General features: G+C 43.7%; 1 long non-coding RNA gene across 1 annotated transcript; it reads left to right on the top strand.

The window, feature by feature from the left end:
• Positions 1-38,345: 38,345 nt before the first annotated feature.
• LOC140199360 (uncharacterized) lies at positions 38,346-52,806 on the top strand. Its single transcript, XR_011886404.1, has 3 exons — positions 38,346-38,498; positions 41,340-41,466; positions 52,381-52,806. It is a non-coding gene; the product is annotated as an uncharacterized lncRNA (long non-coding RNA).
• Positions 52,807-72,089: the final 19,283 nt, after the last annotated feature.

The raw sequence follows: 72,089 nt of genomic DNA, 5'->3' as shown, positions 1-72,089 counted from the left end.
AGCATCAAGATTTCAAGGGAGGAAAGTACACATAGTTCAATGCTAGATTACATGCAAGAAAACAAGTGTTGCTACTAGCGACAGCTTAGACCCTTATTAGCCTGAATCACAAGCATAGAAGCACAGCATCAAAGAGCACAGAAGGAGGTTATTCTTTACCATGATGCAGAGAGAGCTTTCCAATTAAAACTACTCCCAGCCACTTCCTCGTAACCTTGCAACACTTTGTCTTCATAAGTATACTTAATTCCTTCATGAGAATTTTTATCCGACCTTTAACTACCAACTTATCAACTGGTGAATACCAGGTTATAACAATCTCTGGAGTAAAATATTTTTGCCTCATCTCCCCCTGGATTTCCTTTTTGTCAATTATCTTATGTTAAAATAGTAACATCACTCCAGCCACTGGAACATGTTTACTCCTATCAAACTCCTCATATTAAAGATTACTTATATTAAAACTCTCTTTACCCTTTATCCTATGAAGAATATTTGTGGCCTCTCCATTCTCCCCAAGAAGCAAATGCACTTTGCATCCTCTCCATGCTATTTTCCTACATAACACAAGAGACTACACTTCAATAGGTTCTCTATTGGCCATAAAGTCTTTTGGAGTATCCTGAGATTTAAAAAAAAATACAAGTCTCTCTTTTTAATGAAATTTTGCTGATATGGTGTCCAGAATTGAACACAGTATCCTAGGTGGGACCTATTGGTTAATTTATTAAGTTTTATCATCTGCGACAAGATGATGTGTGTCCTTAATGGAAGTTCTTATAACACTTAATCCGGCCGCTGTCCCCTTTACTGCATTAACTGCTGTGGCTGTGGATAAACAAAGCCGCAAAGGAGATTAGAAAATCAGCAAATGATATTCCTTCCCAGGGCTTTACATCAAAGGCACCTGGGACTTTTACACAGCCATGGTACTAATGTCTTAATCACTCAAAACCCTGATCGCTTAATACTTCCAGCTTTCATCTCTTAAAGCCTGTAAGAAATATTTAGAAATTCAGCATCTTCATTCTCCAACCCACCCCCTCACACCCAAGTAATATTGCAACCCGTGACAGGGTGGTTAAAAACTTCAGCAGAATCTGGTTTGATGTCAAAGTATTAAAATTAACAAGAATGCACCAAGTGAAAGAAATCCAAAATAACTAGAGGACACCAGAGTTGTTTTCTATATATATGGTGAGGGTCAAGCGCGTGGGAGGGATGTGGGGCAGCTGGCACAGAAGGACTGCCAAGGACAGGGGTGGCGTTGTGCAGACACACCCAGCCCTGAGACACCTGCAAGGTCATTTGATTTCAAACAATTGGTTTGTTGATCATTACAGACTGTCTCTCTGGTGCTTCCTACTCCTGCCTCTCTCTCTTCTCCTTTTCCCAACCATGATTTCCCCTCTCCCATCCCCCTTCCCAGTCTCATTCCCCAGTGGAGACCCATATCAGAATCAGGTTCATCATCACTCTTAAATGTCATGAAATTTGTGTTTTTTTGGCATTCCTTACCACTGACTCAGTCTGCAAGATAATGTTTAGGGAATCCCAAGTCCCTTTGCATCTTTGAATTGTCTCCCCATTTAGAAAATAGTTTACTTCTTTATTCCTTTTACCAAATTGCATGACCATACACTGCTCTACCCTATATTCCATTTGCAACCTCTTTGCCCAATATCCCAATCTGTCCAAGTCCTTCTGCAGACTTCCTGCTCCTTCAACAGTATCTGCCCCTTGTGGTAAACCATATATATGTTGTAACTGGGTTACCTGTCTGGACACGCCCCTCTGCTGACTGCCCCTGTGGCTCCTCCCACAGAGTCCTGTACAAAGGTGATTCCACCTTGCTCCTCTCCCTCAGTCTGGGGACAGACACTCACCATGGAGGTCGTATTGTACAGCGAATAAAAGCCTTTCAGTATTTTACTCAACTTCAGTCTTTTGGAGTTATTGAAGGTGCGCTTCAATTTTACTTGCTGTACATTTTAAAGCATGGAACACACACTGAGACCCGACAGGTTAGACCTCAATCCGCAAACACCTGAAGCTGGAAACGCTTTCGAACTCTGGCTGGTCTGCTTCGAAGCCTAGAGGAGATTAAAGCGACCAACCCCGTAGCGAAGCACAGAGTTCTACTCTCTAGGGTCAGTCCACAGGTCTATTCGCTGATCAGAGACCAGCCGAGCTACGACGGTGCAATGAGCGCCCTCAAAGGACAATACCTGTGGCCGATAAACAGCGCCTATGCTCGGCACCGCTTAGCGACAAGGCAACAACGCCCCGGGGAATCGAGTGCTGAGTTTGTCCAGGCCCTACGGACGCTCGTGCGGGCCTGCAATTGCCAGGAGCTGACGGCGGCGCAGCATGCAGAACTCGTAGTGAGAGACGCCTTCGTCACGGGGACCAGGTCAGTGCATGTGCGCCAGCGGCTGCTGGAAAAAGTCGATCTTACCTTAAGTTCGGCAATCGAGCTGGCCGACACGCTGGAGGCTGCTGCGCGTAACTCCGAGGCCCCCCAGGCACGCGATCCCCCGATGGCCTCGTGGGCGCCGCAGACCCCGCAACCCACCGGCGAATCAACCTCGGCTGCCGCCAGTCGCAAGTCCCCGCAACCCACCGGCAAATCGACCTCGGCTGCCGCCAGTCACGAGTCCGCGAAGTGCTACTTCTGCGGACTGGAGAAGCACCCCTGGAAATGCTGCGCGGCCCGACAAGCTACCTGCTCCAGCTGCGGAAAGAAGGGCCACTTCGCCAAGGTCTGTAAGTCCAAACCACAAGCAGGATCGAGCAGCGCCGCGTGCAAGATGTGGGGGTCGCCATCTTGCCTGCCGCCATCTTCCCTGCACGCCGCCATCACGTGCGAGACATGGGGGCCGCCATCTTGCCTGCCGCCATCTTCCCTGCATGCCGCCACCACATGCGAGACATGGGGGCGGCCATCTTGGTCTGCGCCCCCTCCCACTGCCTACGACCAACGGGTGCCACAGGGCACCCCACCGTGCCGGACCAAGACAGCGACTCAACCCTGGCCTCCGTGACCCCCGACCAAAGCGCTCCCCACCAGCTCACAAGGTCAATGATGGACATCCTGGTGGAGGGACGCAGGGCAAGCTGCCTGTTTGACACAGGCAGCACGGAGAGTTTTATCCACCCAGACACGGTGCAGCATTGCGGTCTCGTGATACGGCCGGTAAGTCAGAGGGTCACCACGGCTTCCAGGTCGCATACAACAGACATACGGGGAGGGGGTGCGCGGTTGTGTAGCAATGCTAGTGGTGCAGGGCATAGAATATTGAGACTTTACGTTGCTGGTCATGCCTCAACTGTGTGCCCCTGTGCTATTGGGGCTCTACTCCAGAGCCACCTGAAAAGCGTGACAATGAAGTATGATGGGCCCCTCCCGCCAATTACTGTCGTAAATCCCCAGTTTTGGAGGGACATGTCACATACCCTGCTACTGAACACACACACACACACACACACACACACACCGAACTGCACATCCCACCCAACACCATGCCAACTGCCGCACCACCGACGACACTTGCGGCCTCTCCACCCTCAGGATCCCTTCCCCACCGCTGTTCGCCAACCTGAGCCCCGACTGTAAACCTGTGGCAACTAAAAGCAGGAGGTACAGCTTCATTAAGTCGGAGGTGCAGCGGCTGCTCAGGGAGGGGGTCATTGAGGCAAGCACAAGTCCTTGGAGGGCGCAGGTGGTCGTTGTTCGGAACGGGGAGAAGAATAGGATGGTCGTGGACTATAGCCAGACCATCAATAGGTTCACGCAGCTTGACGCGTACCCTCTACCCTGCATCGCGGATATGGTCGATCAGATAGCACAGTACAAGGTGTACTCGACCATAGACCTAAAATCCGCTTACCATCAGCTCCCCATCCTCCAGGAGGACTGCCCTTACACCGCCTTCGAGGCGGACGGCAGGCTTTATCAATTCCTGCACGTCCCCTTTGGTGTTACGAATGGTGTATCTGTCTTCCAGAGGGCAATGGACCAGATGGTGGACCAATGCCAAATGAAGGCCACGTTCCCATATCTGGATAACATCACCATCTGCGGTCACGACTGGCAGGATCATGACGACAACCTCCAAAAAGTTCTCCAAGCGGCCAAAGCCTTCAATCTCACCTATAACAAGGACAAGTGTGTATTCAGGACCACCTGACTTGCTATCCTTGGGTGTGTCGTGGAGAATGGAGTAATTGGTCCTGACCCCGACCGTATGCGCCCCCTGTTGGAACTCCCTCTTCCCAACACCCTCAGAGGCCTCAAAAGGTGCCTGGGCTTCTTTTCATATTACACCCAATGGGTCTCTAACTACGCGGACAAGGCCCACCCCCTGGTCAAGACCACCACATTCCCCCTCTCAGCCGAGGCCCGCGAGGCCTTCAGCCGCATAAAAGGGGACATTGCCAAAGCAGCAATGCATGCGGTGGATGAGTCCATTCCCTTCCAAGTAGAGAGTGACGCCTTCGACTTTGCACTGGCTGCTACCCTCAACCAGCCAGGAAGACCAGTGGCGTTCTTCTCCCGTACCCTTCAAGGCCCTGAAATTCGGCACTCCGCGGTGGAGAAAGAGGCCCAGGCCATAGTGGAAGCTATTAGGCACTGGAGGCACTATCTCGCCGGCAAAAGGTTCACCCTGCTAACTGACCAGCGCTCAGTCGCATTCATGTTTAATAACCAACAGTGGGGCAAAATCAAAAATGATAAAATTCTGAGGTGGAGAATCGAACTCTCCACCTACAACTATGACATCATGTACAGGCCTGGGAAGCTCAACGAGCCCTCTGATGCCCTATCCCGGGGAACGTGCGCCAGCGCGCAGATCGACCAGCTATACGCCCTACATGTAGATCTTTGCCACCCAGAGGTCACCTGGCTTTTCCACTTCGTGAAAGCCCGGAACCTGCCTTACTCCCTTGAGGAGATCAGGACGATGACCAGGGACTGCCAAGTCTGCGCAGAGTGCAAACCGCACTTCTACCGACCCGAAAAGGCACAACTCATCAAGGCCACCCGCCCCTTTGAGCGACTGAGTGTAGATTTTAAGGGCCCCCTTCCCTCCACCGACCGCAATGTGTACTTTCTTAACGTTATCAACGAGTACTCGCGGTTCCCCTTCTCCATCCTCTGCCCCAACACCACTACCATGTCAGTTATAAAAGCCCTGCACAAGCTCTTCACTCTGTTCGGATACCCATACTATATCCACAGTGACAGAGGGTCCTCGTTTATGAGTGACGAGCTGCGCCAATACCTACTGGCTAGGGGAATTGCAACTATTAGGACCACGAGCTATAATCCCCGGGGGAATGGACAGGTAGAGAAGGAGAATGGCACAGTGTGGAAAGCCACACTCTTAGCCCTCAGGTCAAAGGGACTGCCGGTCTCCCGCTGGCAGGAGGTCCTCCCCGAGGCACTCCACTCCATCCGCTCCCTGTTATGCACGGCCACCAATGCCACCCCTCATGAGCGGCTCTTTTCATTTCCCAGAAAGTCGACCACTGGAACCACCCTACCAACTTGGCTGACGTCCCCGGGGCTAGTGCTGCTCCGGAAACATGTGAGGAGCAATAAATACTCCCCGATGGTCGAGAGGGTTCACTTACTTCATGCGAACCCCCAGTATGCCTACGTGGTTTTACCTGATGGGCGGGAGGACACGGTCTCCGTCCACGACCTGGCGCCCACAGGAGCTCCGGGCCCCTACCCTGAACACTCCGTGGTGACTATTGACCCCGTACTGACCGATGTATGTACCCACGAGACACCACGCACTCCAAGCCCTACACAGACACCACACGACACTCCCATACCGGACGTGACGCACACGCACGAGGGATTAACAACGCTTAACCTGTTGGTACCTCAAGTCAGGCCAGAGCCAGCACAACCGCTATCGCCGATGCAATCACCACTGGTGCTACGTAGATCACAGCGACGGACTCGACCACCTGATAGACTTGACCTGAAAGTATACTTGTAAATAATGTCAGTCACTTCACCCCGCGGGACTCTTTTTTAAAAAAAGGAGGGGTGCATGTGGTAAACCATATATATGTTGTAACTGGGTTAGCTGTCTGGACACACACCTCTGCTGACTGCCCCTGTGGCTCCTCCCACAGAGTCCTGTATAAAGGTGTTTCACCTTGCCCCTTTCCCTCAGTCCGGGGGCAGACACTCACCATGGAGGTCGTATTGTACAGCGAATAAAAGCCTTTCAGTATTTTACCAAACCTCAGTCTTTTGGAGTTATTGAAGGTGTGCTTCACCCCTCCACCTATCTTTGTACTATCCGCAAACCTGTCAATTCTATCGTCCAAATCATTGACACGTAACATGAATATCAACTAACTCTCTTTTGTCTATCCTGCCTGTTATTTCATCAAAGAATTCCAACAGATCTGTCAGACAAGATTTCCCCTTAAAAAAACCATACTGACTTTGGCCTGCTTTATCAAGCACCTCCAAGTACCCCAAAACCTCATCCTTAATAATGGACACCAACAACTCCTGAACTGCTGAAGTCAGGTTAACTGGCCTATAACTTATGTTCTTCTGCTTCTCTCCCTTCTTAAAGAGTAGAGTGACATTCGCAATTTTCCAGTCCTCAGGTACCACTCCAGAATCTAGTGATTCTGGAAAGATCATTACTAATACCTCCACAATCTCTTAAGCTACCTCATTCAGAACCCTGGGGTTTAGACTACCTTGTCCAGGTGTCTTGTTTGCCTTTAGAACTTTCAACTTCCCAAGCACCTTCTCCTTAGTAATAGCCACTACACTCACTGGCCTCCTGACAATCGCAAATTTCTGCATCATCCACGGTGAAGACTGAAGCAAAATACTTATTAAGTTCGTCCACCGTATCTTGTCCCCCATTACTACCTCTCCTATCAAATATCAAAAGGCCCAGATAGAGACAAAAGGACTTCACTTCCAGAGGAACTCAGTGCCTCCTATGAAGGAACCGTCGTGAACCCCCATATCTCCCAATGATCCTGTGATTTCAGTATCTGAGGCCAATGTGCGAGCAGCCTTCAGGAGGATGAATCCCTGAAAAGCATCTGGTCCAACTGGATACGTGGCCAAGTGCTGATCAACTGGCTGGAGTGTTCATTGAGACCTTTAGCCTCTTGCTTCAATAGTCTGAGGTGCCCACCTGCTTCAAGCAGACTTCACTCATACCAGTGCCTAAGTAGAAATCGGTAACCTGCCTCAATGCCTGCCATCCAGCAGCACTTACAGCCACTGCGATGAAGTGCTTTGAGAGGTTTGTGATGAAACGTAGTAACTCCTGCTGGAGGAGTGACTTGCATCCACTCCAATTTGCCCGCCGGAGCAACAGATCCACACTAGGTGCCATCTTATTAGCTCCTCATTCAACCCTGGAACATCTGGAGAGCAAAGATGCATACATCAAGATGCTCCTTATCAACTACAGCTTGGCATTCAATATAATCATCCCCTCAAAACTAATCAATAATCTTCAAGACATTGGCCTCAATTGCATCCTCAATTCTCTCACTTGCAGACCCCAGTCAGGTCAGACTGGCGATAACATTTCCTCCACAATCTCCATCAGAACAGGTGCACAACAAGGCTGTGTGCTTAGCCCCCTGCCCTACACACTTTACATTTATGACTGTGTGGCTAAGCACAGCTCCAATGCTGTATTCAAGTTTGCTGATGACTCCATTGTTGTAGGCTGAATCAAAGGTGGTGACAAATCAGCGTATAGGAGGGAGACTGAAAATCTGCCTGAGTGGTGCCATTAACAACAACCTTTTACTCAGTGTCAGCAAGAATAAGGAGCTGATTGTTGACTTCAGGAGGAGGAAATAAGAGGTCTATGAGCCAGTTCTCAGAGGTGGAGAGGGTTAGCAACTTTAAATGCTTTGGTGTTATTATTTTGGAGGATCTGTTCTGGACGCAGCATGTAAGGGCAATTACAAAGAAAGCATGGCAGTGCCTCTACTTCCAGAGGAGTTTGCAAAGATTTGTGATTGAATCTAAAACTCCAACAAACTCCTATAGATGTGTGGTGGAGAGTATATTGACTGGCTGCATCACAGCCTGGTATGGAAACACCAATACCCTTGAATGGAAAATCCTACAAAAAGTAGTGGATACGGCCCAGTCCATTACGGATGAAACCCTCTCCACCACTGAGCACATCAACATGAACTGTTGTCACAGGAAAGCAGCATCCATCATCGGAAACCCCCACTACCCAGGTGGCCCAGCAGTTCTCTTCTTACTGTTGCCATTGGGAAGAGGTACAGGAGCCTCAGGATCCACACCATCAGGTTCATGAACAGCTATTCGCCATCAGGCTCCTGAACCAAAGGGGATAACTTCACTCAACTTCAGTTGCCCCATCATTGAAATGTTCCCACAAACTATAGATTCACTTTCGAGGACTCTTCATCTCATGTTCTCAATAGTTATTGCTTATTTATTTAAGAATTTTAAAATAATACATTTATTGTTTTTTTCTTCTTTTTGTATTTGTACAGCTTGTTGTCTTTTGCACACTGGATGAGAGTCAGGGTCTTTCATGAATCAATGGATTCTGGCATGGTTCCAGAGGAATGGAAAACTGCAAACGTCACTCCACTCTTTAAGAAGGGAGAGAGGCAGAAGAAAACAAACTATAGGCCATTTAGTCTGACCTCAGTGGTTGGGAAGATGTTGGAGACAATTGTTAAGGATGTGGCTTCGGGGTACTTGGAGCCACATGAGTAAATAGGCCAAAGTCAGTATGGTTTCCTTAAGGGAAAATCTTGCCTGACAAATCTGTTGGAATTCTTTGAAGAAATAGCAAGCAGGATAGACAAAGGACAATCGGTGGATGTTGTGTACTTTGATTTTCAAAAGGCCTTTGACGAGGTGCCATACATGAGGCTGCTTAACAAGTTAAGGGCCCATGGTATTGCAGGAAAGATATTAGCATGAGTAAAGCAGCTGCTGATTGGCAGGAGGCAAAGAGTGGAAATAAAGGGATCCTCTTCTGGTTGGCTGGTGGTGACCAGTGGTGTTCCACAGGGGTCTGCGTTGGGACTGTTTTTTTTACATTATATGTCAATGATTTGGGTGATAGACTCGGTGCTTTTGTGGCCAAGATTGTGGATGATATGAAGATAGGTAGTGTTGAGAAAGCAGAAGGATTTAGTCATATTAGGAGAATGGGCAAAGAGGAGGCAGATGGAATCCATTGTCGGGAAGTGGATGCTTATGCACTTTGGTAGAAGAAATACAAATGAACACTCTTCTAAATGCAGAGAAAATTCAAAGATCCGAGGTGCAAAGGACTTGGGAGTCCTCGTGCACAATTGCCTAAAGGTTGATTTGCAGTTTGAGTTGAAGGTTAGGAAGGCACATGCAATGTTGGCATTCATTTCAAGAGGACTAAAATACAAAAGCAAGGATATATTGTTGAGGCTTTATAAAGCACTGATGAGGCCTCAACTGGAGTATTGTGAGCAGTTTTGGGCCCCATATCTAAGAAAGGATGTGCTGAAACTGGAGAGGGTTCAAAGGAGGTTCAAGAAAATGACTCTTGGATGACAGACTTATCACATGAGGAACATTTGATGGCTCTGGGCCTGTACTCACTGGAATTCAGAAGAATAAGGGGTGATCTCATTGAAATCTATCAGATGTTGAAAAGCCTCAGTAGAGTGATTGTGGGGATGATGTTTCCTCTGGTGGGGAAATCTAAGACCAGGGGACATGGCCTCAGAGTAGAGGAATGTCCATTTAGAATGAAGATGAGGAGGAACTTCTTTAGCCAGAGAGTGTTGAATCTATGGAATTCATTGCCACAGGCAGTTGTGGAGGCCAAGTCATTGGGTATATTTAATCCAAAGGTGGATAGGTTCTTGATTAGTTAGGGTATGAAGGGTTACGGGGAAAAGGCAAGAGATTGGGGCTAAGAGGGAAATAGAATAGCCATGATGAAATGGCAGAGCAGACTCGATGGGCCAAATAGCCTAATTCTGCTCCTACATCTAATGGTCTTATAGTCTTATGAATGCCAAAATGGTGCAGTCTTTCATCGATTCTGTTATTCTATTATGGATTTATTGAGTATGCCTGTAAGAAAATGAATCTCAGGGTTGTTTATGGTGACATATATCTATTTTCATGTTAAATTTACTTTGACTTTGAATGGATGTGGAGAGGATGTTTCCTGTAATGGGTGACATTAGGACCAGAGGGCACAGCCTTAGAGTAGAGGGACGTCCAGTTAGAACAGAGATGAGAAGGTATTTCATAGGACACAGGGTGGTAAATCTGTGGAATTCATTGCCACAGGCAGCTTAGGAGGCCAAGTCATTTTGAGTATATTTAAAATGGTGGTTGATAGCTTCTTGGTTATCAAAGGGCGTCAAAGGTTATTGGGAGAAGGCACGAGAATGGGTTTGAGAGGGATAATAAAACAGCCGTGAAGGAATAGCAGAGCAAACTCAATGGGCCAAGTGGCCTAATTCTACTCCTATACTTTATGGTCTTATGGTTTACTTCATTTAACAGGTATTCAGAGAGACACAAATAATCAAAGCTTAGAAGGATATTGTCCTAATGCTGACAAATGGGATCAATGTGACTGGTTAGAAGGTTTGCACGTATGAAGTGGGCTGAAAGGCCTATTTTTGTGCTGTATTACTCTGACTTGATATTTGATATACCTACAGGATTCCAGGAGGATGTAATTGGAAGGATTATACAATAAAAAGTCAATCTCGTGTTTTTGGATTGTCAGTAGGCCTTTCGTGAAGTCCCACTTTAGCACACAAAACTCAGACACACAGGACTGGCACAGATTGAATCTTGCTGAAGGGTCTTGGCCCGAAACGTCAACTGTACTTTTTTCCATAGATGCTGCCTGGCCTGCTGAGTTCCTCCAGCATTTTTGTGAGTGTTATTTGGATTCCCAGCATCTGCAGACTTTCTCTTGTTTACAAATTGTAACTTGGGATGACAAACAGGAAACAGAATGCAGGAATAAATATCTTTTCAGCTGAGGAGGCAGAGTAACCAGTTGGGTGGGTTCAGTACTTTGGCTACAAATATACATTTATGATTTGGATGAGTGCATGGATAGATTTTTATATTTCTAAACTTGTTGACAACATAAAACGGAATTACATTGTGAGTTGTGAGGAGAAAAGCTTTAAAATGGATAAATGCATGGTAGGTGCAGTATACATGGATAAATGTAGGATTATCATTTTGGTAGGAAAAACAGAAAGGTGAAATATGATTTAAATGATGTCAGATTAATGACATTGTGAATCAGTCACAAAAAGCAAGCAGCAAAGAGTTAAGATATGCTTCCAGTTGCTCTGTGTCCTATTGTGCTTTGGTAAACTTCAATGGAACATGAAGAAGCATGATCTCGTTATTTGATGGTAGTCTTCCTAGAATGAAACTCCCAACAATTTCAAATCCAACTATGTATTTTGGACATCAGGTTCCAATAGTAGTTTTGCTGTTGTTTACAACACCTCAACCATCCCTTATTTTATAACTTATCCCATTACCCTCCACTTTCTGTGCTTGGCCTTCTAACCCTTGGACGGGTCAATCACTCTTGCCTTCTGCCCGATAACAAAGCTTCCCAGTTGTTCCATCCTCTACACTGCCAGCACAACCTTCCTGCCTCTGTATTTGATTACAATTTGTTTTAATGTGTTCCATTTCTGAAGAAAGCTCTTTGACCAATGTGGTAAACCATGTATATATGTTGTAACTCGGTTACCTGTCTGGACACACCCCTCTGCTGACTGCCCCTGTGGCTCCTCTGACTGCCCCTGTGGCTCCTCCCACAGAGTCCTGTATAAAGGTGTTTGCCTTGCCCCTCCCCCTCAGTCTGGGGGCAGACACTCTCTGTGGAGGTCGTATTGTACAGTGAATAAAAGCCTTTTAGTATTTTACCAAACCTCAGTCTTTTGGAGTAATTGAAGGTGCTTCAATTTTATTCGCTGTACATTTTAAAACATGGAACAGGCCCTGAGACCAGACAAATTAGACCTCAATCCGCAAATGCCTGATGCTGGAAATGCTTTCGGACTCTGGCTGGTCTGCTTCGAAGCGTATCTAGAGGAGATTAAAGCGACTGACCCCGTAGCGAAGCGCAGAGTTTTACTCTCCAGGGTCAGTCCACGGGTTTATTTGCTGATCAGAGACCAGCCGAACTACGACGGCGTGATGAACGCACTCAAAAGACAATACCTGCGGCCGATAAACAGCGCCTATGCTCGGCACCGTTTAGCGACACGGCAACAACGGCCCGGGGAATCGAGTGCTGAGTTTGTCCAGGCCCTACGGACGCTCGTGCGAGCCTGCAATTGCCAGGAGCTGACGGCGGTGCAGCATGCAGAACTCCTAGTGAGAGACGTCTTCGTCACGGGGACCAGGTCAGTGTACGTGCGCCAGCGGCTGCTGGAAAAAGCCGATCTTACCCTAAGTTCGGCGATCGAGCTGGCTGATACGTTGGAGGCCGCTCTGCATAACTTTGAGGCTCTCCAGGCACGCGATCCCCCAATGGCCTCGTGGGCGCCGCAGACCCCGCAACCTGCCGGCGAATCGACCTCGGCTGCAGCCAGTCGTGAGTCCGCGAAGTGCTACTTCTGCGGACTGGAGAAGCACCCCCAGAAACACTGCGCGGCCCGACAAGCTACCTGTTCCAGCTGCGGAAAGAAGGGCCACTTCGCCAAGGTCTGTAAGTCAAAACCACGAGCGGGATCGAGCAGTGCCATGTGCGAGACATAGGGGTCGCCATCTTCCCTGCACACTGCCACAGCATGCGAGACATGGGGGCCGCCATCTTCCCTGCCGCCATCTTCCCTGCACGCCGCCACCACGTGCGAGACATGGGGGCGGCCATCTTGGTCGGCACCACCTCCCACCGCCTACGACCAACGGGTGCTCACGGGCCACCCCACCGCGCCGGACCAAGACAGCGACTCAACCCTGGCCTCCGTGACCCTCGACCAAAGCGTTCCCCACCAGCTCGCAAGGTCAATGATGGACATCCTGGTGGAGGGACGCAGGATAAGCTGCCTGTTTGACACAGGCAGCACGGAGAGTTTTATCCACCCAGACACGGTGCAGCGTTGTGGACTCATGATACGGCCGGTAAGTCAGAGGGTCACCATGGCCTCCAGGTCGCATACAACAGACATCCGGGGGGGGTTGTGTAGCGACACTAGTGGTGCAGGGCACAGAATATCGGGACTTTACGTTACTGGTCTTGCCTCAACTGTGTGCCCCTGTGCTGTTGGGGTTGGACTTCCAGAGCCACCTGAAAAGCGTGACAATGAAGTATGATGGGCCCCTCCCGCCAATTACTGTCATAAATCCCGTTTTGTAGAGATATGTCACGTACCCCACTACTGACCACACACACACACCGACCCGCACATCCCACCCAACATCATGCCAACTGCCACACTACCGACACCACTTGCGGCCTCTCCACCCTCAGGATCCCTCCCCCACCGCTGTTCGCCAACCTGACCCCCGACTGTAAACCTGTGGCAACTAAAAGCAGGAGGTACAGCGCAGGGGACAGAGCCTTCATTAAGTCGGAGGTGCAGCGGCTGCTCAGGGAGGGGGTCATTGAGGCAAGCACAAGTCCTTGGAGGGCGCAGGTGGTCGATGTTCGGAACGGGGAGAAGAATAGGATGGTCGTGGATTATAGCCAGACCATCAATAGGTTCACGCAGCTCGACGCGTACCCTCTACCCCGCATCGTGGATATGGTCAATCAGATAGCACAGTACAAGGTGGACTCGACCATAGACCTAAAATCCGCTTACCATCAGCTCCCCATCCGCCGGGAGGACCGCCCTTACACTGCCTTCGAGGCGGACGGCAGGCTTTATCAATTCCTGCGCGTCCCGTTTGGTGTCACGAATGGTGTCTCTGTCTTCCAGAGGGCAATGGACCGGATGGTGGACCAGTGCCAACTGAAGGCCACATTCCCATATCTGGATAACATCACCATCTGCAGTCACGACCAGCAGGATCACGACAACAACCTCCAAAAATTTCTCCAAGCAGCCAAATCTTTCAAACCTCACCTATAACAAGGACAAGTGTGTATTTGGGACCACCCGACTTGCTATCCTTGGGTGTGTCGTGGAGAATGGAGTCATTGGCCCTGACCCTGACCGTATGCGCCCCCTGTTGGAACTCCCTCTTCCCAATACCCTCAGAGGCCTCAAAAGGTGCCTGGGCTTCTTTTCATATTACGCCTAATGGGTCTCTAACTATGCAGACAAGGCCCACCCCCTGGTCAAGACCACCACATTCCCCCTCTCTGCCGAGGCCCACACGGCCTTCAACCGCATAAAAGGGGACATTGCCAAAGCAGCAATGCATGCGGTGGATGAGGCCATTCCCTTCCAAGTAGAGAGTGACGCCTCCGACTTTGCGCTGGCTGCTACCCTCAACCAGGCAGGAAGACCAGTGGCGTTCTTCTCCCGTACCCTTCAAGGCCCTGAAATTCGGCACTCTGCGGTAGAGAAAGAGGCTCAGGCCATAGTGGAAGCTATAAGGCACTGGAGGCACTATCTTGCCGGCAAAAGGTTCACCCTGCTAACTGACCAGCGCTCAGTCGCATTCATGTTTAATAATCAGCAGCGGAGCAAAATCAAAAATGATAAAATTCTGAGGTGGAGAATCGAACTCTCCACCTACAACTATGACATCATGTACAGGCCTGGGAAGCTCAACGAGCCCTCTGATGCCCTATCCTGGGGAACATGTGCCAGCGCGCAGATCGACCAGCTATATGCCCTACATGTAGGCCTTTGCCACCCGAGAGTCACCCAGCTTTTCCACTTCGTGAAAGCCCGGAACCTGCCTTACTCCCTTGAGGAGATCAGGATGATGACCAAGGACTGCCAAGTCTGCGCAGAGTGCAAACCGCACTTCTACCGACCCGAAAAGGCACAACTCATCAAGGCCACCCGCCCCTTTGAGCGACTGAGTGTTGACTTTAAGGGCCCCCTTCCCTCAACCGACCGCAATGTGTACTTTCTTAACGTAATTGACGAGTACTCGCGGTTCCCCTTCGCCATCCCCTTCCCCGACACCACTACCACGTCAGTTATAAAAGCCCTGCGCAAGCTCTTCACTCTGTTCGGATACCCATGCTATATCCACAATGACAGAGGGTCCTCGTTTATGAGTGACGAGCTGCGCCAATATCTACTGGCTAGGAGAATTGCAACCAGTAGGACCACGAGCTATAATCCCCGGGGGAATGGACAGGTAGAGAAGGAGAATGGCACAGTGTGGAAAGCCACACTCTTAGCCCTCAGGTCAAAGGGACTGCCAGTCTCCCGCTGGCAGGAGGTCCTTCCCGAGGCACTCCACTCCATCTGCTCCCTGTTATGCACGGCCACCAATGCCACCCCTCATGAGCGGCTCTTTTCTTTTCCCAGAAAATCAACCACTGGAACCACCCTACCATCTTGGCTGACGTCCCCGGGGCCAGTGCTGCTTCGGAAACATGCGAGGAGCAATAAATACTCCCTCATGGTCGAGAGGGTTCACTTACTTCATGCGAACCCCCAGTATGCCTACGTGGTTTTACCTGATGGGCGGGAGGACACGGTCTCCATCCGCGACCTGGCGCCCGCAGGAGCTCCAGGCCCCTACCCTGAACACTCCGTGGTGACTATTGACCCCGTACCCACCAATGTATGTACCTACAAGACACCGTGCACCCCAAACCCTACACAGACACCACACGACACTCCCATACCGGGCGCAACGCACACGCACGAGGGATTACCGATGCCTAACGTGCTGGCACCTGAAGTCAGGCCAGAGCCAGCACAACCGCCATCGCCGGTGCTACGTAGATCACAGCGACGGACTCAACCGCCTGATAGACTTAACCTGTAAATATACTTCTTGTAAATATTGTCAGTCACTTCACCCCGTGGGACTCTTTTTAAAAAAAGGAGGGGTGGATGTGGTAAACCATGTATATATGTTGTAACTCGGTTACCTGTCTGGACACACACCTCTGCTGACTGCCCCTGTGGCTCCTCCCACAGAATCCTGTATAAAGGTGTTCGCCTTGCCCCTCCCCCTCAGTCCGGGGGCAGACACTCATTGTGGAGGTCGTATTGTACAGCGAATAAAAGCCTTTCAGTATTTTACCAAACCTCAGTCTTTTGGAGTAATTGAAGGTGCTTCAACCAAAACATTAACTTTTCCTCTCTTCATAAGTAATGGCAGGCCCTCAGAGTACTTCCTGCATTTTCTGCTTTTTTTAAATTTCAGATTTCCACCGTCTACAGTATTTTGCTGCAAGGACTCATGCAAGTTGCTGCTCATGTTGGATTTCACAAATGCTGTAAGTAATTGTTTCAAAATGAACCTGTGCCAGGAATTAAGAGACTTTGTTAAACAAAAGTTATGTCAAGCCTCCAGTACGATGATGACAGATCCAAGACTATATAGATGGGTTAAAAGGACTCAAATGTTTTGTATAAATATAGGAACTATCTGGAACTTGGGCAGATGATCTTTATAAAATTTTAATTCTCTTAATGGAATGCATGTTGACAATATTGTGAGTCCATCTGGCTGCCAGTCTGGCCGTCCAGGTCTCTACATTCCCTGCTGTCTAGTCTTGCTTTATTAATGTATACCAACCATGCCAGTACAGTTACCTTTCATAATAATATTTTCATTAATATTTATATTTCATTATTTTGACTAAGCCCCCATTCTCCAGCTGAGAAGAATGCCCTGAGCATTGCTGCATAAAGGGCACTTTAATGAAGTGTTAGAAGCCCTATTGCCAGATATATAGGGGGGAAAACAGATTTTTGTTACTCACAACCTCTCCCCTCTTCTTAACATGTAAGCAAGTTGATCTCCATGCACTTCACCTCATGTTTCAAACTGCTTCTATGAAGGTACTGGTTGTCACCAAACTATGTGTTCTCCAGCTGTTTGTAGGTGTCAGTCATGGATCAGAAGGTAGACTGCTTTTCTCTGAGTTGGAAGAATATGAATCCATACCCCGTTCCAACCCAGAATCCAGGATTTAATTCCAAGCACACTCTCAAGGGAGGGCTGTATTGTTGGAGATGTTATCTTTCAGACAAAACATTAAACAAAGTCCACTCTGACATCTGCTTTCTTGGATGAAGGCAAATGAGTCCATGTTAGAATAGCAAAGAGCAACAGGATTCTTCTCATGTTGGAAAATGTTGCTCTTTTAGTCAGCCTTCTTACACACTGTAACCTCCTGTGTGTACAAAGGAGGTCCTGTCGTCTGTGTGTACAAATCTGAATTTCCTTCTTTTCCAACCCTTTGTGCATCTCTGAGTTTCAGCACTCCTCCATTAATAGTCATGCCTATGTACTGAAATATGTTCCTTAACCACTTCAACAGCAATACCTATCCAATGGAAAGAGTACGGTAGACATTTTGGGCGGAGACTCTTCATCCTGCCGAACAGTTTCGGCCCGAAACATTGACTACTTTTTTCCATTGATGCTGCCTGGCCTGCTGAATTCCTCCAGCATTTTGTGTGTGTTGCTTGGATTTCCAGGATCTGCAGATTTTCTCTGGTTTGTGATAGCAATACCTATCCTTCCTTTTTAAAGCTTACTTTTCTGTCCCATATCTTATTCATCCTTCCTCATATCGGAATTGGCTTGGTGTCAAATCTGGTCGGTACACTGAGGGAAAGAACATTGAAATGTTTTAAAATATGGATGATCCAAAATTTATGACCTCTTCCACTATGTGAAAACATTTTCAACTGGATCAGTGGAGAAGGATGGTGGATGGAAGGGGAGGATTATAGGTTTAGCACTGCGCAGATCTCCTTCATTGCAACACGAACTACATTTCAAATTATTTTACTGGCCACAAGGAACCATTCAAACACAAGATTGTTTTTACACCCAGAAGTCTTCAGCAGCTCCACTTGGTTATTCCCTCTTCTCTGAGTAGACAGGAGTGGGGCATTAAACATTGAACAAAACATCCACCCATTCAATTGGCTGTTGGTTCAGTTTATCCAGAGAACAATGTCTTTCAGTTTTAAAAGAAACATTTATTTCTTGAACTCATTTTCCCTCACCTGCCAGTGTCTTGTGATTTAAATCATGACTTAAGATTCTTTTTTATTTATCCAACCAGCCAAGCTAACCAAGCCACAAATTCCAACCCTCTGTTCCAATTTTAGACTTGGCAAAAAATGACATTGCTGATGGTTTGCATCAGCCCTTGAAACATATGCAGACCAGACGCACCAGAGGCAGCCAATTGTTTGTTAAATAAAGCAATCGAGAGAGAAAAATAAAATCAGCAAAGCTGAGACATGAGACAGTTGGCAAGCAGTCATAGTGCCTGACAGTTATACCATGGGTGATTGTCCTCTTTTTAAAAAGGAAAATTCAACACAGTCGCCTTTTAAGGAACATTACTGATAAGCAAAATTGAGAGAAAGCAGGTTGTGCAGTTCCATTGCATAAATATTTGACAAAATGAGGATTGCTGACTTTTGGCTGCCTACTTTGCTCTTTTTCAGATATATTCCCATTCCAAAGGAACTTAATCCACTAATTACTAGGAAGGTAATCCACTGACATCCAATTTACCACAAGGATTTCACAATAAGAATTTGTGAGCTACGACAACGCTATCAGCTAAGTGTCTTAACTCCTCAATGTCAAAAGATGAAGGTGCTCAAAACTTGGCACAGCTCATTTGAAAGCACAATTTCTTTTTCTAATTGATTGGCCATTATCTTCCACCGTTTCGCATTTTTCACATTCTCTCTCCCAAGACACAAGATTATAGCAATCCTGGCTAAACACAACATAAAAACATTGTTCAATCAATATAATGCCAATGTTATAGGCAAGTAGAGTCAGAGAATCGTACAGTAGGGGAACAGGCCATTTGGCCCAACTTGTACATGCTAACCCATGGGCATTAATCCCATTTCCCAGCACTTGGTCAGTAGACTTCAATGCAAAGCAATTGATCTTCTCATCTAGACCCTTCTTATATGCTGTTAGTAACTCAGTTTCAAACACTCTGACAGGCAGTGCCTACCAGGTACTTCACACTCTCTAGGTGAAGTATATCCTCTGTTTATTGCCAATCCCTAGTTACCCTTAGGAGGTTTTAGAAAACTGAAGGGTTTGCTCAGATACTGCAAAGGGAAATTAGGAACAAACCACCTACCTTACCATGGGAATGAAGACTCATAGTCAATTAGGGTAAAAACATCGTATTTTCTGTCCAACATAAATTTTAATAAACCATTTGGATTTTTCAAGTATTGAACAACTTCAGTCATTTTTCATTTGAAGTGCAATTGAATTTAACAATTCTTGTATAATGTTTTTAATTTGGATATAATTTATATGCCTCACATGCCAGGATGTTGTTCATTGACTTTAGCTTGGCATTTAACACAATCATCAGAGGCTGAGTGGGTAAACTCTCCACACTGGGACTCAACACCCCTCTCTGTAACTGGATCTTGGACTTCTTGACAGAAAGATCCCAGTCAGTACAAGTTGACAGCAACATCTCAAGCTCCATCACACTGAGCACTAGTGTCCCCAGGGCTGTGTGCTCAGCCCACTATTGTTCACTCTGCTGACTCACGACTGTGCTGCCAGATCCAGCTCAAACCACATCATGAAGTTAGCTGATGATACAGCAGTGGTTGGCCTCATCAGCAACAATGATGAGTTGTCATACAAAGAGGAGGTAGAGCATTTGTCAAATGGTGTGAAAACAACAACTTGAGTCTCAATGTGGACAAGACTAAAGAGATGTTTGTGGGCTTCAGGAAGGTGCAGGTCAACCATTGGCTCTGTCAATGACAGAGTGAAGAGCACAAAGTTCCTTGGTGTGCACATAAAAGATGATCCAACCTTGACCCACAACACCTCCTCATTAACTGAAAAGGCACAGCAACGTCTGAAAAGGAGGGGAGGAGAAGATGGCGCCGCGACGCAGTGCGCGCGGCTGCTCTGAAATGATATCGTATTTGTATGTAGGTACCGTGCACAATCCTGATTTGATGGAGACAGCCGTGAGAAGAACGGAGGAACGTCTGGAGAAACTTCTGAAATGCCCGCTTCACTGCCGTTGCTACTGTGCAATCGAGAATCTCCGGAGGGGAAGGCCCCAAATCCTCGGCTTTGCCTATTGCCTGTTGCCGGGGCCGGGGTCGAAGCGCTCGGCAGAGATGGTGCTCGGTGCTCGGTGTCAGAGGGCTGGTCGGAGGCTCAAAGTTTTTGGACGGACTCAAGAGTTGGCTGTGGTCAGGTACTTCCAGGGTGCTGCATCGGCAAGTTTGCGGCGCTGGAGGTTCATGGCAGGGAGAGTTTCTCCCTTCTACCGTCTGCATGAGATGATGGGACTTTCGAGAGACTTTGAGACTTTTTTTTACCGTGTCCATGGTCTGTTCTTTATCAAATTACAGTATTGCTTTGCACTGTTGTAACTATATGTAATAATTATGTGATTTTTGGCAGTTTTTCAGTCTTGGTTTGTCCTGTGATTCTGTGATATTGTTCTGGAGGAACATTGTATCATTTCTTAATGCATGCATTACCAAATGACAATAAAAGAGAACTGCGTGTCCTCATAATCTAATCTAACTTATTTGAGGAGACTGAGGTGTGCAAGGCTCCCTGAACCCATTCTAACAACTTTCCACAGGAGCACCATCAAGAGTCTCCAAACTTGTTGCACCATTGTGCGGTCTGGAAGCTGTGAGGCATCGGACTGCAAGACCCTACTGAGGACAGTAAAAGTCACCGAGAGGATCACCAGGGTCTCCCTCTCCCCTATTTGTGACATTTACTGCAAGCGTTGGTGAGGATCCCTGCCACCCATTCCATATTCTCTTTGACCTACTTCCATCAGGAGGGAGGTACAGGTGCTTCACAACAAGGACTGGGTAACTGCTGCTTCCGTCAGGCTGTGACACGAATGAATACCCTGCCACCACTAAGCTCTCATCACCAGGGCAGCGAGTACTGTTTACTGTTTACCTGTGCTACGCTCTTCACATGCATTTTGAATTATATTTTATTAACATATTTGTGGTGATATTGTGTTTAACTTATTTGTGAAAATATTTTGTTTATGTGCGCCGTGTTTAACATATGTACTGTGGGTGCACCATGGTCCAGAGGAACATCATTTCATTTAGTTGTATATATTTGGTTGTATATATACAGTCAGATGACAATAAATTTGGACTTGAACTTTAAGATACTGTGATATAATGGTTAATCCAGTGGACTAGTATCTGTTCGACTGAACTACTGATCTGTGGTTTGAATCCCAGTATAAAGGCTGGGGAAATTAAATTCAGGAAGTTAAATAAATTTTAAACAGGAGAAGCTAATAAATATGACTTCAAGATTGTTGTTAAAACCCATCTGGTTCTTCAGGGAAGAAAATCTATCTTTCTTACTTGGTCCTGGCTTTAAGTAACTCCAGAACAAGATCAAGTCTGAGCGGCCCTTTGAAATTGTTCCGCAGACTTTCCATTTTGGAAGCAATTATTGAAGGACAATAAGAAAAATTACACCTTTGTGATGCTCGGGTATCCCAGAGCATTTTATGTTGGTGAGCATTCTGTCAGTGGGTGGCACGAAGGTACAGCTGGTAGAGATCCTGCCTCACAGTTCTGGTGACCTGGATTTCATCCTTTGCTCTGGTATAGGATTTTCACACTCTCCCTCTGGCTACATGGGGTTCCCCTGGGGTGCTCTGGTTTCCTCCTGCATCCCAAAGATAGATTAATTAGCCCCTGGTGCGTAGATGAGTATAAAACCTGGCTGGGGTTCAGGTAATTGTAGAGGAAAAAAAACGGCATTAATGTAGGTTTAGTGTAGATAAGTGCTTGTTAATCAGTGCAGACTCAGCTGGCTGAAGAACCCGCTTCCACAGTATGTGACTCTGATGCAGAGCAATGGCTGAAAGCTGAACAGAACAATCAAGTTTGGAGCTAAAGTGGTTTAACAACTTTTAGTGGGATTCTGCCTACCTTGGAATTTAGTTGCAAGTCCAGTAAACCCAAGGGTTAATTACAGATTGTCTTGAAGTGGCATTGTTCAGTGAATCTAGGCTTTCAGATGTGCTGTTCTATTATCAAATTCAGGTTGTAGTTTTCTTGATATTTGTTATAACCTCTTGTTATAAAGTAACCTTTATTCTACAATGTGTTTTTACTTCTGCTTTTTCTTTTCTAGTTGCTAAGGGAAAAAAAAATGAACAGTACTCATTGGTAAAACCATGCCATGGAGTGTAGTCATTTTAACGAAGAAATCCAAGAATTTAATTCAGAACAGATTACCATAAAAGGAAAAATCAAATAAGATCAGAAGTTGTGTTCTTCATCTTTCTTCCCTGGTAGAACTTAATATCTCATGTCCATTTTAAAATCAAGATTTCTAAAATGTTGACAGACTAGGTCCTTTCCTATATAAATATTGAAAAGAGACAAAGGCAGAAATATATGTAATTATCTATTGACTTTGACAACATCACAGTGCATCAAACGGGTTTCCAACTGACGAAGTATTCTTTTGAAGTTAGGCTACTGTTATTTTTAGGAAAGGTGGAAGCTAGTTTGGAGTTACTGAGAGCCCACATATAGTAAAGAGATTACAATCAGATAACTTGTTTAATGGTATTGGATGAGTGATATCCATTAGCTAGGACACTGGTGAGAACACTTCTGCTCTCCTTTAAACATTGCCATGAGAACAGTGGCAGGGTTATGTCTTCTGCAAAAGACGATAGGTATCATAAAGCCATTTTAATATTGCAGAAGTGCTCCCTCCTTATTCTGGTGGGAGGTTTGTTCTGCATCTTAGTTCACAAGGACAGTATCAATAAGGTTGAGAATTCATGTTACAGTTTGACTATGCACCAGAATTGTGTGAAGTGGTTCATTGTCTTGTTCCTCCATTCTGATAAAATTCATATTTACAGGCTCCTACAATGAAAAATCCCAGCACCTGCTCTCAAAACTGAACCATTAATAGAAACCGTCAAAAAAGGCACAGGTACTTCACAAAAAGAGGCGTTGAGCAGTTTATCATTTACTTAGCAATGGTAGGAATGATTTGCATTTGTATAGCTTCTGTTACTATAGATTATTCCAAGCACAGTGGTGTCGAACTATGACGTCAACAAATTTGCACACAACATGGTCCCACAGATGGGGTGGGATAATGACCAGAAAATTTACTCTAGTGGTGTTGTTTGGAGGATTTTTTAAAACTGCTTTGGACACTAAGGATAATTCCCTTTCTCTTACTGAAAGTTCACTGATGCCTTTGTTAAAGGTCTCATCTGAAAGGTGGTATCTCTGATGGTGCATCACTCTACCAACAGGTTAGCCTTGTTGGAGTCCCTGGAATGGGATCTGGAGTCAGTATTTCCTGACTCAGAAGTACAGAGCTAAGGCATGTAAATGGGATTTGTGTAGATAGGATGGCACGCACCTGATCGGCCAAAGGGCCTTTTCTATGTTGTATAACCCCATACCTGTAAGTGCATGAATACTTGACAAGGTCCCTCATGGAAGACTGATCCAGAAGGCTAAGATGCATGAAATTCTTGGTGACTTAGTAGTTTGGACGCATAATTGGTTTGCCCATAGAAGCCAGAGTTGGAAGGGAGTTATTCTGGCTGGAGGTATGTGAACATGATGGGCCAGAATAGCCTAATTCTGCTCCTATAAGGTCTAATGAAAAATGTAGATGGGTGGGTTTGTAAGTCTGGAGACAAAACAAAGAAGGTGGAGTTGTGAACAAAGTAAAGTGTTGTTATATACTGTAGATCAGTTGGGCTGAATGGCCTAATTCTGCTCCTATGCGTTATGGTCTTATATGTTTCCTAATCGGTCAGGGCATCAAAGGATATGGCGAGAAGGCAGGTGTATGGGGTTAAGTAGGATCCGGGATCAGCCATGATGGAATGGTGGAGCAGACTCGATGGGCTGAATGGCCTAATTCTGCTCCTATGTCTTAAGGTCTTATGGGTGGAGAAATGACAGATGGAGCTTTATCTGAGCAAGGGTGAGGCAATATACTTCAAGAGATCTAAGGTAAGAGGAGATTATCCTGTTGATGGTAGGACCCTTAACAACACTGATGTACAGAGAGATCTTGTGGTCCAAGTCCATATTTCACTGAGAATGGCTGTACAATATGACAGGGTGGTAAATTTTGCCTTAATTTGTCAGGGCATTGAATATGAGAGCCAGGAAGACATGTTGCAGCAATATAAAACTTTGTTTGGACTGCATTTCAAATATTACATGTAGTTCTGGTCTCCATTATAGCAAGGATTATGGAGGGCTTGGAAAGGGTACAGAGGAGGTTTACCAGGACTTGCCTGAATTAGAGGGTATGAGCTTTAAGGAGAGGTTGAACAAATTTGTGTTGTTTTCTCCGGAGCATCAAAGACTGACGGGAGACCTAACAGAAGTTTATGAGATTCTGGGAGGCATAGATACGGTAGGCAGTCAGAATCTTTTACCCAGGGTAGAAATGTCAAGTACTAGAAAACAAGCATTTAAGGTGAGAGAGGAAAAGTTTAAAGGAGATGTGTGGAGCAAGTTTTTTTCACACAGTGAGTGGTGACTGCCTGAAACTGGCTTCTGTGGGAGTAGTGGAATCAGATATGATAATGGACTTTAAAAGGCTCTTAGACAGACATGTGGATATGCAGGGAATGGAGAGATTTAGATTGTGTGCAGGCAGAAGAGATTCGCATTAATTTGGCATCGTGTTCATCACTGACATTACAGGCTGAAGGGCCTGTTCCTGTACTGTCCTCATCTATGTTCTAATACTCTCCCTGGATACCACTTAACCTAGCTAACAGGGATACAGTTAGTCCTTACCTTTTGTTTTTGTTTCCTTTTTATCTTGCAGTTGCTAATTCTGACAGTCTCATTGCAGAGAGATTGACAGTCTCATCTAAAAATGGATAAAGGACCGAGAGTAGCGAAGACCTAATATGCATAATCAGGACCAGAATGGACAATATGTTTAGCTACTGAGCTATTAGTTTAAAAGGATTCTAAAAATGATGAAAGCACCTTTTCACTAAGATTCTAATCTCTTAATGGTGTGTTTACTCTGGCAATTGGACATGGAACCAGATTCAGCATCTGCCTTGATCTCTTAACCCAATCCCTTAAACCCCAAAGTAAAGTCATCCAATCCTGCCTCTGAGTCAGGCCCAGGAACAAGAAGTTGGATTCACAGCTGCCTTGGATCCAAATCTTTCACCCATCGCACATAATAAATGGAAGAGTGAGGGAATATGTGCACGCATGCAGCATCTAACATATGCAAACACCATCTGCCCTACATGCGTGTGAAAGATCACATATGTCAGCAGACACTTTAAAAAATTGACACCCACAGAGCTCACTATAATCTTGCAGATTTTAAAGCAGGGAACAAGTTTAGAAAACAGAAATTGATTTGCACCAGCTTTTATAAGTACAAACACACCATAAAATCACAGATTGTAATGAATGCTGAATATATTCCATAAGTTACTTTGCTTAAGGCACCCCGTCACAGAACTGCTGAGGTACTAAAGGAAGCTGCCTGTGATAAAACCACTGCGTAGAATCGGTATATCGTCTCTGAGAACGTAAAGAGGAAGTAAAATCTATCATTATCTTTATTTAAAATTCGTAATCTGTGCCCCATGTGTAACCAAAAATAGCACATTTGTATCCAAGTCAGGAGATTGTTGGTCAAGCTCCTCTCCCGAAATTTAAACACAAAATTCAGATTGATGATTTCAGTTCCAAAGGCGCTGCCTGTCAAAGGGAACATCAAGCCAAACCTTGACTACTCTCTGAAGCGTCTGTAAGTGGTTCTATTTTAAAGACCAGTTAAAAATCTCCCTGGTGTTTGACTAAAAGTTCTCCACAATCAAAACAGATTTTCTGGTCATACTTCCCATGCTGTTTTTTTGTAAGACACAAATTGACTACAGGTTGTTCCCAGGTGACAACAGGGTTCCCTTCCTGATGACTGTTTGTGACCCAAACTGTTTGCAAGTCGGAAGTGTGGCCAGGAACTGAGCTCCCACAACTGAGGAACTGCAGAGAACAGCTACAGCCCTGCAGCAGCCAACGAATCCATCCTGCCTGACTCCTTAAGGCTTATTCAAGTGTGCAGGTCCTCTCCAGTTTATGATTGGTCACTTAATTAGGTACAGGATTGGAACCCTGTGTGGTCTTCTGCTCTGTAGCTCATCCACTTCAAGATTCGATGTATTGTAACACATCATTATTTGGGTTACTGTTAACTTCCTATCAACTTGAACCAGTCTCCTCCGATCTCTCTCATTAACAAGGCATTTTTGCACAGAAATGTCATTCAATGTTTTTCTTTTGTTTTCACATCATTTTCCTCTGTAAATTCTAAAGACTGTTGTGCGTGAAAATTCCAGGAGATTAGCAGTTTCTGAGATACTCAAACCACCCCGTCTGACATCAACAACCATTCCATGGTCAAAGTCACTTAGATCACAATTCTTCCCCATTCTGATGTTTGGTTTGAACAGCATCTAAACTTCTTGACCACGTCTGCATACTTCTGTGCACTCAGTTACTGCTGCATGAGGTTGTATGGGGTGTCCAGGGAAGGGTTGCACCTCTGGTGAAGAGGTTTGTTGTGCCCATTCCATGGACTGCTCACTTACCTTCAGTCCCTGCTGGACACTCAGCTCTCACCAGTGGCTCCAAGAAACCGTTTGCAACAGCAGCCACAGCTCGGTACACCGCTACGACAGGCGGGCTAAACCAAGTGAGGGTAGCTACCGGCCTCATGAGGACATGCCAGTCCTAGCATGCTAAGTTAGCTCTGGTGGAATGGGCGGGTGAGATCCAATGGTTGGGACAGCAGTACTGCAATGTTCCATGGAGTATGAAGGACATGACAGGGCACAGAAGATGTAATGGTCATCCACTATAATCAAGGAAGATCCCAGCATGTGATCCTTGTTCATACCACTGGACCCAGACTTCTGAGGTTGAAAGAGTGGAACTACTCAGTGCAATGGCTTTTCAACTTCAAAAGCTCTCCCACACAGGTTTCCTGTCGTTGTCGGACATGATGGGCAATCACCACACTGCCACGTGATTAGCTGATTAAATATTTGCATTAACAAGCAGGTGTAGAAGTGTACCTAATAAAGAGTGTATATGTACATGTACTGTAAGTCTTGCATTCATAAACTGGGGAGGATCTGGACCTTATTTCCTTCATCCACATTTCAAATGTTCTTCACTGTACTGTGCTTTGAGGATTTCTGAGTTGACAAAAGTGCTTCATAAATGCAGGTCTTTCTTCAACTGTGGAGATTATGTTACTCTAACTTAACAATTCCCTGGAATGTCATTCGATTGGGATATCAGTACCCTAGTAGATTTTGCAAATTAAGAAAAGATTTTTGAAACCAATTTGCTTGTTGTATGTCATGTTCCCCTTTAACACGAGTCTACTGATGGAGCAGTGGAGTTTCAACAAGCCTGGCAACAAAAAAAAGGCATAGATCAGAACTGCTAAAATAAACAGTGATTTGCAATTCAATCTTGACACAACCTGAGGCAGCGGGAGGCAGGGAGGGGGATTTAAACTTTCTGCAGCAACACACTCAGCGTGAGGTGGGGAGAAGCCAGCGGAACACTCACATAACAAATGAGGATGACAGATAAATGTCAATTGTATTAATTCAACTGTAAGCAATATAAGGAATCATGATAGTTTCAACATGTTTCAAATAAAACTGCTGTTTCTGTTCTGTTAGGCATACAAACCGATGGACTCTCCTCTCCTCTCACTGCAGTGATCACAATGTCCCAGGCATCATGCCTGACCTGATGTGGGAGAAAAGGTTGCCTTTATATAGCTCTCTTTACCCCTCCCCCTCCCAGGATGCCCCAAAGAACCAACTTGGAAAGTAGCAGCCTATAAAACACAGCGGACATTTTGTCCTTCTCCAGGACTCAGAAACATTGGATCAAGAGACTGACTGAAGGGTAAACGTTCACCAGGGCACTTTGGAGAACTGCGGTGCTCTTCAAAATATTCTCATGCATCTTTGCTTGCACCTAGGAGAACAGATAGGCATTTGAAAGACAACACCTCTTCAAATGTAGCAGTCCTTCGGCTCTGCAGTCTGAGTGTTTGCCTATATTTGTGTGCAAGCTCAGGAAGGAACCCCAAACCCCCGGGAGGTACAAATGTTATGATGGCATAAAAGTAAAATTAGATTTGATAACTTCTGAGCACTGTTTAAACTACCCACATAGGAAGCTACATGTGCATGGAGGAGGAGGCCCACGTTAAGGTCTCTCATTGTTTTAGAGTCTGTTTATAATAGCTGTGATATTGGGAACTGCTTGTTCTCAGAATGAGTCTTCACCTTTACGAGAGGAAAATACAGGAGGACTGGAGCCAGAACAATTATTTCCCCAATCCACAAATCTGTAAAGATGAAAAGAGTTGGCAGAGAGAAATGTTTTCCACATGATTTGAAAGAAAGCCCGAGTAAAAGAATTAATCCTAAACTGCTGTACCTGCCATTAATCAGAGATTTTGGGAAGTCGGTTCCCTCTGACCTTACATAATACCTTTTGATTAATGAGGCAAAGCACTGTAAAGCTTAGCACAACCAGGCACGCAAATCGGGGAACCTGTGACTGACGGACTGTGTAGCTCGATCAGGCCTTGTTCCACCGTGCTATAATTCTGTAACGTAAGGGCATTGACCTGTCACGGAGTTCCAGACAGGAAGGGGAGACATGAGTGAAATAAGCCTATTGGGTTACCAAAAAAAATGCACCATAGAATTTCTAGGCCGCACATGGGGCACCTGTGCATAGCAAAATGAATGTTTGATTACCCTTATTGTTTTCTCAATAACCTGGAGTAAAAATTGGGCCTCAGTGTGTTGGAATGAGAAAAGAAAAAGGAATATTTCTCATTTCATGGTGTTTAAATAAAACAGGGACGATATAGTGCAGCAAATTCAAAGCGGGTGGGGGCCTAGTTCTCTTCAATTCTGATTGAGACTTTAGCAGTTAAAGATAAAACTCCAGGACACTACTGCAAACACTCAGGTGAAGAACCACAAGGTTCCTGAAATAAAATCACTTGAGATTTTTCAAGTTCTTTGAATGCTTTCATTTGCTCTGAAAGACAACTGGACAATTAAGAACTTGTTTGTACATGGATCAGAGAAATAAATGAAGTGTGTAACATTGTACTCATCAAGACCTCTACAATCCTGGAGTGATTTACAGAGGTGTTGAAAACTCATATACTTTCCTTCTTTTTCTATTTCTTTTGGCAGACCCTCCAGTTCAACTTATTTTCCCTCTAGTTTTGCGGATCAGAAACATACAATGTGGGAATGTTAATGACTAAATTATGCACAAAATGTTCTCATGAAAAGCAATGTATGAAAGACCAGATACTCTCTTCAGATGAGTTAAGAGATAAATATTGCCTAGGACACAAGAAACAACTCTCCTGTTCTTCAGAGCAGTTAAGTCCATTCAAAAGAGCAGTGGGGACCTTGGTTTTATGTATTAAGTCAAAATCAAAGTTGAGGTTATTAGTATATGCACAAGTATATGTTGCACAGGTCCAATGAAAAACCTAGTTGCAGTAATATAACAGGCGCATGGCATGATATAAGCAATGTTCACAAACAAAAACATAAATTAAACACCAATTTTACAAGAAAAAAACACTATTAGAACACAAAAATGCATTTTAGTGTAAAGTGATCAGTTCAAAGTATATTTACTATCAAAGTACGTACTGTATAATTGTTCCTGAACTTAGCGTTGTGGGACCTGGACTTCTGTACCTCCTGCCAGATGGTATTGGTGAGAAGAGGACATGGCCTGCATAGTGGGGTCTTTGATGATGGATGCTGCTTTGTTGTGAGAGCACTCCATGTAAATGTACTCAATGGTGAGTACAGCTTTGCCTGTGATGGATGAGGCTGTATCCACTACTTTCTGTAGCCTTTTCAGTTCCTGGGCATTGGTCTTTCCATACCAGACCATGATGTAGCCTATTAGGATGCTCTCCACTCTGCACCTACAGAAGTTTGTCAAATTTTATGATGACGTATCAAATCCAAGCAAACTTCCAAGAAAGTAGAGGTTCTATCATATCTTTTTTGTGATGACACTTAATGTGTTGGTCCCAGGACAGATCCTCTGATACGATAACACCAAGGAATTCAAAGCTACTGACCCTCTCAACCTCCGGTCCCATTTATGAGGACTGGCTCATGGACCTCCGGCTTCCTCCTCCCATAGTTGATAATCATTTCTTTGGTTTTACTGATATTGAGGTTGTTGCTGTGGCACCATTCAACTAGAGTTTCAATCTCCCTCCTATATGCTGATTCATCACCACCCAGAAAATCTGGTGTCAAGTGTCATCAGTTCTACCTGTTGAAGGAGATCTCCACCATTTTCCTAGTAGCCATGTACATTCCACCCCTGGCTAAAGTCAAGCTGGCATTGGAGGAGTTGAACACAGTGATCAATAGTCATGACACTGCACAGTCTGATTCCTTCCCAATCATCATGGTAGACCTCAGCCTGGCTGGCTTGAAAAAGTCTCAGACAAACCACCACATGCAGAGGAAGAAGAGCTAACACACTCAATCACTATTACACCACCACCAAGAATGTGCCAAGCCGTACAAACACTTTGGGAAGTTCAAACAGCCGGCTGTACTTCGACTCCCAGCGTACGGGCAGCAGCATCAGTGGTGAGAACCAACCGTATGGTTAAAGGAGGCAGATGAGTGCTCACTGGGCTACTTGGCATCGATGGATTAGACCACATTCAGGAATTCATCTTCAGATCTAAATGAATAGACACCATAGCTGCCACCAACTTCAACTAGAAATAAATGGATGAGTGTGTGCTTTCAAGAACATACTGAACATGTCCAACCCAAAATCCCTGGATGAACCAGGAGACTTGTTATCTTCTGAGAGCGAGATCTGTAGCAGTCAGGACTGGTGATCCAGAATTCCACAAAAAATCCAGGTATGATCTATAGAAGACCACTGTGAGGGCAAAAAGGCAGTTCTGTGTGTAAGATGAGTCAAAATTAGATTAACAATAGCTCTGGTAGGTTTTGCATACCATTACATCTTATAAGACAAAGTCTACCACTATAAATGGCAGTGATGCTTCATTCCCCGATGAGGTCAACACCTGTTATGCACAATTTGAGGGGTAGAATAACACAACACCGATGTGGATCCCCACAAACCTGGCATCTTGTGATCTCTTTCTGACAGTGAACCTTTGCAAGGCATCAGAGCCCGATGGTTTACTGAAAACCTGTGCCAACCAACTGGCTGGAGCATTCAAGAACAACCTCAGCCTCTCATTGCTGTGGTCTAAGGTGCCCATCTGCTTCAACAATGATACCAATGGCCAAGAACGGGATGAGCTGCCTCAGTGACTATCAACAGGTAGCACTCACATCTATCCTAATGAAGTGCTTCGAGAGGTTGGTTACGGGTAGAATTAACTCCTACCTGAACAAGGACCTGGACCTATTGCAAATTGCCAACGGCCACAGTAGATGTATAATGGGCATGATCTGTCTCTCTGTTCTGCTTTGAAGCACCTAGACTACAGCAAAACATACATCAGGCAGCTGTTTATTGATTACAGTTTGGCATTCAATACCCTCATCCCCTCAGTATTAATCACCAAGCTTCTAACTCCAGGCCTCTGTACCTCCTTTGGAACTGGATCCTCAGCTTCCTCATGGAGAGACCACAGTCAGTATGGGGATCAGTGATAACACCTCCTCCTCCTCCTCACTGACAGTCAACACTCGCACACCTCAAGGATGCATGCTTGGCTCACTGCTCCACTCTCTCTATACTCATGACTGTGTGGCTCGGCACAGCCCAAATGCCAATAACAGATTTGTAGATGACACCACAGATAGCAACAAGGAGTGAAATAGATCAGCCAGTTGAGTGGTGTTACAGTAACAACCTTGCACTCAACATCAGCAAGACCAAGAAAATGACTGTGGACTTCAGGAAGTTGGGAGAACGCACACCAGTTCTCAATGAGGCATCATCTGTAGAAAAGATGAGCAGCTTTAAGTTCCTGGATGTCAATATCTCTGACAATCTATCCTGGGCCCAACACGTTAATGCAATCATGAATAAGGCACACCAATGACTCTATCTTGTTAGGAACTTGACTAGATATGGTATGTCACCTAACACCTGCAAATTTCTATAGATGTACAGTCAAAAGCATGCTGGCTGGTTGCATCAGACTGGTGTGGAGGCTCCAATGCACAGGATTGCAAGAGGCTGCAGAAGGTTGTAAACTCATCCAGCACTCCCCACCATGAAGGACATCTTCGAAAGACAAGAAAGAGAAAATCTGCAGATGCTGGAAATTCGAGCAACACACACAAAATGCTGGAGGAATTCAGCAGGCTAGGCAGCATCTATGGAAAAAAAGTACAGTTGACGTTTCAGGCTGAGGCCCTTCAGCAGGACTGGAGGAAAAAACGCTGAGGGGTAGATTTTAAAGGTGGGGAGAGGGGAGAGAAACACAAGGTGATGGGTGAAACCTGACAGGGGAGGGGATGAAGTAAAGAGCTGGGTAGTTGATTGGTGAATGAGACAGAAGGCCATGGAAGAAAGAAAAAGGGGGAGGAGCACAAGCGGGAGGCGATCAGCGGACAAGGAGATAAGGTGAGAGAGAGAAAAGGGTATGGAAAATGGTGAAGGGAGGTTGGGGGGCATTACCGGAAGTTTGAGAAATCAATATTCATGCCATCATCACGACAGTGGAGGAGGCCATGGATGGACATATTGGAATGGGAATGGAAAGTGGAATTAAAATAGGTACTCACTGGGAGATCCCGCTTGTTCTGACAGATGGCGTGTAGACGCTCAGTGAAGCGGTCTCCCAATCTATATCGGGTCTCCCCGATGTACAGGAGGCCACATTGGGAGCACCGGATAGAGTAGATAACCCCAACAGAATCACAGGGGAAGTATCGCATCACCAGGAAGGACTGTTTGGGGCCCTGAATGGTAGTGAGGGAGGAGGTGTAGGGGCAAAGGTAGCACTTGTTTCGCTTGCAAGTAAGAAAGAAAGTGCCAGGAGGGAGATCAGTGGGGAGGGACAAATGTACAAGGGAGTTGCGTAGGAAGCGACCCCTGCAGAAAGCAGAAAGTGGGGTGGGTGGGGGAGGGAAAGATGTGCTCGGAAAGATCTTCAAAAGACGGTGCTTTAAGAAGGTGGCATCCAACATTAACGACCATAAGGGAAAAGCTACAGGTCTGAAGACCCATGATCAGCAATTCAGACCAACAAATCAGTAGCTTCTTCCCTTCCATCATCAGAGTTTCAAACTGTCCATGAACCCATAAACACTACCTCATTGTTCTTTCATTTTGCATAATTTATTTATTTTATAATTGATAGTAATTTTATGTCTTTCCACTACACTGCTGTGCAAAACAACAAATTTCACATCTGATAAGACAGCGTAATAAATCTGATTCATGTTCTGATTTTGCCGGTTGGTTCAAGATCCGAAGGGAAGTAGCTGTTCTTAAACCTGGGGTTGTGGGACTTCAGGCTTCTGTACCTCCTCTCTGATGGTAGTTGTGAGAAATGGCATGGGGGGGGGGTCTTTGATGATGGATGTTGAGGTGGTGCCTCCTGTAGATATTACCGATGGTGGGGAAGGATGTGCCCATGATATATTGGACAGAGTCCACTATTTTCTGCTGCTTCTTATGTTCCTGTGCATTCATATTGCTGTACGAGGCCATGATGCAACTAGTCAGGATATTTTCAACAGTGTATCTATATAAATTTGTTAGGGTGTTTGGTGACATATAGAAGCTTCTTAACATGCTAGGAAAGCAGATACACTGAGCACTTTCCTTATGATTGCTTCAAAGTGCTGAGCTCAGGACATATCATCCAATATGTTAACTCTCTGGGATTTAAAGCTGCCTACACTCACCACCACTAAGCTCCAATGTAGATTTGTCCTTATTTGCCCTCCTTCCCCTTTCTGAAGTCAACAATCAGCTCTTTAATTTTGCTAACATTGAGCAATAGGTTGCTGTTACGGCTCCAGTCAATCAGGTGTCCTATCTCACTCCGGTAAGTTGACTCATTGTCACCTGTAATTCATCCAGTGGAAGCAGGGGGCTAAACACAAGTCCTGTTGATCAGCGAGGGGCAGATGCTGTTATCGAATCTTACTGACTGAGATCTGCCAATGAGGAAGTCAAGTATGCAGTTGCAGAGGGAGGTACAGAGGCCCAAGGCTTGAAGCTTGATGATGAATTTGGATGGGATGATTATGTTGAATGCTGAGCTGTAGTCGAATGAACAGCAGTCTAACATATGAATTCCTGCTGTCCAGATGGTCCAGAACAGAGTGAAGAGCCAGATGAATCATGTCTGCTGTTGACTTGTTAAGGTGGTAGGCAAACTGGAGCAGATCCAGGTCACCCCTGAGACAAGAGATGATTGTCTTGAGCATCTTGAGCACTTTGTTATGGTTGATGTAACCATTACAGATAGATATCACTGAGGCAGGTCATCACACTCTTCTTGGGCACTAGCATCAAAGCATGCATACAAGGCGTTGAGGTCACCTGGGAGTGACTGGTTGTTACCACTTATGCTGCCTGACCTTGATTTGCTATATTTTCCCAAGCCCTGCCACTGTTGAGCATCTGTGATCCCAGTTTAGTTTGAAATTGTCTCAGTGCTTGGATTGACCTTCCGGAGGTCAGGTATGGACTTTTCATATGAGTCCGAATCACCAGCCCTAAATGCCATGGATCCAGTTCTCAGCAGATTACGAGTCTCCTGGTTCACCCGGGTCTTCAGACTGGGCAAGACTCAGAATGTTTACATGGGCACACACTCACCCATGCACGTTCTTATGAAGTCAGTGATGACTATGGAATATTCATTTAGGTCCACTAACGAATCCTTGTACAGAGCCTAGTCCATCGACTGGAAGCAATCCTAAATTTACTCCTCCATTTCTGACATCCAGATCTTTGTAGTCCTTTTCACTGCTGCCAAGCTTTTCAGTCTCTGCCTGAATGCAGGCAGAAGAAGCATAGACAAAGTATTCCACCTCAGACAGTTTTGCTGAACCGAAGGGTCATCCTATAATAGATCCTGTTCTCTGGTGTAGGCCAGAGTCTGCTTACGCCTGAGGCAACAGTTCTAGTGCTGAACTAGAGCAGACAGTAGAAGGGTTTTAAGACTGCAGGGTGAAGTAAAGGTAAAGAGCAGTGACAATATCTGGCATTAGTTCAACTTCAAAGTGACACATTCAGCACGAGCAGTCTATGCCCATGTTCACTTTTAACACAAGGTCATAGAGCCTTAGAGTACCACAGTGCAGAAACAGACCTTTTGCCCATCTAGTCCATTCTGAACTATTATTCTACCTAGTCCCATCGACCTGCACTGCACCTTAGCCCTCCAAACCCACCCCCCATCCTTGTACTTATCCAAATTTCTGCTAAATGTTGAAATCGAATCACTTGCACTGGTAGCTTATTCCACTTTCGCCAACTTCTGAGTGATGAAGTTCCCCCTCATGTTCCCCTTAAACATTTCACCTTTCACCCTTAACCTATGACCTCTAGTTCTAGTCTCTGGTGTGGTCCTTATCCAGTAAACCTACTCTATTTTTTGAATTTCCTATTTCCTTCAAATAGTTTTCTAACCTATTCCTAAGTGTTGACATCGTCTTTGCTTCAGTCACTAATTCCGAATGAACATTCAACAGCCTTACCACCTTAAGTGTGAAATAGTTTCCTTCTGCCTTTCTGTTCTACTTTCAGTTTCAATGAATGAAACCTCATTCTGGACTTCTGACTCTCCAAAATATTGTGCTTCTATTTTCTCTCTGATAACCTCTCATTAAATATCTTCATCAAAGGATCTTTTGTGGTTACTTGCACTTCATATTTAAAACTGAACTACTTTTTCCACAATAATGTTATCTAAAATTCTTACCTATTAAATTGAACACTTGAATTGAAAATATGCCGGGTCATGTTGCTCTGAAATATTATTATGGTTAAGATTTTGGCTGACTGATGTGAGAATGTCTCTCACCATGTGGGAAACTGGAGTCTCACTTCCTACAGCACACAGTTGCTGCTTTGATAACCATTTGCTTCCGAGAGACTGAGTTCCCATTTGCAGCTACATCTGAAATGTGCAGTGGTTAAGGTTGTCATTCTGGATATGAAAGAAAAACAGCTTTTTATTTATTACGACAGGTTATGGTACACTGAAGAAAGAAGAACCAGTCACCTCCCTCCAGCACAATAATCAGCACACAGTCGGGAAGCTTTCAAGGAATTCCATATCACAGCAGGTACAGTACCAGGCTGATTCCAGAGCAATGCATCAGGCACAACGATTTGGATCAGTGAATGACTGAAATAGGCAGTACTTGTACAAGCAAATTCCCTGCATTGATTTTTCTTAAATAGTCCTCTTCTTTTCTGTTAAATTTAACTTTCGTCTTTTAGTTCCACCCCGCCCCCACTTTTTACTCTCTGTGACAGCTCCAGACTGAAGCTACAGGAGAGGCAGGGGTGGATTTCTCGCTGGGGCTGAGGAAGTTTCATAAAATCCCGTTTGCCCTGTAGAAACAGAGACACCTGCATTTTCACAGACTTTTCAGGTTTTCAGGGTGTCCCAAAGATTTTTCCAGCTAATGGAATACTTTTAATTGTCACTGTTGTAATTCAGGAAATTCACTAAACCAATTTTGCACACAGCAAACGGGAGTCTGCTAGGGAGAGTAGCAACAGTACTGAATTTCCTCCATTTGTAAACAATTTCTCTTACTGTGGACTGATGAACACTCAGGTCTTTAGAAATTCTTTTGTGGCCTTTTCCAGCTTCATGTATCTCTACAATTCTTCTTCTGTAGGTCCTCCTGAAAGTTGTTTTGTTCAACATATGGTGCATATAAACAGATCTTTTTTGAGAAGAGCAGGCTCTGTCAGTAACCTGACTTTGTGTGTCTTTTTTATTGGGCGGGGAACCTCTACAACCCACACCTCCAATCTCATCTCATTGATTGGAACACCTGACTCCAAATAGCTTTTGTAGAAGGCATTACCCCAGAGGTTCACAGACATTTACAACAAATGCATACAATATTGGATCATCTTTCTCAATAAATAAATGAACAAGTATGTTGTTTTGTGTGTTATTTATTTAATTGGGTTATCTTTATATAGTTTTAGGATGTGTGAAGATCTGATTACACTTTAGGTCATATTTATGCAGAAATAGAAAAAATTCTATAGAGCTCACAAACTTTCTAGCACCAATGTATTGTGTTCCAGTCTAGCATGCAACACTCAGATTTTGTGTTCAAGTTTCTCCATGGACTCACTTCTCTGCAACCTCTTCTTACCAACAGCTCTCCACCTACTTTTGTTCCTCCAACTCTGGATAATTGTGCATTCCCATTTCCTTTGTTCCAGGACTGATTGCTGTACCTTCAGGTACCATTAGCTGAAACTTTGAAATCATTCCCTAAACTTCACTGTGGATTCACTTCTTTAAGACAATCCATGAAACATTTCATTAAGAGACTCAGTGTAAAATATCCATCTGATAAAAGTCCTATGATTCACCTTGGAATGTTTTGTTGCAGTCTGTGAAGGACTGTGGTACAGTTGTTCCCATAAGGAAATGCTATATAAGCATTTTTTTTTCCTATTCAGGCCAGGGAGCTTCGACACAGAGAAAGGCTAAATTCCATGTAAATTTTCATGCTCTCTGTGGTTAGCATTCAAGTGCTCTGTCTCTGACAGTTTCTGTTCTTAGTTTAATGTGTTCAGAAAGAATGTGGACATAAAGGAGATTTTATTTTCATTAATTACATTAAATAGAGTCGGCACCAGGCCTCTGAATTATTAAAGGTCCCATTGTGGTATGCAAGTGTTGCTCTCACAAAAAGAGTTTGGAAAAGGCAACCTTAAAGAACCCTTTATTTTTACAATTCCTTTTCACATGAATGAGGCATTTTAAAATGATGTGCACTGTGAAATGTAACACATTGACCACTGTAAAGTTGGCAAGCACCACAGCGAAAGCTCGACTTGCTGGGGTTATTTATATCCTCAGCAAACAAAGAGAAAATGCAGCCAATACTGATTGCAGAAGTGAGCAGTATTAATGGCTGGACATAATTTTGCTATTTCCTGTTCTGTCATTGAATTTATACCTTGTTCAACCAAAGGAACTCACTGTAATTTCACCCACCCTCTCTTTTGACCTTCTTTTCAGAATGGTGAGTACTGATCCCTCTGCTCTCTGGCTTGTTTCTGTGTGGGAAGCTTCACTTATTTGCAGACGGCATGCTTTGCTTCATTGGTCAGAGATTTGAGTACAGCCGTTGTGAGGTCATGTTACAGCCGTATAAAACTTTGGCTACACCATACTTAGCGTACTGTGTGCAGAAAGGAAGGATGGGGGGGTGGTTTGGAGACAGTGCATAAGACGTTCACCAGAATGCTGTTTGGATTGGAAAGTATCATCAGCAATGTTTCCTTTAATTTGTAATGACCAGTATGCACAAAAATCTTGTGCTGTACGAATTTTTGCCCAGTGACTATGTGTGTGTGCACTGAATTTATAAGTGGAACTAAACCTGAAGCTGTTCTAACAATAATAAAATACCAAGTCCAGTTTGTTGTTCATTGTTTAAAAGAAATAAAACAACTGTCAATAAGAACTTTGATCTTCTCTGAGTTTGATCGTTTTCTGCACCCTCACAAAACATATGTAGCAAGCCTGTAACTTGTAATGAAGGATTTTCTTGCTGGAGCTTTTGCACACCGTCCACATGTGATTTTCTTGCTAAATGACACTTTAAAAAGTCAAGTTTCCAAATATTACTCCACTTCTTCCCATTTGCAAATTCTCCAAAAACTTTTGCTTTGCGACAATACAAGCAGTTAAGACCAATCTCTGTATTGTACATAAATATTTCTCGTAGCTGTTACTGACCTCACGAGATTTTTGTGTAGCAGTTTCTACTGTTTCATTAAGCCATTCTGCTTTAAATGAATTAGCAGTTCCTTTGTGCTTAACGCCCTTTGCTTCTTTGGAATTTCAATCAATAACTTCTTCAATAAAAACAGTATAAATAAGCCAGTTCTAAAATCTGCAGACAAATCATCGCAAACACTAAGTTGTCAACACTCTCCGCATCAGAAACCAGAAAAGGAAACATGATTGTTTATGATCGTGAAATATACTCAACATGCCAACGAGGTAGAGGGTGACAAACTTTTGTGTGCAGTTTAAGTTCCTTGATGCACTAGTAGTAAAGAATGTGTTCGCCCACACACCTTAGAGGGAACATTGATCATCAGTATGAGAGTTGAGGTTGTGCAAACTTGGGTTGTTTGCTCTGAAGTATCAGAGGTTGAGAGGCACCCAGATTGAAGTATATAAAATTATGAGTGGCATAGATTGGTAGTTAGAATGTGGTCGATTTACAAGGATAAGTGCCAGAGGGAGATCAGTGGGGAGGGATGGGGAACAAGTGCTACACATGCCCTTACACTTCCTCCCTCACCACCATTCAGGGTCCCAGACAGTCCTTCCAGGTGAAGCGACACTTCACCTGTGAGTCGGCTGGGGTGATATACTGCGTCCGGTGCTCCCGATGTGGCCTTCTATATATTGGCGAGACCCGATGCAGACTGGGAGATCATTTCACTGAACACCTACGCTCTGTCCGCCAGAGAAAGCAGGATCTCCCAGTGGCCACACATTTTAATTCCACATCCCATTCCCATTCTGATATGTCTATCCACGGCCTCCTCTACTGTAAAGATGAAGCCACACTCAGGTTGGAGGAACAACACCTTATATTCTGTCTGGGTAGCCTCCAACCTGATGGCATGAACACTGACTTCTCTAACTTCCGCTAATGCCCCACCTCCCCCTCATACCCCATCCGTTATTTATTTATATATACACATTCTTTCTCTCTCTCTCTCTCCTTTTTCTCCCTCTGTCCCTCTGACTATACCCCTTGCCCATCCTCTGGGTTTCCCCCCCCCCTTGTCTTTCTCCCTGGGGCTCCTGTCCCATGATCCTCTCATATCCCCTTTGCCAATCACCTGTCCAGCTCTTGGCTCCATCCCTCCCCCTCCTGTCTTCTCCTATCATTTTGGATCTCCCCCTCCCCCTCCCACTTTCAAATCTCTTACTAGCTCTTCCTTCGGTTGGTCCTGACGAAGGGTCTCGGCCTGAAACGTCGACTGTACCTCTTCCTAGAGATGCTGCCTGGCCTGCTGCGTTCACCAGCAACTTTTATGTGTGTTGCTTGGTAGTTAGAATCTTTTTTTTGCCCCAGAGTAGGAATATCAAGTGCTAGAGGCCATGCATCTAAACTGAGAGTGAGTAAGCTGAAAGGAGATGTGCAGGACAAGGTTTTTAACACAAAGTGCAGTTGGAACCAGGTACGTGCTATCAAGGGAAATAATGGAAGCAGATATGACTGCAACATTAAAGAGGCTTTCAGGCGGATGCATAAAATGGAGGAATAGAGATCATGTGCAGACCACCGTAAATTGGCCTCATGATTGGCTCACACATTGTGGGCCGAAGGGGCTGTTTCTGTGCTGTACTTTCTTGTATACTAGGATTGCATGTAACACTTCTGATGGTGGTGTTGCAAGATGATCTAACTAGGTACTTAAGATGATAAAAGGAGTTGATAGGGACAAGAGAAGGGAAGTACTTCCTGTGCTGGGGAAATCCGGCAGAAGGGAAATTAATAAGGTCAATCAGAAATTATGTTAAGCCACAACGCTGTACACAAAGGGTGGTGAAAATCTGGATCTTCCCCACTACCCCCGCAAAAAAAACCTTTACTGGCAGTTGGATGTAAATTTCCAAAGTGACATTGATAGATTATTATTTAACAAAGACATAGAAGGATATGTAATTAAGGATGGAAGTAGAATAGAAGCTGATCTGCTTTGATCTAAATGAGTGATAGCCCCTTTGAGAGGCTGAATGGCCTTTTTCCTTTTACTAAACAGTATTTGTCACCTTTTTCTTCTGATTTCTGGGATGTTTTCTTTGTTCAAATAAAGTGTCTCTTTTATTCTAGAACTCCCAGCAAACAATAACAAGACTTTGGATTCCTATGGAGCATGAAGACCAGCAAGTTCCCATTCAGACATGTTTTTGGTTTATTTGACTCCCTGAAGCAATTGAATCTGACTGATTTGTAACAGGTGAGGAATGTGAGGGTCATTATCAAATTCCATAAGAAATTACAGAAATTGATGCTGACTCAGTACAATAATGAAATCTAACCTTGCTTTCAGCCAGATGTTTTTAATTTCCCACAGTTTCCCACCACCAATCACCCCACATGCCTCCTCCCCTTAACCCTCACAACGTTTTCTTAACAGGCCAACTCCTTGCTGGGTATTGTCATTTCCCACGTGTCCCCATGCCCGTGCCCAAATGTGCTCATGATCCTTTCAAAGTGACCTCTGACCTTTTATAATTGATTCCAAGATGTTGCCCAACTGGCCTCCTTACATGTTCTGAGTGGCTCTCGCGCATACAGGCCTTGGTAACAACTCTCAGCAGTATATTCTACCTGAATGACAGTACTGCCAAGTTTCAAGAAATAACCAGAAAGGCAAGGCCAGAAATTTTCCTGTCTTGCAAGATATTTTTGGCCACTCAACCTTCTCAAGAATAGAGAGAAAGGAGCATCTCTGTGGAAGCAGTATGCTGCTGCTAGTTCCAGTCTATTTTGTATGACTTATGTCTTGTATATTTCAGATCAGCAGTGAAGGGTGTTTATTTATCAATTCGTAGCTCTCAGTCAGCCAGTTTAGGTATAAAATGCAGGTTGACAATCCTTTGTCGCACTGAGGAAGTATTACATCATAAGAAGATTGGAAAATAGGAGTAAGGGTAGGCCACTCAGCCCCTCACGCCTGCCCTGCCATTCAACCTGACCTTGGCTGAACTACTCCAACCCGTATCTGTTCTGTGCCAGTTCTCCATAGCCCACAATTCCCTGATTTTTCAGATATTTATCTATTTCCTCTTCAGTTAATCACCAATGATCAATTCTTCCCCCTCGCTCCCAAGTCTTCTAGGGGAGAGAATTCCAGAGATTCACTGTACTTGGCAAGAAGGACACTGTCAGAAGATCTGTCTCTTGGAAGAGATGATAAGTGGAAGTCCTGGAGAATTAACCCCCATGGCATTTATCCTGAAGAAATGCTGGGGAGTTCTCTCTGTATCCCTCAATCAATATCAACAAAGTCAAAATTTCTAGCCAACGTCTCATAACATGGTAATGGTGAAACATTAAAATTAGGAGCAAAAGTAGGTCATTTACCCCTTCACCATTGCTCCACCATTTTATCAAGAACATGGCTGATCTACTCAGCGCCATTTGCATTAATCCCCTGAAATTCCAACAACATAATGATCTTTATTTTGAAGGAACTCAATGATCAAACCTCTGCAGCGCTGTAGGATAGTAAATTCTGAAGTTCACTCCCTTTTGCATGAATAAGTTGCTAACTTGTTTTGTCATAATTGACTAGAGTGTTTACTATTTCTAAAATGGCTTCTTTTCAAGAGTACTGCATTGGTTGTAAGACATTCAGAGACACAATGGGAAGTGCTATATAAATGCAACGTTTAAAGAAAGTAATTACTTTTAAGTCTTAATAGAGTATACTGTCATAGACAGAAGAAAACAGGTAGAGTTAAATATGCATAATTGGGAAAACACTTAATCACCGTGGAGATATCCAGCTGGTGAGATGGACTCATAGTCTCTTGCAACCATTGCTGTATTTCTGGAACATTTCTAAAAAAAGCTGTAAGCTTCTTATAAAAGCTTTGTTGCAAAAAGCTGCTGTTAGGGACCATGATTGTGATTGGATGGAAAGAATATCTAAAAAAAACATTATTTTGTCTGAGTTTCACAAACACTCATATGTGTGTTCTGGTTAACGTCTCGTCCTTACTTTGTTCCACTTTCATCAATTTACTTATCCATTTCTTTGCTTTGTAATGCCTCTAGAAGACTTTCAAAGAGAATGGGAAACTGCCCAATACAGGGAGGGCTTTTGAAATGTCACTTGGGGATATTTGACCTTTAAACTTTGTTAGTTTATCCTCTTGCTCTGAACTGCAGGGACTTTCCACCACCATTCCTCTACCCAAATAAGTTTATTGTTGAACTTGTTTTATCATCGGCTGGAACAGCACAGACAGTTAAATAATTAAACATTTTATTGCTGTGTTTGACTCACATATTTCATGGTATGCTTAAGTATTGAAAATCTCCAGGGTCCTGTCTATCACATTATTAAACAGCGTTGCCCTCCCACTAAGTGCATGTTATTTATGACTAACAAGTTGAGTTGACCTGCTAAGTATTCAACAATTTAATTAATCAGCTGCCCAAGAAAATAGGACTGATGTTCAGGCAGAACTTTCCACCCTCTGTGCGCAGTGACTAAAAATGGACTGCTGGAGGCAGCATTTCACTGGCTGACAGGAGGCAGTGAAACATGGAGCTCCTTGTTAAAAGTAAAACAAAAAGAGAAATTTTCTCCCGTTGGTTTGCTCCTCCGAGACACACAGCATCATCCAGCACTTTGTGACCATTCAGGAATGTTTTATTAGTTTAGACTCTTGGACTAATTGTAGCCCCAGCCTCATCTAAAGACTGAACATCATAACAAACAGAAGCAGGAGAAGGTGGTATGATCTAAATCAGAATTAGAATCAGGTTTATTAACACTGGCATATGTCATGAAATTTGTTGTTTTGTGGCAGCAGTACAGTTCAATATGTCAAAAAAAATACTATGTTAGAATAATTTTTTTAAAATCAACAAGAAATGAGAAAACTGGTGAGGGGAGCATTCATGGAATGTTCAGAAAATGTTCCTGAACCCTTGAGTTTAATTTCCTTGAGTCTGCTATTCTATAACATCGTGGCTGATCCTGGGTCATGTCCACTTTGGCTGCCTAGCTCAGAAAATTATTTTGCAAAGTGGGCATCCAATCGATATTGTGCATTACAAACAATTTCTCATTTTCCTTGCACTTCCTCCATCAAGGAGGGAGGAGAAGATGGTGGCGCGACGCAGCTCGCAGCGGCCACTCCGGTGGTGATGTCTGTTATTTGTGAAGTAGGGTGCCGTGCACAATCCTGATTTGATGGAGACAGACGTGAGAGCACAGAGGAACACCTAGTGAAACTTCTGAAATACCTGCTTCGCTGCTGCTGCTACTGTGTGGTCCAGAATCTCCGGAGGGGAAGGCCCCGAGTCCTCGGCTTTGCTTGTTGCTCGGCGGCCGGGGCGGGGTCGAAGCACTCGGCAGAGGATGGTGCTCGGAGAGGTTGTGTTGGAGGGGCTGGTCGGAGGCTCGAAGTTTTCAGACGGACTCAGAGCCCGCTGCGGTCGGGTGCTTCCAATGGTGCTGCATCGGCAAGTTTGCGGCGCTTGCAGGTTCATGGCAGGGAGAGTTTCTCCCTTCTGCCGCCTGCACGAGATGATGAGGCTATCGAGACTTTGAGACTTTTTTTACTGTGCCCATGGTCTGCTCTTTATCAAATTATGGTATTGCTTTGCATTGTTGTAGCTATATGTTATAATTATGTGGTTTTGTAAGTTTTAGTCTTGGTTTGTCCTGCGTTTTTCTTGTGATATCATTCTGGAGGAACGTTGTATCATTTTTCAATGCATGCATTTCTAAATGACAATAAACGAGGAATGAGTGTCCTCATAATCTAATCTCTTCTCTCCCCTCCCCGTCCCTCTTCCTTGCTTCTGTTTTCCCTTCTATTGAAATCCCAGCTAACACAACCCTTTCCTCCTTCCCTCACTCTCTACCACAGTCCACTTCCTCCCCTCATCCATTGTACTCCTCCCCCTTCATTAGTCCTAATCCCCATCCTCTGCTATGCATATCCTGCTCTTGTATTTCTCTCTCAGCTCCCCTCCCATCCTTCCTCTCCTATTCATCTCCCTTTCCATCCCTACCTCTCTCTTTCAATGGCTCTATCTCATCTCCCATCAATCCTTCCTCCTATCCTCCATCCTTCCCACCCACTATAGAAGTAGCAAACAGCCCCCTCTGTTGGAGACACAGGGGACTGCAGGTGTTTGTATCTGGACAACAAAGGTTTTGCTTCCTGAATTCTTTTTGGTGTATCTTAGGGATTTTGGACAGCTGATCATGAAAATCATCATGAAATTTACCTATAACACATTTTTTTTGAAATTGCCTTTATTTGTTATTTCAGTTCATAATACAAGCCAATTACATTTTGCCCACAATGTAAGCTGAAAAGCTTTCTATCTTGTCCAGGCGTGCCTAGGCATGCTTAGACAGAATAGATGATGCATGGCAGGATAGGTTTTAGAAAGGCTATAAAAGCATCTCACACACACACACACACACACACACACACACACACACACACACACACACAGTTCTATGCATTGCATTTACATGTACAGTGCCTATAAAAAGTATTCACCTCCCATTGGAAGTTTTCATGTTTTATTGTTTTACAACATTGAATCACAGTGAATTTTATTTGGCTTTTTTAAATGTCGATCAACAGAAAAAGACTCTTTTATGTCAAAGTGAAAACGGAACTCTAACAAAGTGATCTAAATTAATTACAAATATAAAACACAAAATAATTGATTGCATAAGTACTTACCCCCTTTTAATATGACACACCAAATCATCACTGGTGCAGCCAAATGGTTTTAGAAGTCACATGATTAGTTTTTGGATCTGTTTTTGGAAACCTGTGTACAGTCAGGTATTTCAATTGATTGTAGTAAAAATACACCTATATCTGGAAGGTCCAACTGCTGGTGAGTCAGTATCCTGGCAAAAACTACACCATGAAGACAAAAGAACACTGCAAGCAACTCCACGAAAAGGTTATTGAAAAGCACAAGTCAGGAGATTGATACAAGAATATGTACAAGTCACTGAATATCCCTTGGAGCACAGTTAGGTCAACCATCAAGAAATGGAAAGAATATGGCACAGCTTTAAATCTGCCTTGAGCATGTCATCCTCAAAAACTGAGTGAACGTGCAAGAAGGGGCCACCAAGTGACCTTTGACAACTCTGGAGGAATTACAAGCTTCAGGGCTGAGATGGAAGAGACTGCACATACAACTGTTGCCTGGGTGCTTAACCAGTCACTTACGGCTGAGTGCCAAAGAGAAAGCCACTGTGAAAGAAACTCACATGAAATCGCGACTAGAGTTCGCCAGAAGGCATGTGGGAGACTCTGAAGTCAACCAGAAGAAGGTTCTATGATCTGATGAAACCAAAGTTGAGCTTTTTGGCCATCAAACTAAATGCTATGTTTGGCATGATTGCCACCACAATAATCAAAAACACACCATCCCTACCGTGAAGCATGATGGTGGCTACATAAAGCTGTGGGGATGCTTTACTGCAGCAGGGCCTGCAAGGCTTGTGAAGGTAGAGGATAAAGTGAAAATAAGCAAAATACTGGGAAATCCTAGAGGAAAACCTATGTAGTTTGCATTAGAACTGCGACTTGGGAGAAAACTTGTGTTTCTGCAAGACAGTGACCCTAAGCATAAAGCCAAAGCTACACAGGAATGGTTTAAAAACAACAAAGTTAATGTCCTGGAATTGCCAAGTCAGAGTCCAGACCTCAATCCAATTGAGAATTTGTGGCTGGACTTGAAAACGGATGTTCACTCACGATCTCCATGCAATCTTACAGAGCTTGAGCAATTTTGTAAAGAAGAGTGGGGAAAAATCGCAGTGTCCAGATGTGCAAGGTTGGTAGAGACCTACCCACACAGACTCAAGGTTGTAATTGCTGCCAAAGGTGCAACTACTAAATACTGACTTGAAGGGGGTGAAACTTATTCAATCAATTATGTTGTGTTTTATATTTGTAGTTAATTTAGATCACTTTGTAGAGATCTGTTTTCACTTTGACACAAAAGAATCTTTTTCTGTTGATCTGTGTCGGGGAAAAAAATCCACATTAAATCCATTGTGATTCAAAGTTGTAAAACAATAAAACACAAAATCTTTCCAGGGGGTTGAACACTTTTTATAGGCACTGTATATCCATTTGCGATCATGTTGATGCACATAGCATATTGTGTGTATTCATTATAATAAAATAATTGTACAGGTCGACCTTCACTAATACAACTACCTGTAATCCGGTTCCTTCGATAATCCGGCACTGATTATGCCTAATGTGATCCTTCTGTAATTCAGCATTTTCACTAATCCAGCACTCCTCAGGTCCCAATAGTGCTGGATTAGTGAAGGTCAACCTGTATTTTCAAGAGAATTTGATACTGCAAAATGTCTCACCAATGTTGCAACTGCCATGATAACTTCTCTAATACTTGTGGCAAGTAATCAGTACACTTAAATCTCAAAGACAGAGCATGACTTTTCTTATTAAGAAAGCCTATGAGCTCTGCATTGGGTAAAAATTTGCAACCAAGACAAAGCCTGGGCTCCTCAATCTTAGAGCTTGGCTCAGAGGTACTCAGAAGTCAATGCTGTTTGCTGTCCCGATGATATGGCAAGAGCAGAAGGATCACATGGCAGATGACTACTTCCGTCTGACCAGTGTGTCTGGTTTCTCCGCTAAAAACAAGAAATCCATTGAATACCCCCATCTCCTTTAGCAATGAGACCTGTGCCGTATGACAATAGTCTCCCAGTACTGAAGGTCTGTACATGGGGTCTGGAGGTAGCGCACAAAGATGCCATGATACTCAACCCAGAAATGGATAATGACAATAATACTGATACATAGAAACCATACAGCATAATACGGGCCTTTTGGCCCACAAAGCTATGCTGAACATGTCCTTACCTTAGAACTACCTAGACTTACCCGTAGCCTTCTATATTTCTAAACTCCACGTATCCATCCAGGAGTCTCTTAAAAGACCCTATCATTCCCAGCTCCACCACCGCCGCCGGCAGCCCATTCCACGCACTCACCACTCTCTACAAAAAAAACTTACCCCTGACATCTCCTCTGTACCTACTTCCAAGTACCTTAAAACTGTACCCTCTTGTGCTAGCCAATTCAGCCCTGGGGAAAAGCCTCTGACTATCCACATGATCAATGCCTCTCATTATCTTGTACACCTCTATCAAGTCACCTCTCATCCTCCGTCGCTCCAAGGAGAAAAGGCCGAACTCACTCAACCTATTCTCATAAGGCATGCTCCCCAATCCAGGCAACATCCTTGTAAATCTCCTCTGCAGCCTTTCTGCGGTTTCCATATCCTTCCTGTAGTGAGGCGACCAGGATTGAGCACAGTACTCCAAGCGCGGTCTGACCAGGGTCCTATATATTGTATTGCTATATTTACGCTCTATTCTTAGTTGGTGCGGCTGTAACGAAACCAAATTTCCCTCGGGAGTAATAAAGTATATCTATCTATCTATATAGCTGCAACATTACCTATCGGCTCCTAAACTCAGTCCCACGGTTGAAGAAGGACAATGCACCGTATGCCTTCTTAACCACAGAGTCAAACTGCATAGCAGCTTCGAGTATCCTATGGACTCGGACCCCAAGATCCCTCTGATCCTCCACACTGCCAAGAACCTTGCCATTAATGCTATATTCTGCCATCACACTTGACCTACCAAAATGAACCACCTCACACTTATCTGGCTGAATTCCATCTGCCACTTCTCAGCCCAGTTTTGTCATCCTATCAATATCTCACTGTAACCTCTAACAGCCCTCCACACTATCCACAACACCCCCAACCTTTGTGTCATCAGCAAATTTACTAACCCATCCCTCCACTTCCTCATACAGATTTTGAACCCTTTATATTAAGTAAGATTCATCTGTCAGCTCAATCTGAATTAAATGACTGTATTGGAGGGGGTCGTGACTGTCACGTGACAGCATGTTGGTCGAAAGATATGCCACCTGCCAATCAAGGTTTGACCCCTCCTCACCTATCAATGCACACCTAACCATTGGCCCCTTTAACTAGCCTTGTACTTGGCCTCAGGCAATTGGCCTTTGTAATCAGCTTAACTCTGCTGGCACCAAGCCATTGGCTTTCCTGTGAATTACCTGGGTGGGAACCTCCAGTCCTGCTGCACTATAAAGGGTGCCACGGGTGCTGGACCCTCTCTCTCTCTTTGCCATCCGAGGGGTCACCCAGCTTCACTCCAGGCTGAGAACTGTGGAACAGCGTTGGAGAAATTATTGGTGAGTTGTGCATTGAATAGGGTTGGGAGCGTTGGTTATTGTTCCTAAAAGCAGAGAGCTGTGCCTGCACAGAGTCAAGGGGTAGTGGGTATCATATTGACTTTTCCCTTGGTTGCATGTGTCTGTGTGTGCGTGTGTACTTTGTTCCCACGCGATTTTTCCATGTTCGTTATTAATTGTCTGTGTGACCTGACCACTGTAAATTGTGCGCATGTGCGTGTTGCTTCTGTTGCCATTTTCCCATGTTTGCCTTCTGTAAATAAAATCCTTTACTACCAAGACTGTGTGTCCAAAGTCCTCGCCTTTGAGACCTACCGAATCTGTTTCCTCTCCTACAACAGTGACCTAGTCAGAAACTTGGGTTTGTCAAAGGCAGAAGCAGAATGACTGGCTTCAAGACTGCAGAGAAGGAATCTGCTTTCAACGGGCACAAATATTTCTGTGAAGGATTTTGACATTTGAGAGAGATATTTCCCAGAATAAATGATGCCAAGATTCAGGAAAACATTTTTATTGGTCCACAAATCAAACAGGTAATCAATGAAAGGCAATTCAGAGAGCTTCTACTGGGGCCAGAGAATATTGTATGGAAGGCATTCAAGGGTGTTGTTGAAAATTTTCTTGGCAACTACTGAGCACCAAACTATGTGCAGCTGGTTGACAACATGCTTCAATCACACAAAACCATGAAGTACAACATCAAAGTTTTAAAGTGTCAAATAGTTTTAAAGTGTCAAATAGTGTATAAATTATGCATCCTTGAGACTTGTTTGCTTGCAGGAAGACAAAATGATAAAACCCAGAAGAACCCAATTAAAAAAAAATAAAATAATGACCAATTCAATTGGTTCAATAGGTACACTTATTGTCAGAGAAACATATACAATATACATCCTAAAATTCTTTTTCTTCGCAAACATCCACGAAAACAGGAATGCCCCAAAGAATGAATGACAGTTAAACATTAGACCCAAAGCCCCCCCAGCTCCCCCTCCCATGCATAAGCAGCAGCAAGGCAATGATTTCCCCCTCACCACCACCAGTGAGAAAGCATCAGCACCCTCCACTGAGGGCAAAGAAAGGGAATAAAAAACCTAAATCATGCAAACAACAGAAGCCAGCAACAACACTCCCAACCAAAATGAATGCTTCGATCTGAAATTTGGAGCAGCCCGGAGTAGGCCCAAAGCCTCGGTATCAGTTCATCACATGAGAGCACAGCAGTCAGGGCAGTCTTCATAGCCTCAGTGTCGTGTAGAGAGGGGTGAAATCAGCTCTCACCTCCAATCTCGACACCCTGTCTTTCCTGTCCATATGAGCCAGCGTTTAAATTGTCCAAACAATGTATCGTACATCCTACCAGGACCCGGGCACTCCTGCAACATGCAGACATCCCACCTCTCCCAGAACTTCCGGGAGTCTCCCGCCTATCGATAGTGGCTCCCTGACGCCCAGAAATTATATACAATACTCCGGAAATCAATGTTTTTGAGAGGGAGAGCGAGCATCCTGATTGGTCTGTCTTCGTGCTAAGAGTGGTCCCCAACCACCGGGCTGCGAGGAAACAATATGTTTTGGCGATATGAAGCGATATGAGTCAGCTGCATCTTTCCTCATTCCCTGTCACGCCCACTGTTGAACTTGAACGCACGCGAGGTCATTACGCACGCGTCATCCATGTCAGCGTGGGAAGATCAACTCCTCGAGCTTGCAAATGACAGGGGCTGAAAAGTATGTTTGACATAACATCTCTGCCGGCATTCTGGATCAAAGTCAAGGCTGAATATCCTGAGATAGCCTCAGAAGCACTGAAAACGTTGCTTCTATTTCCAACATCATATCACTGCAAAGCGGAGTTTCCCGCAATGAATGCAACGAAAACTAAATTGTGGAATAGACTGAACACAAGGAACCCCTCTTCGAGTATCGCTGTCTCCTATCACCCCTCGATGGGACCGTCTTGTTGCAGGAAAACAAGCCCAGGGCTCCCACTGATTCAGCGATATTGGTGCGTTGCAATGATTTTATATGTTCATACGAGGAAAATATGCACTGTGTGTTTAATATCCAAACGTTACTTAAAATGTTATGATGCTATAGACGTATAGTTGACTTATCACTACATTCATGTGAGGAAATTATGCGCTGTGTGTTTAATATTAAATTCGTTAGATAAACCCTTTTAGAAACGAAATTGAGTGTATTAGCCACTTATAACTGACTTATAGTTGATTTACCACCTATATTCCGGTTGTGATTAACACCCCCGCCCCCGGTTGGCCGGTCCGCAAGAATATTGTCAATATTAAACTGGTCCGTATTGCAAAAAAGGTTGGGGACCCCCGCTAAGTAGACCTATCAGTTTTCTCTGTGGGCGGGCTTTACAGTCAACCTCAAAAACAATGACAATGACAGAGTTGCTCGCTGCACTGTTTGCAACAGTGACTTTTCTATTGCCCATGGTGGGTTAAAATGTAAAAGACACGTTGAGGTGAGTTTAACAGGTGTCATTCGTTCATTAGCATAGCTAACATTATTTAAACTAGCTGGTTGGCTGCTAACGAGATACACTATTCATGTCCTACGTGATGAGGCCAAACTCCCTGTAGACTTGCTTAAAGTTGTAATAGAATAAACATGATAATATAATATAAGTAGATATTTTAATGTCAAATTTTCTGCATATACCCGACTTGGTTTACAGATTAGACAAAATCGCTAAACAAAGTATTACATACACCCTTGGAGGTCGACCGGGGGGGGATGGATATGGGGTTGCGGGAGGTGGGGGTGCTACCTCCCTGAAATGAGTTTTTGCGGGGTGGGATGTCTGAACATGTCACTAAAGATTCATCTTCTGCATTCCCATTTAGACTTCCTCCCTGCACACCTTAGCACTGTCAGTGATGAGCATGGTGAAAGATTACACCAGGACATTGTGATCATGGAGAAATGGTAACAGGGCAACTGGAATCCATCAATGCTGGCTGATTATTGTTGGACACCTAAGCAAGAACCCTCAGACACTAAGTACCAATGAAAATCATCAGAACATTTTTTAGCTCTGTTGAACTACTGCAAAGCATCAGCACCATTATGCAATTATACCCATTATATTCAATAAAAGTTAATTTCTTGTTTCTCTAAATTCCTAAATATGAGAAGTAGCTTGAAATTATATTTGTGTTCAACTTCAAGCGGTCTATTGTAAACAAAAATAAACTTCTGAGGAAGCAACACTTTTGGAAAAAAATGCTGTCCAGTGAAATCTGCCAGAGGCACTCAGCACATCAAGCAGTATTTGTGTGTGGGGGGTGGGGGAGGTAAAGTCGATGTTTTGGGTAGAAAGCCTGCATCAGATTCTAATCCAAAATATCCACAATTCCTTTTCCCACATGTACTGGCCGACCTGTTGAGTTCCTCCACAGATTGTTCGTGACTACTTTGGAGATGGGGCTTCCCTGTTGTCAAAGTTGATGTGCGGCTTCTTGTACCTTGTTGGGAAGTATTCCTGGATGTTCCCACTGGGAGGACCATTGCAAGACAAGTCTGCTATGCTTAACCCAAAATCCTGCTCCCTGCATTTTCTGGCACACTGACGAGATGAGGCCTCTGTCGGTCAGAGTTGACCATGGATGTTGTGTCCCAGCTGTCTAGATACACAAGCCTGGGCAGTCCAATATGGAGAGTAAGCTGTTGCCCGTGTAGCAAGCTCCCCCTCTCCACACATCTGATGAACCCAAAAGGAATGGCAGAGACAGAAAACAGTTTGGCACCAGCAGCATCGCAGGAGTTGCCAGTCACCATTGAACTCAACATAGGTCTGCCTTAGGGACTCTGGCTCTGGACATTTCTCTTGGGGTTTACTCCTGAAATTTTCCCCTTGAGTCAGTATAGCTGCAAGGCAGTGGAGGTTTGAGATCAGAATTTTCCTTCTAGATAAGCTGCCAACCACGGCTGATGAACCCCATCTACCCAAAGCAACTGGTTTTAAGGTGCCAGTAACCTGCCTTTGCCCCTTCTCTTATCAGAAGAAACGGTTCTGCCGGGCTTAGTAGCTAAGCCACATGTGAAGGCCAGGAGCTGGACTTGGTTGTCAGAGGCTATTTGAGACGCACACCATTGGGAGCATTTAATAGGTGGTAGGAGCTTGTCCCCATTACCACCCCTGGCTATAACAGCCTTAAGGACCAGACATACTGAGCTACTGAAAAGGTCACCAATAGAACTGCGCCTTGTGGCTCCAAATGAACCCAGTTCTATCCCGACTTTGGGCACTGCTGGTGTGGAGTCCACACATTCTCCATGTGACCCTGGGTCCTCCTGCATTCCAAAGACATGCGTGTTGGTAGTTAATTTGTCACTAAGAGGGAATCATCATGATGGTGCTGGTGAAACACAGCAATGCTTTGCAGGCTTATTGTGTTTCTTTGTATTTACTGTGAATACCTGCAAGAAAGTGAATCTCAGAGTTGTATATGGTGACATATATGTACCTTAATAAATTTACTCTGAACTTTGAACTGATGGGAATGTGGGGAGCACAAAATAGGATTAATGGAAACAGCTGGTTGATGGACAGTGTGGACTCGATGGGCCAAAAGGCATTTTTCCATGTTGTGTTGTTGTTCCTCCTACTTCCAAAAGACACATTAGTAAATAAGCTGGCTGCTGTGCAGGTGGGTGGCAAAAAGAATCAAAGGGGAGTACATGGACATGTGAGAGAGGATAATGTAGAGGTTACAAGGAAATGAGAGGGACGTAGAACTGATGGGATTGCTCTGCTGGGAATTTTGAGTAAATCTTGGTTTCAAGTCACCATCTGTGTACATGATTTGAATGGGAAGCTAGGCCCAAACAGATTTTATAAAGAAGATAAAAGATTCTTTATAAACATTGAAACATACACAGAAATGTATCATTTGTGTCAATGACCAACAGTCTGAATATGTGCCAGGATCAGCCACAACTGTCGCCATGCTTCCGGCACCAACATGGCATGCCAGAACTTACTAACCCTAAATGGTACATCTTTTGGAATGTGGGAGGAAACCGGAGCACCTGGAGGAAACCCATGCAGACATGGGGAAAATGTACAAACTCTTTACAGACAGCGACGGAATTGAATCCCAATTGCTGATTGCTGGTGCTGTAATAGCATTACGCAGAAAACGTGTAACAGGGCTGTCACAGGAAATCAGCATCCATCATCAAGGACCCTCAGCACACAGACCATGCTCTTTTCTCACTGCTGTGATCAGAAAGAAGGTACAGAAGCCTCAAGACCCACACCACCAGGTTCAGGAGCAGCTATTAACCCTCAACCATCAAGCTTTTAAACTAGAGGGGATAGCTTCACTTGCCCATCACTGAACTGTTCCCACAACCTATGGACTCTCTTTCAAGGACTCTAAACTCATGCTCTCAATACTTATTGCTTATTGCTACTATTTTTTTTTTTTGTATTTGCATTTTGTTGGGGGTTTTTTTTTGCACATTGGTTGTTTGTCCATCCCGTTGGGTGCAGTCTTTCATTGATTCTATTGTGTTTCTTGTACTATATGTACTTTGATAATAAACTTACTTGGAACACTAAACACAACACTACCATGTCGCCCCATTGAGTACTACAATGTGGCAAAGGTGAAAACAGAGTTAGTTTCTTTTTGGTTGTTTCTGCTGGCAGTAATAGATGCATGCCAATCATTTGAATGAAGGTCTCATGGTCCTAGTCAAACATTTACTTTTAAACGAATATCTAATGTCAATCTTGTGGTCTTTGCAGTTTTTGGTTGGGTGTATAATTGTCTACTCCCACCGCCAATTAAATGCTTCCGGTGGTGTGATTAAAATATCCACAGTGTAACAATGAATATATATCAAATGTCTTCAGTAACCAAATTTCTGATTTCGTAAGGTTGTGATTTAAAAAAAACTATAGAAATATCAATTATCTCCTGCTCTACAAAAATGGGGCAAGACTACTTAACAGAAATGGCAGTTTAAGAGATATTTAGATGTGCACATGAAATATTTGGGAATGGGAAGAGGTGGGAATACAGGCCAAGTGCAGGCAGGTGGGATTAATTCAATTGGCACAAACATTGTGGTCTGAAGTGCTTGTTTCTCTGCTATACTGTTCTATGTTTAATTTAGCAGAGGGCAGTGATTAAAATCAGTATTTCCCAATCTTCTTGGTCTAAATAGGTTTTTCCTTAACCAGCTCTGAACAGCACATTCTGTGTGGTGAGAATGGAATTCAAAGACAGGTTTTGAACTATATCATAACACACTCAGGATATGAGAAAGCTTCTCCCGATTTATTTCAAATTAGATTCTAAATGCACAGTGTCTGATATCCTAAAGCAGTCAAGTCCCGAGATAAATCCATAACTCATTTATCGGGAAATGTTATGCTCAAATCATAATTTCCATAAACTGGGGATTAAAACTGCCAATTTGCAAATTCTTTGTATCACGGCTCATTTAATCACTCATCCAGCAGTTCAGTCTAATCAAAGACAACGGAAAGCCCTGAAGAAAGATTATATTTTACACAGAATGGATTGTTCTTCTCAGTGGCATTGCCATCAATGTTTGAAGGCTGTCAGATTATTGACTGTACCTGATGTGCTCAGCATTAAAAACACAGATACATTTGAAGGCTCCAATAATGGGAACGAAAATTCCAGCAGCAGTGAATCAGCAGCCTGTAAAACATTTGATGACTTACCATCCTTCTTCGCATTGAATTTACAGTTCTCATGCTCCAGTTCAAACTGCCCGCTGCCCTCACTTTTCCCTATCACTGTTACCACTCCAGCCCTACCACCCTCTGAGATCCTACTGTTTGTCCAGCCCTGACCTCCGCTGTGCCTCCCATTTACCTTGCCCTACCATTGGCAGCTGTGTTTTCAGTTACCTAGGTACAAAGCTTTGGAATTCCCTGCTAAACCTCTCCATCTGTGTTTCCTTTACAATGCTGCTTAAAATCAATCCCTTCAACGCAACCTCTCTACCACCTGCTTTAAACTAACGTGGCTCAGAGTAACATGGTGCCTGAAAGCATCCCATGAAGTGCATTGTGACATTTTACCATGTTAACTCTAGGTAGACATGCAAATAATTGTTGCCTGATTTTTTTCTCTCTCTTCCCTGACCATTTAAATTGGACTGGATTTCTATGGTATTTTGGCATTTCCCACCATGAACCTCAGGTTTTCATGTGTTCCTGGTGCCTCCACCCATGGTTCTCTTTACCTACCCAAATGCCACAAACAATCTGCTGGAGGAACTTGCCAGGTTGAGTACTATCTGTGGGGAGGGAAGGAATTGCTGATGGCTGGGAAAAAAAATACCTGCATCAGTATAACCCTGTCCAAATGTTCTTTCTTAAATGTGAGCAGTCATGGACCGAAGATCCCAATAACATAGGACATAGAAGAATACAGCATGGAACAGGTCCTTTAATGCCCAATCTTGGGCTGATCATTTAATCTACTCCGAGATCAATCTAATCCTTCCCTTCCACATAGCCATCCATTTTTCTTTCATCCATGTGCCTATTTAAGAGTCTCTTAAATACCCTTAATATATTTGCCTCTACCACTATTCGTGGCAGCACATTCCATGCACCTAACATTCTTTGTCTGTGTAAAAAATCCTACCTTTGGCATCCCCTTTATACTTCCCTCTAAACTGCTTAAAGTTACGTCCCCTTATATTAGCCATTCTGTTCTGGGAAACAGTTCTTGATTGTCCACTCGATCTATATTTCTTAACACATGTACGCCTCGATCAAGTCACCGCTCATCCGCCTTTGCTCCAAATAAAGAAGCCCTAGCTTGTTCAACCTAGCTTCATAAAACATGCTCTCCAACCCATAGTAGCATCCTGATATCTGTCACCTCTCTAAGTTTCCACATCCTTTTTATAATGAGGCAAGCAGAACTGAACAAAATGATGTCAGTGGGAATATTCCAATATTTGCAAGGAAGCTTTGTGGACACCTTTGAAACTTTTCCTCTCTTTTCCCAGTAATCTCTTCCCATCACAAAGTTCATCACAGGCTGCTATGGCCAATATTTATTAATAACCATCCAAAATTATCAGGACAATTAATCTGGCCATTATTGTTATTGCTGAGCATAAATTAACTGTTGTGTTTCCTCATTTATAACAGTGACTTTTACTTAGAGATGCTCAGTGAACTATAAAGTGCTTTGGAATGTCCAGTGACTGTGGAACCTCATATTTGGTTGCAGATATAGTTTGCAGATTGGAAAACAATGCTTCAGATGAGCAAGAACTGGTATTCGATGTGCTGTCCTTCTCAAAACATTATTTTGCATCTATACAAAGAGTGAGACGTAATGTCTGATCACATCTTTTGTCAGTTATCAGACGTGTGATAATAGTTTTCTTATACACACAGTGGCTACTTTATTTGGTACACCTTTCAATCCAATGTGGTCTTCTGCTGCTGTAGCCCATCCACTTCAAGGCAAGATGTATTGTGCATTCCGAGATGCCCTTCTGCACACGGTTATTTGAGTTACTGTCACATTCCTGTCAGTTTGCACAGGTCTGGCCATTTTCCTCTGATCTCTCTCATTAACAAGGCGCTTTCACTGACAGGATTGCCGCATATTGGATGTTTTTTGGTTTTTCGCACCATTCTCTGTAAACTCTAGAAATTGTTGTGTGTGAAAACCCCAGGAGATCAGCAGATACTCAAACTGACCCTCTTGACCATGTCAGTCGCTGCTACTCGATTGCCTGATTAGATACTTGCATTAACAAACAGGTATACCTATGGAAGTGGCCACTGAGTGAACCTTATAAAATAGTGGGCTCAATGTGGAGGGTGTTCTGACATGTTGTGACCCGAGATTCCAGAGATTGAGGCCCGAAGGTCAGGACTGCGAGCCAGGGTCAGGGACTGGAGGCCCAATGTCTTTGACTCTGAGTGTCCAGGGGCCGAGGACTGGAGACAGCCTGCCCTGTCGTTAGAAGCCAGCCTGTGTGCATGAGAGAGTGGGCAAGTTGGATAAGGCCTTGTTTTGCTGTAGTTTTCTTGTTATGTTTATTTATCTAGAGATTTAGCGCAGAACAGGCAGTCCCGGCCCTTCAAGGCTCGCCGACCAACAAACCACCCCTTTAACCCTAGCCTAATCATGTAATGATTTACAATGACCAATTAACCTACGAAGCGGCATGACTTTGGACTGTGGGAGGAAACTGGAGCAACCGGAAGAAACCAACGTGCACACGGAAAAGGAACATACAAACTTGCTTACAGAGGACTCTGGAATTGAACTCTGATGCCCAGGCTGTGATAGTGTCATGCTAAACCGGTACACTACTGTTGGGGTGTGTGTGTGTGCGCGCGTGCACATGGGTGTGTAGTACATTGTGGGCATGCTACATGGTTGTTGTTAACGCAAACAACACACTTCACGATAGGTTTTAATGTACATGTGATAAATAAATCAGAATCTGATATACCTTTCAAAAATGTGTCCACTTTAAATATGAAGTTGACTGGAGATAAAAAGTGACCACGATACTGGGAAAATACCTCCAATGTTCCTCGAAATAGTTGCACAAGATCTTAATTGACCACCTGTAGACAGAGCCATGGTTTAACAGACTGTGGTATCTTGGGTTGGGATGTGAATCCATGTCCACTGCAGAGATGTGTGCACTGCCAATATGATAAAAGAATAGATATGCAGAAGAAAAGGTCAACTGAGGTCACCCTGCACAATCTCTTTATTGCTCAAGTTGCTCAGTTATTCACGAAGGTCTGGTGAATAAGTTGCCTAGCAACCTCACTCTGCAAAGCAATTCTCTTTGTGCTGCAGGGATAGCGGAGGAATAAGTGTGAAATGGAAGAGAGGATGCATTAACAAAAGTGAAATATATTTGACAAAAGTGAAATATATTTAGTAAACGAGTCGCTGCCAGGTGAGTCCATCCACTTTTCCTACCTTCTTCTAAACAGTCCCTTGGGATTGATGACGGCCTGCTTCTATTCTACCCTTCTTCTGAGGAGGTTGATGAGGCCAATGTGGTAACTGCAGGCTTTTCCACAGATGGGGCAGATGCCACTCAGTAGGACAGGAAAAGATTGGAATAATTAGATTCAAAGATACTTGATACAATCTCTTCCAGGTATGAATGAAGTATGCATGGTAAGAGAAAGCTGCTTTGACATCATTTCACTGGTCATGATTCCCACACCAGAATATCATCCTGTAAGTCTTCACTATTCATTTTTGTTTTGCAGAGTTCCCAAATATCAATAGCGGACTTCATGCTCTTTATTGTCAGTAAAGGTGCTTTTGTATGATCCAAAACTTTTTGAGTATTTGAAATTACAGTAGAGTTTTTTAAAGTTTTTCTTTTCCTTACATGATTCTGAAGATAAAGGAATGTTCCATTATACTTCTATATCTAAATCCAGCTTGTTCATCTGATAACAGAATATCTATTTGCAGCACGAGTCTACTTAGCACTATTTTAAGAGAAAAATATACTTGGGTGATTGAATAATGTAGTAGTCTATACAATACATGGGTGTCGTCTCCCTGATGTGGGATATTAATGATGTCATCTAGAGTTGTTTGCCAATAGCTACTGATCTTAAATTTGACCTACAAGAGTGTGCACTATATGAACGTCAAGTGAGGCAGAATCAAGTTTCTTTGTTTAATATTCCCTGACAATACTTCCATGTTTTTGAATGGAATTTCTGAGTTGGATCCATGCATGGACATTTAACAAAAGCACTAATATACAGTTTATCTTTGCATGTTTCCTCTTTGTGCAGAAGTAGATAAATATTTCAGAACTTGAATAGTTAACATGGTAGCGTAGTGGTCACCATTAGGCTGTTACAGTGCTAGTGATGATCGATCAGGGTTCAATTCCCACCACTGCCTGTAAGCAATTTGTACATACTTCCCATGACCACACGTCTCTCCTCTGGTGCTCTGGTTTCCTTCCACATTCCCAAGCTGTATGGGTTAGGGCTAGAGAGCTGTAGGCATGGTATGTTGGCAATACCTGTGGACTGCCCAGCACAATCCTCATTGATTTGATTTGACAAAAACGACACAATTCACTGTTAAGTTTCAATGTTTTAATGTACATTGAACAAATCAAGCTAATCTTTACCTCTGTCTAAAAATAATTGAAAAAGCTATTGTAACCTTCTCAAAGGGCTAGAAAATGAAGGGGAAGCTCTGCCTCTGCTGCACTGTGCAAAACTCTGATTGGACCAAATCTAAATTCTTTCCTGTGAACTTGGCTTCAGGACAAAAATAAAAATATAATAAAAATGCAATCGTTGGAAAACTGAAACTGTTGAAAATACTCAAAGAATAATTTAATACAATTGTCAGGAACTATTTCCTCTGGAATGAGAATGACCAGAAATGAGATGTAATCTTAAAAATGGCACTCACCTTTATCAGAGTAATTCTTCATACAGAGAGTATTGGAAATCTGGAACCCTGTCCTGCAAAAAAGGCGCTAAGAGTTAGTTTCAGAAGTGTGGTTGCTAGAACTTCATTAGGTAAGTGTAGAGGTACAAATTAAATTAAATTAAGGCATCCATTAGTCTTGCGAGACCTTGGATCTGCACCTGGAAAGTCTTCACTCTCCAGGCCACAGGCCTGGGCAAGGTTGTATGGAAGACGACCGTTGCCCATGCTGCAAGTCTCCCCTCTCCACAACACCGATGTTGTCCAAGGGAAGGGCAAGGGCCGATACAGCTTGGCACCGGTGTCGTTGCAGAGCACTGTGTGGTTAAGTGCCTTGTTCAAGGACACAACACGTTGCCTTGGCTGGGGCTCGAATTCACGACCTTCAGGTTGCTAGTCGAATGCCTTAACCACTTGGCCACGTGCCCACACAAATTAAATCAAGGGGGTTAATCACAGATGCTGAAAATCCAGAGCAAAACACACAAAATGCTGGGGGAACTCTGTAGGTCAGGCATCATCGATGGAGAGGAACAGATAGAATCAGAATCAGGTTATATCACTGGCATTTGTTGTGAGATTTGTTAATTTGCAGCGGCAGTACGTTTGAGCCAAGACCCTTCATTGGGACTGGAAAGAAAGGGAAAAATAGAGATCAGGTATGGATCAGCAAGTTGAGTTGCTAAAATAGCCTTTTCCTGTTTCAGGAAGGCAATCATACTCGGTACTCATTTACTGTTTTCCACCCAGTGTTTCTTTAATCAAGAGACAAATAATTACTGTTAAGGAAGCTAGAGTAAGAATGTTTAAAAATAGTGTAATATCTATTGTAATGATAAGTCTGTTCCCCTTTCCAGGCATAATTCCTGTTGAAGCCTTTTATCTGTAAGATTACAATGAACATATTTACCACCATAATGGCTAAAGGAAGACATCACAAATATGTATGAGTCCTAACGTTCTGTAATAAAGCTTTATAAACTTGTCAGGCTACTGGGGAATGAGAAGCTCAGTGAAAGGAAAGAATTTTCATTTTTGTAGCAACTTGCATAACTTCAGGAGATTCGGATAATTTATCACGCGCACAACAAAGCATACAATGAAATGCATCGCTTGCGTTAACAACCAGCACCTCTGAGGATGTGCTCAGGGCAGCCTGTAAGTGTCATCGCACATACCAGCACCAATATAGCATGTCCACAACAAACAACAACAACAACAACAAAACAAGACAAGACAATAATAGCAGAACAAGCCCCTTTCCACCTCAGAACAGGCTGCCACCTGACTTCCACTCCTTGTCCCCAGGCTCTCAGACCTGCAGACATGGGGCATCCAATTTCAGACTTCACCCCAGGATGCTGAATATTGGTTTGACCATATCCTTCGAGACAGTGAAGTACTTTGTCACCTTCTTCTTCTCCTCTGTCCCTGAGGCTAATGAAGCCAATATGGGAATTGCAGAGCCTTGAGGTGGTTGTTAGCTGATAGGTTAAGCAGATGGACAGTTTTCTGAGATGCTCTATTTCGAGCACCATCTGCTGAAGGCTTCTGCGTGTTTCCAATATGCAGCCTCAAGGTTCTCAATACCACCCCAAATGCTCCCTCTTTACTTTAACTGTCCAAGGGCTGGGGATTCAAGGGAGTCAAGGGGGTTCATTGTACTCTTCATGGCCGCATTCAGCACAATCTTGAATCCTTTTCACTGTTCATCTGGTGATCTCCTGCAAGAATGTTCTTCATCAGTCTGGTTTTAGGGAGGATGGGTAGCCTGGTTAGCTGACAGAGAGCAACAAAGTCTTTACTGCAGGGGAATGTTGATCTGGGAGATGTTGGATCTCCTTTCCTACTCGTGTACTTGAAAGATTTTGCAGACACCATGTATATTCCAGTGCTTTAAGCTGCCAGATGTAGACAGTTCTGGTCTCAGAAGCATATTGGAGGGCAGGGATCAACGGTGCCTGGTAGACCATGAGCTTTATGCGGTATCTTGAGGTAACCACAAGTATACACGTTTCTGCATCAGCACATCATGAGTACATCATCTTTTTTTAATATTGTGACAAGGGGATATTAAACAAGAAATCAGCAAAAACTCCTCTTCCCATAATTGGTTTTGCATCCAGCTAATGGAGAAGTGGAAACCATGTAATGACATCACTGCTGATAGTGCAGCATGCCTTTTTGTGTTCGAGCCTCTGCAGTAAAACACAATCCAGCAGCCTTCTGCGTCGGAGATGAGAGAGTATCCAGCTAACCCACTGTGTCTGATGATTCCACTCGGGCCCAGCGCTCGGGTCTAATTGACATCAGTTGAACGATCAGCTGCTTTGAAGGACCTAAAATGAAATTAGATTGAATAGTAATTTAACATTTTATTTGTGTCCCCCAGATAAAATGCAGAAATAGGTGAGTCAGCACCTATAGTGATGGCAAACGGGGTTTTAATTTAATGCTTCATCCAAAAGTTGATGGCCTACAAATTCAAGATACTCCTAAAAGGAGGTGTAAAACCTATGCTATGTAGCTATATGTTTTTACATCTAGGACCTGATAAATATAATTAGAGCCTCCAAGTGCACAGAATTTTATTTTCCTTGGTAGTATCTGGTTATCAATGATTGGTTAATCAATATTTTGCAGTTGTCAATCCACTCATGTGCAATGGATCTCAGGACTCCAGCTGTGGCATTTTATGGTGAAGTTGTTGTAAGGAACACAGCACAAAATGGAAGGAATTTGTCCACTGCTTCACTGACATGAACCTTCATTTCCTTGTGGGCATGGGAAAATGTACGAGCCACATTGTCTGAAGCTGGGTGTCAAGGGAACCCAAGATCAGCCTTGAAAAAGGAGCTAACTACAGAAATCACTGCCAAGTGGTTCCCATACACCTAAAGGCAAAGTGGGGTTTCAAAACTTCATATGATTTGTCAAGTTCTCTGACACATTCTTCCTTTCCTTACCTCATAAATGGAGCCTTGAAAAAAAGCACAGCTGTTTGAGCCTTTTCATTCAAGGTGTACAACAAGCACTGACACACTCACAAGCTCTAGAAGTCTTGACACTGCAGTATTTTGGTGTTAACTTCCCTCTTCAGCTTTCAGCCTTGCACCCAGAGCAAGCTCCTGTATCTTCAAAACAAAGTGTGTGTGGGGGATGTGCTTTGTCATCTAAAAGGCTCAGCAGACTGAAAAGAATATTATTAGAGTCATCCAAGTCCTTACCACTGTTCTAGTTGAGCTGTTATGGACAAAGAAGCTGAGGGTGTTTCTGTGGGGATTTTAACATGCTTATTCTCATTGCAGAGAATGGTATGTCCTTCTGATTGTCACTCCCAATGGACTTACAATGTACAGTGCTCACCTTATCACTACAGTCGAAGGAAATACTACCAGTTTAGCCAGACTCACCACATGGCCTACCAGAACTTGAGCATAAAACAGCATCCCACAGAGGTAGAAGAATACACATTGTGATTGCGCTTCACCTCACCACACCCCATTTAAGATAATGGCACTGAATGGGTAAGGCCAAGCAAATGAGAGACCTGCTTTTCATCCAGATGAACTATAGGTAACAGCAGGGTACAACAATAACATAGAAAACATACAGCACAATACAGGCCCTTTGGTCCACTAAGCTGTGCCGAACATGTCATTACCTTAGAACTACCTAGGCTTTACCCAGAGCCCTCTATTTTTCTAAACTCCATGTAGCCATCCAGGAGTCTCTTAAAAGACCCTATCATTTCTGCCTCCACCACCACCGCCGGCAGCCCATTCCACGCACTCACCACTCTCTGCAAAAAAAACTTACCCCTGACATCTCCTCTGTACCTACTTCCAAGTACCTTAAAACTGTACCCTCTCGTGCTAGCCAATTCAGCCCTGGGGTAAAGCCTTTGACTACCCACATGATCAATGCCTCTCATTATCTTGTACACCTCTATCAAGTCACCTCTCATCCTCCGTCGCTCCAAGGAGAAAAGGCTGAGTTCACTCAACCTATTCTCATAAGGCATGTTCCCCAATCCAGGCAACATCCTTGTAAATCTCCTCTGCACCCTGTCTATGGTTTCTACATCCTTCCTGTAGTGAGGCAACCAGAATTGAGCACAGTACTCCAAGTGGGGTCTGACCAGGGTTCTATATAGCTGTAACATTACCTCTCAGCTCTTAAACTCAGTCTCACGATTGATGAAGGCCAATGCACCATATGCCTTCTTAGCCACAGAGTCAACCTGCACAGCTGCTTTGAGTGTCCTTTGGACTTGGACCCCAAGATCCCTCTGATCCTCCACACTGCCAAGAGTCTTAACATTAATACTATATTCTGCCATCATATTTGACCTACCAAAATGAACCACATCACACTTATCTGGGTTGAACTCCATCTGCCACTTTTCAGCCCAGTTTTGCATCCTATTGTCCTGTTGTAACCTCTGACAGCCCTCCACACTATCCACATCACCGCCAACCTTTACAGAGCAGTGGGGAAATGAGTATAAGGATTACTCAGGGCTAACAACCCTGACCAGTCAAACAAAACTGTTACGAAACAGCAATGAAGAATTCTTCTACATCTGTGTGCAATGTATGATGGCCAAGGACAGACAGAGATGGAGGACCTTATTTGCTGCCTTAAATGCCAGCAGGCATAACAGGCATTAAGTAAGCAGGAGTGATGGGAGCTGTGTCACATCAAATGTCGAACCCAGTCTATATCCGGTTTAAAAATGATGACAGCTCTGCTGGACTGCTGCTATTCAGCCCAAGACATTGCAGTTGCTAACTGCTTTTAATACCCACAGTATCACGTAATTACCTCTCAAAGCCATGTCCTGTTACCAGAGGGAAAAGGGGAGTCCAGCCCCAGTGACAGAAATGGGGCACTTTGAAGAAGTAATTGGATGAGCAGGCTTAGTTGGAAAATGGTCATGAAGTGGAAGCATAAGGGTAATTGTTCATATCGTTATACAGCTATGTGTATGGTACAGTAACCTTTAACTTTAATAGACTGAGATTTGGGAAATAAAATTATTTTCTTCAAATCTTTGCAGCTTAATTACTTCACTGAAATATGCAGATTAAAAAAAGGGAATTATGATAGTAGTGAAGTTATTCTGGAACTTTATGCAATGTTTGTTAGGCCACAACTTGAGTATTCTATACAGTTCTGGTAACCATATTACAGGAAAGGTGTGGTTGAACCATAAAGAGTAAAGAGCAGATTTATGAGGATGTTCGCAGGACTAGAAAATTATAGCCAAGAGTTGTTTTCTTTGGAACAGAACAGGATAGATAATGTGTGTCCAGTTATGAGGGGCCCTGACAGAGCAATTAGACTGCTGACTGAGCGGAGAAAACACAAGAAATGAGGATTCAATAGGGGTGTGAAACTTAACTGTCTGAAACAGAAACAGAAACAGTCGCCACATTTCAAAGCTCATGGATGTGTATTTGAAGATCTCCAAACTCTAGGGATATGGATTGACTGCTGGAAGGTGGGAGGAATACATAAAACAGCTTATATACATAGATTGATTTTATGTCCACAAAGTAACACTAGGCTGTACATAAGGTGACTGATAGGAAATAATGGAGGTAGAGTTAGTGGGTGGAGGGGTTGATCAGACTTACTGCTTGGGGAAAGTAACTGTTTATGAGTGCAGTGGTGCTGCCATGGATGCTACATAACCTCCTCCCTGATGGGATGGGACAATCAGTCCATGAGCAGGGTGGGTGGGAACCTCTATGATGTTACTGGCCCTCTTCTGGCACCTTACTGTATACATATCCTTAATGGCAGGTAGGCTGGTGCCAGTGATGCGTTGGGCAATTCTGACTACCTGTTGTAGAGCCTTCCTGTCTGCTACAGTGCAGTTTCTGGACCAAGCAGTGATGCACCTTGTCAGGATGCTCTCTACTGCGCATCTGTAGAATGACACAAGTATGGATGTGCGAAGACTGGCTCTCTTCAGCCTCCTCTGTAAGTAGAGACACTGATGAGCTTTCTTGACTGTGTAGGATGTGTTTTAAGACTGTGACAGGTTGTGTGAGATGTGCACTCCCAGGAATTTGAAACTGCTTGCAGTTTCCACTGCTGTATTGCTGATGTAAGTGGGGGGGGGGGAGGGGGGAGGCGCTGGGTGAATGGTGCAAGTTCTCCTGGTCGATAACCACTTCCTTTGTTTTTTTACAATAAGAACTACATATAAAATTAATAGTGCAAAAAGAGAGCAAAAAAGGGGAAAAATTGAGTTTGTCTACATGGTTTCATTGTCCATTCAGAAATCTGATTGCAGTGGGGAAGAAGCTGTTCCTAAAACATTGAATGTGTGTCTTCAGGCTCCTATACCTTCTCCTTGATGGTAGCAATGAGAAGGAGGCATGTCCTGAGTGATGGGAGTCTTTAACGATGGATGCTGCCTTTTTGAGGCATCACCTTTTGAAGATGTCCTCATTGCTGGGGAGGCTAGTGTCTATGACAGAGCTGGCTGAGTATGCAACTTTTTCCAATCCTATGCTATGGCCCCTTCATGCTGGACAGTGATGCAACCAGTTAGAATGCTCTCTACAGTACATCTCTAGAAATTTTCAAGGGTCTTTGGTGACATACCAAGTTTTCTCAAACTCCAAATGAAATATAGCCACTGTCATGCCTTCTTTGTAATTACATAAATGTAATGGGCCCAGAATAGATCTTCAGAGATGGTGACACCCAGGAACTTGAAAATGCTCACCCTTTCCAATGCTGATCCCTCAATGAGAACTGGTGTGTGGTCCCTTGACTTCCCCTTTCTGAAGTCCACAATCCATTCTTTGGTCTTACTAACATTGAGTGCAAGGTTATTACTGCGACACCACTCAACTAGCTGATCAATCTCACTCCTGTATGCCTCCTCAGATGTCATCTTCTGAAATTCTAGCAACAATAGCTGTTTCATCAGCAAATGTGTGCATGGTGTTTGAGCTGAACCTACCCACACAGTTCTATGTGTATAGAGAGTAGAGCAGTGGGCTCAGCACGCATCATTGAGGTGGGCCACTGTTGATTGTCAATGAAGAGGAGATACTATTTTCAATCTGCACTCATTATGTTCTCTTCATGAGGAATCCAAGGATCCAGTTGCAGAGAGAGGTACATAGACCCAGGTTTTTTTTTAGCTTGTTGATTAGTAATGAGGGTATGATGGTGCTGAATGCTGAGGTGTAAACAGCAGCCTGACATAGATATTGCTATTGTCTAGGTGAACCAAGGCTGAGAGGAGAGCCAGTGAGAGTGCATCCACTGTAGACCTATTGTGGCAATAAGCAAATTGCAGCAGTCTTTGAAACTTGCCCACTAAAGTTCAACTAAGAAACTCTTAGTTTCCAATTCAAATGGTTTTTAGGTGGCTGGAGATGGGAGTGTGCAATCCTGTGGATTATTGTGTAGCATCCAAGGAACATGTGCCCTTCTGCCAAACCTCCCTCAAGATACTGAGAACATATTTCTGACCTCCAGTGCATTGCTGTCACCCTAGCTCTTTAGAAACCCATGGCAAAGAGGTGGTAACTATAGAGATGGTAACGTCTCCCTCTCTGTTAATGTAAAATAGTTCCCTATGGCCCTTGGCAGCCAACGTTCACGGGGGAAGAGAGCCGAAATGTAAAGTGATTGAGTAACCCTGTAAAAAGCTCATCAATAGTGAATGGACTACTGTGAAAACAAAGTTGAAGCTGAAAAATAAGACCTGGAATGCACATTGCACTGTGAACGACGTGACTTTGTATGTGTGTGTACTACAGTACCGATAAAAAGTATTCAACTCCCCCCCCCCCTTGGAAGTTTTCATGTTTTATTGTTTTACAACATTGAATCACAGTGGATTTAACTTGGCTTTTTTGACATTGATCAACAGGAAAAGACTCTTTCATGTTGAAGTGAAAACAGATCTCTACAAAGTGCTCTAAATTAATCACAAATGTAAAACACAAAATAATTGATTGCATAAGTATGACACACCAAATCACGACTGGTACAGCCAATTAGTTTTAGAAGTTATATAAATAGTTAAATAGAGATCTGATTTTGGAGACCTGTATGCAGTCAAGGTGTTTCAATTGATTGTAAAAATACACAAATACACCTGTATCAGGAAGGTCCAACAGCTGGTGAGTCAATATCCTGGTAAAAACTACAACATGAAGACAAAAGAACAGTCCAAGCAACTCCACAAGAAGGTTATTGAAAAGCACAGGTCAGGAGATGGATACAGGAATATCTCCAAGTCACTGAATATCCCTTGGAGTACAGTTAAGTCAATCAAGAAATGGAAAGAATATGGCACAGCTATAAATCTGCCTAGAGCAGGTCATCCTCAAAAACTGAGTGACCGTGCGTGAAGGGATTAGTGAGGGCAGCCACCAGGAGACCTATGAGATTCTGGAGGAGTTACAAGCTTCAGTGGCTCAGATGGGAGAGACTGCACATACAACTGTTGCCCAGGTGCTTCACCAATCACAGCTTTATGGGGGAGTGGCAAAGAGAAAGCCACTGTTGAAAAAAACTCACATGAAATCATGACTAGAGTTCGCCAGAAGGCATGTGGAGATTCTGAAGTCTGCTGGAAGGTTCTATGGTCTGATGAAACCAAAATTGAGCCTTTTGGCTATCAGACTAAATGCTATGTTTGACATAAGCCAAATACCACACATCATCAAAAACATACCATCCCCACCGTGAAGCATGGTGGTTGCTGCCTCATGCTCTGGGGATGCTTCACTGCAGCAGGCCCTGGTAGGCTTGTGAAGGTAGAGGATAAAATGAAAGCAGCAAAATACAGGGAAATCCTAGAGGATCCTAAATACAGGGAAAACCTGATGCAGTCTGCAAGAGAACTGCATCTTTGGAGAAAAATTGTTTTCCTGTAAGACAGTGACTCCATGCATAAGACCAAATCTACACCAAAATGACTTAAAAACAACAAAGTTAATGTCCTGGAGTGGTCAAGTCAGAGTCCAGACCTGAATCCAATTGAGAATTTGTGACTGGACTTGAAAAGAGCTGTTCACTCACAATCCCCATGCAATCTGACAAAGCTTGAGCAGTTTTGTAAAGAAGAGTGGGGCAAAATTGCAGTATCCAGATGTACAAAGCTGATAGAGACCTACCCACACAGACTCAAGGTTGTAATTGCTGCCAAAGGTGCAACTACTAAACACTGACTTGAAGGGGGTGAAACTTATTCAATCAATTATGTTGTGTTTTATATTTGTAATTAATTTAGATCACTTTGTAGAGATCTGTTTTCACTTTGACACAAAAGAATCTTTTTCTGTTGATCTGTGTTGGGGAAAAAAATCCACATTAAATCCATTGTGATTCAACGTTGTAAAATAATAAAACACAAAATCTTTCAAGGGTGTTGAATACTTTTTATAGGCACTGTATATTGGTTTGTTATTGTGTATATTGTATTCTGTATATTGTGTGTACTCATAATAAAATAATTGTATTTTCAGGAGAATTTGATATTCCAAAATGTCTCACCAATGTTGCAACTGCCATGATAATTTCTCTAATAGTTGTGGCAAGTATACAGTACGCTTAAATCTCAAAGACAGAGCATGACTTTTCTTATTAAGAAAGCCACTGTGATTCAATGCCGTAAAACAATGAAACCTGAAAACTTTCAAGGGGGGGTGAATACTTTTTATAGGCACGGATGTAATAACTTATGCTTGTTAGTATGCATGTGAAGAAGACAAACAAAACTGCCATGAGGTAAATCAGAGAGTTAAGATGAAGAATTTCTGGAACTGTAGAATATATGCAGAATAATGAATTTCTAAGATTTAACTTAAAAATATTGACATTCAATCATGCAGTGCCAAAAGATCATAATACTACAATTTCTGTGACATTTCATACAGAATAGTACTTCATATTAGTTGAGAGTATCAATCTCGATTTTATTTTCAGTTTTCTGGAGATAATCTTATGACCTCACATCAAATGGATCATATAGTCCATAAAACATGTGTTCCCATCTGATGGATTTCTAGATGATACGATGTTAACAACCAAATAAGAAAAAAATATATATTAACCTTTCAGCTAATTGACCATGACTTAAACTGAAATAAGAAAATAGCAAAGCTGAGAAGAGATTCAAAGGTTACCTTTATTTGTCACATATACATTGAGACATACAGTGAAATGCACTGTGTGTGTCAAATCAAATCAGCAAGGATTATGCTGGGCAGTCTGCAAGTGTCACCAAGCTTCTGGCACGAACAGAAATGCCTACAATTCATTAACTTTAACCCATGCATCTTTGCATTGCGGGAGGCAAACTGAAGCACCCGGAGGAAACTCACATGGTCATGGGAAGAAGGTGTAAAGCGGTGGGAATTGAACCCCGATCTTACAGCCAGTGCTGTAAATCACTGCACTAAATGTTACTCCACTGTGCTATCCAAAGTCTCTACAGAACAAAAGAAGAACTGAGAGAATATGCAAATCCCATAATCAAGGACCCCCATCATCCAGGCCTTGCATTGTTCTTCCTGTTACTATCGGCCAAGAGGTACAGGACCTTTAGCTCCCATGTCATTGGGTTTAGGAACCATTATTCCCTACAACCATCAGGCTCCTGAACCAGCATGGAGAATTTCATTCACCTCAGGATTGAAGTGACTCCACACCCTACGCACAGTGACCACTTTATTAGATATACCTGCTCGTTAATGCAAATATCTAATCAGCCAATCATGTGGCAGCATCACAATGCAATAAATGCGTAGATATGGTCAAGAGGTTCAGTTGTTGTGTAGACCAAATATCAGAATGGGGAAGAAATGTGATCTAAGTAACTGTTGAAAATGATTGTTTCAGTATCTCAGAAGCTGCTTATCTCCTGGAATTTTCACACACAACAATCTCTAAAGTTTACAGAGAATGGAGCAAAAAAAAACACACAAAAAAATAACATCCAGCAGCAGTTCTGTGAGTGAAAATGCCTTTTTTAATGACAGAAATCATAGGAGAATGGCCCTATTGGTTCAAGCTAACTGGAAGGTGACAGCAAATCAAACGAAGTACGT

Source organism: Mobula birostris, chromosome 6, assembly GCF_030028105.1.
Source record: "Mobula birostris isolate sMobBir1 chromosome 6, sMobBir1.hap1, whole genome shotgun sequence".
NCBI classification, from domain to species: Eukaryota; Metazoa; Chordata; class Chondrichthyes; order Myliobatiformes; family Myliobatidae; genus Mobula; species Mobula birostris.
This window is presented reverse-complemented; position numbering and strand designations above follow the sequence as displayed.